Raw genomic sequence first — 72089 nt, 5'->3', positions numbered from 1 at the left:
GAGATAATCTGACTTTTTTCTTTTTTGTTCCCTTAACTCAATGTTTGACATAATAAGGGCTCAATAACTGTTTTTTTAATTCATTCATTAATTTATTATTAGCACCCTGAGGCAAAGGTTTAACAGCCCTGCTGTAGGTGTGACTCTGACCAAGGGTGATATTTGTCCTTCATTCTCAAGGAAGACCACAACATCAGGGAGGTGATGCCATGACAATCACATCAACTGGATTTTGAGTGAGTGGGTGCAGTGCTATTTCACCATCCTCACTTTCTCCTCCAGAGCCATCTAGTTCCAGTGACCAGATATGAATCAGGATGACTGGAGATGGCTCTGGATGTGAGACAAACAGGGTTAAGAGACTTGCCCAAAGTCACACAGCTAGTAAGTGGCAAATGGCTGAGACTCAATTCAAACTCCCATCCTCCTGTTTCCAAGGTCAGTGCTGTATCCACTGCACCACAGTAGCCAGTTGACAAATATATCATCATATCATATTACTCAATGTGGAATGGGGTTTGATGCCATCATTTTAAGGTATCCTATAATTCAAATTAATAAAGAGTAGTGAGCTAGAAGAAACCTCTGGGATCATCAAATCCATCCTCATCATTTTACAGATGAGTAAAGTGAAATCTAAGAAAGTTCAGTGGCTTGCCCAAGGTTATATGCAGAGTACAAATCAAAGGGTAGATTGGAACCCAATTTCCAAAACTAGTTCTCTTCATTGTATTTCAAATTGTATCAACTATTCTCCCCTGCCCCTTTTCTCTTGAATCAACATGTAAAAAGCCTATGAGCCTGTCTGAAAATCTTGGGACCTGGAAACTCCTCCCCAAGCAGATGTACAGTATTTAAAACATTGGGGAAAAAATGTATTATTTAATCAGAATAGTTCCTGCAAGATGACTAAATCTATCAAGTAAAGAAGTGTTTGGAAAATTTAGCACCCATTAGTGGTTTATAATGACTACAAGGGCGCTATTAGGTGCACCCAAGGAACTGTTTAAATATCCCGATAAGCAATTGTGTGTAATAAAATACCTCATATAGGTAGAGCACATGCAGCTGCTTCCCAGGGAAGGCAATGCCTGCTTTTCAAAATTAAAATGATACTTAATATTTTCTCCCCAACTTCTGCAAACATTACCCATGGTAGGATCACAGAGACAGCAAAACCTCATTATTATAACGTGACATTTGGGAGACCTCAGACCATCCTGTCAACGTCAAAGAGAACAGGCTCAAAGGAGAGGCCAGAAGCTTATTAAAAGTCTGAAATTTTCAGCAGCCCCCTTCACATCCTGCCAGTTCAATCACAGGACCTGAGTCAGCCTTGTCTATAACAGAGAATGGAGAGGGGTCCATAGAATCATAGATACTATTAAATATTCATTCTCTTTCATTCTCTCTCTCTCTCTCTCTCTCTCTCTCTCTCTCTCTCTCTCTCTCTCTCTGTCATCCCCTCCCCCCACTCTTGTAAGGCAATAGGATTAGGAGACCTGCCCAAGGTCACATAGCTAGTAAGTATCAAGTGTTTAAGGTGGATTTTGAAGTCAAGTCCTCCTGACTTCAGGACTGGTGCTTTATCTACTGTGCCACCTAGCTGCCCCAGACATTTCTTAAAAATCTCTCATTTGATTCACACAATAACCCTACAATGTAGGGACTATTATTATTATCCCCATTTTACATATAAGGAAATTGAGGAAAATTGATGTTAAGTGACTTGCACAGGGTTACTAAGTTAGTAAATGCCTAAGGTACTTTCCAATTCCAGGCCCTGAGCTCTATATATCATGCCACTCTATCTGCCAATTCAAATTTCTGTCAAAAAATTACCCCCTCTAACATACACTTAAAGTACTTATTACCCAAAAGAGGGTTCTCTCCCATCTTTCTCTCCCCCACACACACATACAACCTGACCCTCACAGTTAGAAGTAATGCCACCCCTCAACCCTAAGTTTCTGGAAAGGTTATAGTCCAGATAAAAGGTAATTGTATTGGGTCTAGGTCCATGGTACTAATAAGCATAGAACTTAGTGTAAGACCTCAAAACTCAAATCTATCCATCTGATATCTGTCAGTAGTAAAAAGGACCAATACTGGTCCTATGGAAAGATAATAAATTAGTCCTTCAACAAACCCCACCTCTTCTTCTATGTTTTTTTATTTTCTGCTATTATTTAGATGTTTTAGCCATGACTGACTCTTCAGGACCCCATACTGAAATGGTTTGTTATTTCCTTTACCAGCATTTTTACAGATGAAGAAATTGAGGCAAATTGGGGGTTAAGTGACTTGCCTAAAGTCAGACAGATAGAAGCGTCTGAGGATGAATTTGAACTTGGGAAGATGATTCTTCCTGACTTCAAGCCCAGCACTATATCCACTGCACCACCTAGCTGCCCCTTTATTTCTTTCTAGCTCTCTCTCACAACTTGATCCAGCAAGCTCATAAATTTAGAGCTAGAAGAGGTCAATAATTTTACATGTCAATAAATAAATAAACAGGTCACATAGGCACTGAGCTAGGTGCTAGAGATACAAAAAAGAGGTAAAAGACAGTTCCTGACTTCAAGGAGGAAAAAAATGAATCTCCAAAGGTTAAGTGACTTTTCCAAGGTCATATAGCTATGTGACTGAAGTAGGACTCATCTGCTAGAAAATAAAGCCTGTTTATTGTTTTTTCCTTGTCTCCCTATCTCCCAGCATAGAACTTCATGCATTATTTGCTTGCTTGCTTGTTGGTTTAATTTTGGTCTAGACCTGTAGTTTCATTAATGAAGGAACACACATGAGAGAAAATTCCTCCACTGATGCAGGTCGGCAAATTTCCTATAACTTATAGTCTTAAGACAACTTCTTTGATTGAATTATTCATGGTCACACAGCTAGGAGATGTCAGAAGCAGGATTTGGAATCACGTTTTCCTGACTCCAAGACTAGTTCTTTGTGCCCTTCTCCAGAATGCCTCTGACTTATACATGGGAGGCACTTAATGATAATTAAGATTGGCTTAACCATGAAAGTTCTCATACCTATTCATAGGTCTGGATAGGAAGAAAGTAGCAGAGTAATTCATTTATATTTAGTGAGTTACTATATTAGCCAATCGAAAATATTTACATTTTGAAAGAGGAGCCTAGAGAGGAAACTACTAAGTTCTGGGCTGAGGAGAGTATATTTGTTTATACTCCCTGTGAAGGTACCTGGTATAGGTCAGAGGAACTGGGTTTGACAGTTTCATTTCTACCTGTGTGATACTGAGAAGACCATAAAAATGTGGGGGACCTGTTTCTTTATCTGTAAAATATCACTATATGACTGCTAAAACTACTTCTAGTTCCCAATCTACATGAATGTCAGTCAGTAGTCATTTATTAAGTTCTAGTTTCCTAGAAATTGTGTTGAATGACAATCCAAAAGACTATCTTTTTTTGAATTTTTTTTGGTCCCTGCTCTCAAAGAGTTCATAATCTAATCCTTGATGTTAAAGGAATGACCTCACTGATGATTTGTTTCTCTTTAAAGGAGACTTGGGACCCTTCACTATAACATACACAATTTGACTTATCACAAAATAAACATCGATGAGCCATGGACAATATAATTTTCTAATTTTAAAAATGTGTACATTTGTGAAAGGCAAAATAAAATGGCATTCATGCTCCACCCTTCTACATATCATACCCTGGGACCTTCTCTCTTTGCCTATTCCAAGTAGCGTGGCCAATTGTCTTGATCTATGTGCCACTGGACTCCAATGACTTTGAAGGGAAAAGTGAGGCTGATGACTTGACACAGCTCTGCCTACCTTAAATCCAGTTTACTTACAAGTCAAGATATCACCCTCCCTATATCACTGGTCCTCTTCAAGAGAAAAGGATGAACAACAAACAGCATCACCCCAAGTAGGCTGTTATACTTGAAATAGATGAAGATCTTATTCTCAGAGCACTTCAAATTCTATCAGGTTAAGACCCTACCAGGACTAGGGACAGCTAGGTGGCACAATGCTTAGAGTGCCTGACCTGGAGTCAGGAAAATTTAACTTCATGAGTTTAAATCTGACCCTAGCACCTACCAGCTGTGTAATTTGGGGCAAGTCAATTAACCCTGTTTGCCACAGTCTCCTCATTCATAAAGTGAGCTGGAAAAGGAAATAGCAAACTACTCTAGCATTTTTGTCAAGCAAACTTCAAATGGGGTCAGAGAAGAATCCAACAAGACTGAAAAATGAATAAACAGAATCCATCTATTCTCTGGACCAATTTGGATTAAGATCACAATTCAAATGAAATGACGATACTTTGATATGTTTTGTTTTTCAGTTCTAAATAATCCCCCTGTCTCACATCTTGTTTTCTTTAAATAGGTTTTTCCCAGACCAAAGTCTGTCTCTGCAATACCCTACAGAGCCTGTGAAAGAAATTTGGCAGGTACTCAACCAAAAATTCTTTAAATTGTAAACAGCATCCTTTGTGATGTGCCTATGGACTGTCTATGCTTAAATTGTTAGCACACTTAGAGACATTGTTGCAAGCAGATCTAAAAGGAAGGTCTGATGCAAAGAAAAAAGGGAGAATTAACCACTGCACACTCAGATCAGCAGGAGGACAAAAAAACAAAATGCCCACCTTTGGGCATTGGGGAGCCAATACTGGGCTATGTAGCTACAGTCACATCTGCAGTTGACAAAGTGGAAGTCTAGTGACAAGAGATCTGGCTCAACTGCTTACTAGTTAAATGACCTTGAAGGAGTCATCTCCATCCTCTGGGCTTCACTTTCTTCATCTGCAAAATGAGAGGAGTGGATTAGAGGGTTTCTAAGAATCTTCCTACCCCTAACAGCTTAGGAATGCCCATAATGAAGCTTTCTGCACCCCTCCTAAGACCCTTTTTTTCATAACCTAAAATTATGATGGAAGGAAACAAAATGAAATTCCCAGAGTACAGTGCCCCCCCGAGGAAGGAAACGGGTCTTCATGACTGCATATTAAGCCAGTTTAGTTATTGCTCTTGAGAATCTTCCTCCTTAACATTCTTTCCATCAACCCAACCCATCTCCTCTTTGAAAGTCTACCATAGTGGCCTTGGGCAAGCCACTTAACCCCATTTGCATTGCAAAAAAAAAGTCTATCATAACATCATACAATCATAAATTGGGAACCAGAAGATTTTGAGGTCATCAAATCCAATCTTCCTGTACCTTTTAAAGGTTTAGGAAAATGAGGTCATGAGAAGTTAAGTAATTTCCCCAAGTTCACCCAGTAAGGAAACATTCTAAGAAGTCAGTCAACTAATATTCACTAGTACTTCATGTGTGGCAGGCACTGGATATATAAAGGAAGGCAAAAGACAATTCCTATTCTCAAGAAATTCAATGTTTATGGGGATTAGACCCCAGATTTTCCTGGGCCAAGGCAATACCCTCCACTTATTCTCCATATCCAAATGTCTATGAGATTTCATTATTCAGTTGTTCCCTCTGGGGAATGATTATAACACTGTCCATACTTGACCATCCTGAACAACTATGGCCCCTTCCCTCATATGAGTTTGCTGCTATGGTCCACCCAAGGTTCTGTGAACCTTCCTCATTCTACTGGTATTGCAAGGATACTAGTGGAGCAGCATCTGTTATCCCACCTCACAACATAACCAGCCCTTCATCTTTATCAGTCTTACAGTTCCTTTAATCTGATTATTTTTCAAACTTCCTTAATAGTCCATATATACCTATATTCACCTTTCCATTATCCTGTGGATTGGATCTAGACCTGTAATTATTTTGGTGAATGGAACTCAAAATGAGCAAATTACTTTCACCAACAGAAGTCAGCATCTTCTTTGCAACTTATAGCATAAGAGCAAATGTGTCCAAATCATGGCCCACAGACCACATGTGTCCCTCAAGGCCGATTTACGTGGCATTATTAGATTTTATTATTATACTCATTGGTAATATGGATTATATTGTCATCATAAATGAATATTAAATTCTCTGTGTGGCTCTTGACAAGTTTTTGTTGGGCAATATATTCCAGAAGAGCGTACTTTAGGTCATGTGGGGAACTGAGGAGGTAGTTAGGTGGCTCAGTGTATAGTGTTGGGCCTGGAGTTAGGAAGACCTGAGTTCAAATTTGACCTTAGATACTTATTAGTTGTTTTAACCTAAACAAGTCACTTAATCTCTATTTGCCTTAATCCACTAGAGAAGGAACTGGTAAACCACACCACTATCTTTACCAAGAAAACACTTTGAGCAGTCATGAACAGTTGAGCATGACTGAATGAATGAACAACAATAGGGAATCCTGATATTAAGAGACTTGCCCAGGATTTCTCAGCAAGTATGTATTACAGGTAGGATTTGAATCCAGCACCTCCTGACTGAAACCAGTTTTCTATTCTCTAGACAATGCTACTTTTCATTCCACTAAATATCAGCATTATTTGGTTTTGAGCAAATTAAGCACTTTCCCATTAAATTGCATTTTTGTTAATATTTTCCTCTCCTAAAAAGTTAATTTATGTTTCCTTCTGTTCTCTTGCCATATAGCATACAATCATTGGATCATAGGTGAATGGTTTGGGACTGAAAGGTATCTCAAAGGCAATTCAGTTCAAACTTCTTATTTAACAAATAAAGAAACCGAGACCCCCAAAATGTTAGGTGACTTGCCCAAGGTCTTAAAGCAGAAAGTGGCAAACTAGGGTCTGAAAATAATTCCTCTGACTCCTAATTCAGTTTTCTTTCTATTAAATTATACTGTTTCTATTTTACAGATAGAGAAACTAAAGACCAGAAAAGGCAAAACAATTTGTTTCCTTTTTGGACTGTGAAATCTTTGAGAGAAAAGATTGTCTTTTGCCTGCCTTTGTATCCCCACCCCATCCCACATCAATTAACCCAGTAATTAGCATGTAGTAGGTTCTTAAATAGTTGTTGATTTAATAAATACTGACTCATAGTAGTAAATCTAAGATGACAACAAAGGTAACTCATATTGCATTTTAATCCCAAAATAGAAACAATTAGGGGGTGGCTAGGTGGCGCAATGGAAAGAGCACCGGCCCTGGAATCAGGAGTACCTGAGTTCAAATCTGAACTCAGACACTTGATAATTACCTAGCTGTATGGCCTTGGGCAAGCCACTTAACCCCATTTACCTTGCAAAAAAAATAAAAATAAAAATAAAACACCCCAAAATAAAAAAATAGAAACAATTAGCTGAGGCAGTGAATAGAATGTTACCAGTGTTAAGTTAGAATGTTAGTCAGGAAAATGAATTCAAATCCTGTCTGACTTCCTAATTCTGAAATTTTGGATAAGACAACTTTTTCTGGTCTCCATTTCTTGATCTATAAATTGGAGATAATACTACCAATCTCACAGAACTCTTGTGAGAATCAAATGAGATAATATACAAAGCATTTTACATACCTTGAAGTTCTATAAAAATATTAGTTACAATTAATTATTAAATTTAAATTAATAATTAATATTAAATTACAGTTAATAATATTTAACATTAACTTGTGCTTAATGTTAATATCAATTGCTATAGCTGCTACCATTACTACTAGTAATACAATAGCCCTGTGAGGGCAGCAGGATAGTTTTTATTATGCCATTTTTAGATAAGGAGACAGGGGCATTTATGTGACTTATACAAGGTCATAAAAGTAGATAGAGTTGCAAATGTGATTTCTTCCCAGGTTAGTACTCTTCAAATGACATCATATTGCCTCCCTACAGGATTTCCCATGCCTGGGTCCCAAAACTTTTCAGTGCAAGTACTTGGGGCAGAGTTGTTCCCAAAATTCTATAAATATAATTAAGTGGAATAGATATCTAAAGATAATGGGCAGACCTCTCTGATTAAGCCAGACTCCTTTTTGATCTCTTTTATTCCAAATTTCCTAAAACATTGGGATTTATACTGAATACATTAATACTTGCTGGTAGGATTGTATTATTTTTAATGTTCTTTAGTCTTTTTTTTAATACCTATCTGTGTTCTTCATCTCTGTTGGATTAAACATCCCTCAAGAAAGAGAGTCAGTCCTATTTCTTTCTAACCCATCAGCTTTACTATTTCTCTGTTGACCTTGAACTTAAGCTCTCCAGGTTTCAGTTTCCTCATCTGTCAAATGACAGAGCCTTGGATCAGTCTGGACAACTAGGTGGTACAGAGAAAATAATACATTGGTCTTGGAGTCAGGAGGATAGGAGTTCAAATCCAACTTCAGACATTTGGCACTTACTAATGGGCAATTCATTTAACCCTGGTTACCTCACTTCCAGGGCTTTCTCCAGTAGTCCAGATCCATATCTCACCACTAAACCCAGATGGCTCTAGAGGAGAAAGTGAGGTTGGTGACTTAGCACAGTACTCCCTCACTCAAATCCAATTCATGTTATCACCTCCCTCATGACATGATCTTCTGTGAGAATGAAGGACAAAAGGCAATTCATTTAACTTCTCTGACAATTTTCCCATCTATAAAATGGGAATTATAATACCTGGAGAATCTACTGCAGAGGGGTTTTTAAGAGGATCAAATAACAAGTGAGAAAAAGCATTTGGTAAATATTAAAATACCATATGTATATAATCTTTTGATAAATATTCATAAATAATTATTTATAATAATATTAATGGGCTAAAAATCAGCTGTGAGGAAAAGATCTGCTAAAAAACCAACTAAGCTGCTAGCTAAGGAAAACATCTGCCATTGGCAGTGCATTTATATTTCAAAAGAGTCAGGGTGACTGTGCATGCAACTGACCTAGACAGTTCTACTGGAAAACTTTTGTTATTTATAGAATCTAAAACTATTTTTTATCGATTGCTCTTAACACTGGTAACTTTAGATGAACTTCATTAATAGCAGTGACTGCTTCAAACTGTCCCAAATTGATCAGGCATAAGGATTTTCTATTAGGCAGAAATTAAGGAAATATTTCTTCCAATATCTCAATTAAAACAGCCTCCATTTGCAAAGGTAGGCGCTACTAACTTGATTTTAGTGCTTGACGGGCCATTTTGTTGAACAAGGAGATCAATAAAAGAGAATGCTCATGGAAAGACAAAGTACTTCACAAAAAATCTTCTTTCCTTCTAATGCTACTCTCCAAAGTGGGTATTCAATCACCTGATCCTGGACCAGGGTAGCTTAGTATTGACAGTAAGACCCTAGGTGCTCTTAGATTTTATAGGTAGCAGAGATTGAAGCTGGAAGGGACCTTAGCTCATCAAGTCTAACTCTCCATTTTACAGATGAGGAAACTGAGGCCCAGGGAGGTTAAATAGTTTGTCTCTTGGAATTTCTCATTTCCTTTGATTTTGAACTCAGCTCAAATTCCCCTTCCTATGTAAGACCCCTTTCTTGGGGTTCCTAACATTTCTTCACTATTCCCTTTTAAAATAAATTACCTTGAAATATTTCATATGATTATACATGTACAAACTATATTGAGTTACTTACTGTCCTGGGGGTGGGGAGAATGAAGGAAAGCAGGATAGAATATGGAATGAAAACTTTTTAAAAATGTTTTTAAATTGTAATATTATTTTGTATTCATTTTGTATAAACTTATACGTATACATGTCACTTTCCCTCACAAAATGTAGGATTATGAGGGAAAGGCCAGTTTCCTTTTTGTCTTTGTATCCCCTGTGCCTAGAATGATGCCTGGTAGATAGTGATATTTAATTAATGATTGTTACTGATTGATTGATCAAGTTAGTGATCTTTCCTTTAAGAACATTGCATGCACTCCTTTCTCCTAAAATATCAAGGGCATCTAAGAGAGGCAATTGAAATCACCAACCTGAAACAAGGATTTAATGGACAATAAAAGTTATTCTACTAGGAAGATCACAAGGAGTCATATGTGATATAGAGTATAGAATGTTAGATTGGATTCAGGAAGTTCTGAACTCAGATATTGCCTCAGACACTTCATTGTTGGGTGAATCTGATCAAGTTGCTTGACCTCTGTTAGTCTTGGTCTGCTCATCTGTGAAAAGTAGATAATAATAATTAAAATAAGAGTGCCTATCTTATAGAGTTGTTGTGAGGAATCAATGAGATATATTTAAAGTGCTATAAAAACCTTAAATGCTTGAAGTACAGACATCCTTAGAAGACTATTTGCTCTTGGGTCTATAGGGCACCTTAAAGGAAGTTGTTCACTTTTCCAGTGAGTCAACATGTATAGAAAATTCATTAATGCATGGTGCTCCAGAGAAAGAAGTCACTAATTCTCTCCTAATTGCCCCTTCAGGCACCTATAAAGAATTTCTAATTGAATGAGGAAAACATAGTCTCAATATTTGAGCAATATAGCTTAGGAGCAAGAATGCTGATTTAGAGTGAAAGAACCTATTTTCAAATTCTATCTATTTGACCTTACCAAAGTTACTACTCCATTTTGTCCTTCTGTTTTCTCATCTGTAAGAGGCAGTCTGGGCTACGTGGCCCTTGAAGGTTTAAATCTAGGATCTTTTAATGTACTGCAGAAATTTAGCATCTAATCGGGAAGCTAGAGGGTTAACATGAGAAAATCATAAGAACACAGAAACAAGATTCAAATGAAGTTGTGTGTGTACTTATATGTGTGTGTGTGTGTGTATATATATATATATATATATATATCATACTAAATACATATGTATTATTTAATGAATAGGGTAATGGGTCAATCAGGGTATTCCCTGCACTCCTGGTGCCTAAACGAATTGTCTAGATCATTTCATAATTTTACATATGCCTTAAAAATATTGGTCCTCATGACACCCATGTCTCCAAACTATCTAACACCTAATACACAGGCCTGGGATGTTGAGATTGTTTCAGAAAAGGTATCATCCTACAGAATTTGAGTATTCTGATTCTGGACCAAGATGTCTTTTCTCTATTCTTCAAAATCCTTTCCTGGATACAAACTTGACATATCGGTGAAAATATTCATATGAAAGGACTCTGGATTATTCATTACATTTTTGTGATACTTTACCTTCTGCCAAATAATTTTTAAAGTATTACATAACTTCACCAATAGTATGCATATTTGTTTTAAGACCTTTTGCTGTACTTTACTTTTCCTCCCAAAGGGTAAGGGGGAGAAGAGAAGGGAAAGAAGAAGAGAAAAATAATGTTTTTAATTTAAAAAAATTTTAATTAATTTAAAAAGATAAAGAGAATCTTTAAGATTCCTTCCAGATCTAAATTCTATTACACAAATGAATTTAACAAACATTTTTAGTGTCTACAATGTACACCTAACTGTGGTAGATATGGTAATCCAATAGCTAGGAAAGGGGCCAGAGAGGGGAGGGAGCCAGGTAGAGAAGACTAGACTAGAACAAAACTTCATTATTTCATAAGTTGGATGAGCCCCAATATGTCTTCAATTTTCCATGGAGCCTAACTGCATATTCAGCAGCTTTCATTTGTGCAGAGGGCTCATTCAAATCCACCTGTGCTTTATCTTGTCCATGGCCCTATGAAATCAATAGCATACATCCATCATTTTATCTTGAATATTTTCATGTAAACAACAACCACTTTGCCAAAGTACTCTCTACTGGACAAGATATATCTCTATTTCCCAGTCACATACATCTATCGTGGAGGAGGTCGTTGTTTGCATACTGTTGTGTAAATGGTGCAGGTCCTTTAGAACAGGAGATTTATTCCTCTTTCCCCTACATTTTATTAGGGAAGGTTTATCATCAATATGAAACTTTAATTCTCCCAAAGCCGTGCATTAATAGACTCATAAACTTTAATGTCAGTTGCTTTGTGTACTTCTTGCGTGATGTATAGAACACAATTGGTGAGTGACAGTTCCTTACTATTCTATGCATATTCTGTCTAACCCAGTTTTTAGTTAACATGGAAAGCAAGATTGTTACTGGTGGGAGAACCAGGGCTTTGCAAGTAGGGCAACAGTATTTAAAGGGTGCAAAAAACCAGCCCTTTAGCATAGAAACAATTAAGCTTAGAACTTGATTGAATAGAATAATTAGTTAAAATAAGAAGTTGACAAACAATGTACTTCCTTTCCCAGAGACTGTACCTCATAGGAGCTCCTAAAGGGTATAATCATAACCCACTCCATTCTCCAAGGTAGTTGCCTTCTGGCATCCCAGTCAATGGGATTAGCTGGCCATTACTCCTTCACTAAAGATGATTTGAGTGGCTGGCAAATAATAAGTACTTACCAATATGTCTGTTGATTCCTGGAAAGACCTATATAAACTGATGCATAATGAAGTAAACAGAACCAGGAGAACATTATACATAATAATAATAGCAATATTGTTCAATGAAGACCTGTGAAAGACTTAGCTACTCTCAGCAAAAAAATGATCCAAGACAATCCCCCAAAACTGCCATCATTTGAATACAAAATGAAGCTTTCTATTTTTCATTTTCTTTATTTCATTCTTTTTCTTTTGAGTCTTCCTGTATAAAATGGCTAATAAGGAGATGTTTTATTTTGATTGCACATATATAACGCATGGGGAGAGTACAGGGAAGGAGGGAGGCAAAGGATTTAAAACTGAAAATTTAAAAACAATTGTTTAAAAAATTTTAACATGTAATTAGAAAAATAAAATAAAAGGTTTGTTGACTGAATTTAAGTTTTATGTCTTTTTCCTTAAGTCCAAACATTTTTAGTTATAGCTATGTTAGAGTATATCTGTTAAGTACTAAATCAATGTATCCATCACATTTCATGTAATTTTCAAGTGTGCAACCAGCACAAAATAGAACTTATTGGTTTTCAAAACAAAAACAAGAGTTTTCACATGAGGCTAATGGCTAAAGCAACTGAGCCAATTGACTCCATCTCTCAGCTCAACTCATTATTCATTGCTTTTTGAAACCAATTCTTGAGTTTGGACACATCCATTTGTTTTTAGGCCATTTCATTATTTAAAAGGCATCCATCCACCAATGCTTATTGTAATAAGTTCCAAATCAAGAATTGTTTTCATATTAGAACTCATATTGTTTTCTGAAATAAATCTTTCAGCCCTGAGTTTACACTGCACTGATTTATAATTTTCTTCTTCTATGAAGATAATTCAGGAAAGTGAAATGCATTGTTCTAAATTGCAAATTATGTCATAGTTTTCATTTTTTTCTAATAAGGTTTCTCCCTCTCTCTCAGAGATGTGATACATAACTGAGTAAACTGGCAAGAAATAATCAGCATTTAAAAGGGAGAACTGTGACCAACAGGAATAAAATAACAAATTGAATTAATATTCCCATGAAACTTAAATTAAAAATAAGATCTTTGGGCGGGGCATCTAGGTGGTGCAGTGGATAGAGCACCAACCCTGGAGTCAGGAGGACCTGAGTCCAAATCTTACCTCTGTCACTTAATTACCTAGCTGTGTGACCTTGGGCATCACTTAACCCCATTGCCTTAAATAAATAAAAAAAAATTTTAAAATAAGAACTCTGGATCAAGATTGTTGCAATTCAAGTCAGAAAGACCATGTTGAGATCCTACCACCATGATTTGCTAGATGTTTGGGTCAATTCACTTAAACTCTAAGACTCAGTTTTCTTATCTGTAAAATGTGGGTAATAAAACCTTTATTACATACCTTATGGAGTGTTTGGGGCACAAAAATAAGAGTGTCTGTCAAATGATGTACATATTTTAAAGTAATATAGAAATGTAAATTTGTCATTAATTTATCACTTAAGGGTTTAATGATACCTTCTCTTTCTTAGCCTCACATTTAATCAATTACCAAGCTCTGTCATCCACTTCCAAACATCACTCACATCCATTCCATCTTCTCTACTTTCACTACCATCTTCAAGCCCTCTCATCTGGACTATTGTAATAGTATACAATTGGCTTCCTTGCCTTCTTGAAACCCATTCTTCATATAACCATGAAAAGCCTTCAACAGTTCTCTACTTACTGATGAAAATAACATAAAACTTAGCCAGACATTCAAGGCCCCAATCTGACTCTAATCTACCTGACCAGTGTAATTTTACCAGCACTGCCCTTAATACTCTAGATTTCAAATAAATAGAACTACTTGCTAATTCCCAATCTCATCCTGCCCTCTCCTGTCTCTGAATGTCTCTTCATGATATATCCTCTTCCTGGAAGAGATTTACCTTTTTTTAAATCATCTATAGAAATGTTTCTCCTTTCTCCTTCAAGTTCCAGTTCAAGTATCACTTCCTTCTAGATCATCCCAACCCAAACTTTCTGTCTCCGTTTGTCTCTCTCTCTCTCTCTCACCTTGCCCATGCATTTAGCATAATCAATCACACACACACACACACACACACACACACACACACACGTAATCTCACCATTAGAATGGAAACTCCTAGAGGGCAAGAACTTTGCTGTTTTCTCATTTTTGTATCCCTAGTACTGAGTACATGTACTTTACACAGTGCTTTGCACTCAATCAGTCATGACCCCATGGATTATAGCATACTACTGCTATCTGTGGGGTTTTCTTGGCAAAGTTACTGGAATGGTTTGTCATTTCCTTCTCTAACAGATTGCAGCAAACAAACATTCCAGAGTCACACAACCAGTAGGTTTCTGAGAATAGATTTGAACTCAGGTCTTGACTCCAAACCCAGTTCTCTATTCACTTAGTTACCTAGCTGCTTCACATAAGTGTTTACTGAAGTGAATTTTTGACAGAGTTTATAGAAACTCAGGTAATCTACTTGTCTGTTTTCCTTCCTTAAGCATTAATGCTGCCTGAACAAAATATGAGACTGGTTTTCTCCAATGAGAATGTATGCTCCTTGAGAGCAAGGACTATTTTACCTTTTTTTTTCTTTTTTGCTTCCTGGCATTTAAAGAAGTACCTGGTACATGGTAAGAACTGCATAATAAATTCCTGTTAACTGATTGAATGATTGATTCTTTGTTTTAGTTGTTCCTTCATTAGGAGCTGGTCAATCTAGTGGAGGCAGTTATTAGAGATCTCTCCTTTCTCTTCTCTGCCTTCCCACTCAGTTGAGACCTCTTGATGGATTCCCTCATCTTCCATCATTCTTATAAGCAATGCAGTACAATGTAAAGACATGTTGGATTAGAAGTCAGGGTTTCTTGGTTCAAATCTCACCCCTACTACTGTGTAACCTCAGACAAAACATTTCATTTCTCTAGGCATCAGATTCTCTTCTGTATAAGGTTACTTTTAAGATTCTTTCAATTTTGCAATTGAGTATCCTATGATACTTTGTTACTAAATGTGGTATCAAGGAGATACAGTAGAATATCTAAGCTTTACTTCAAAAGACTACTACTATTTATGTAACTCTCAGACCCCAGCTACCATTTGGTGGACCAAACCAGTAGTAGTAAGTAGCTTCTGCAATAATAGTGATATCAGGGGTGGCTAAGTGGTGCAGTGGATAGAGAACCAGCCCTGGAGTTCAAATCCAGCCTCAGATACTTAATAATTAACTAGCTGTGTGGTCTTGGGTAAGCCATTTAACCCTGTTTGCCTTGCAAAAACCTAAAAGAAAATAATTACCTAGCTGTGCGGCCTCAGGCAAGTCATTTAACCCCATTTGCCCTGCAAAAACCTAAAGAAAAAAAACCTAGTAATATCAGTAATAGAAACTAAAGACTTTAATGATGATAGATAACATTTATATAATACCTAAAAGTCTTTCAAAATTTTATGCTAACATAACACACAAATCATCATCACCATCATTTTTCCTAATTCTCAAAGCAACCCTATAAAATAAGTTATATGATCCTCTTTTTTATAGATGAAGAAACTGAGATTCAAAGAGATGAAGGGATTCACCTAGGGTGGGACAGCTATTAAGTGTCTGAAGCAAGATTCACACTCATATCTTCATGAGTCTACTATGTTAGATTACTTTTGAGATTCAGAATAATCTCCAATGGTGATAGTGGTGGGGTAGAGTTGAGGAGTGAATGGTTCATATTTAACACCTTGTCATTTAAGGGATAGAAAAACAGACTCCAGGTTAATTAAAGAAAGCATACTTCTATCCCTTCATTGCTACGGTGACCCATGGTACAGTGGACCCTATTAACAAAAAGTAGGCAACTACCCAATGCCTGTGGTGATTAATGGATTTAATTTACTATTAACTTCCAGATAGGCCAGCTAATCCCATTGCTTGCTCATGAGGGGCACAAGGAGTCCATAGGTAAATAGGGACCATATTTATATTCATTTGGCACTGGGGACATTTCTAATCTGTTTGTTTTTCCTTCCCCCTAGTTCAGTTAGGGAAATTAAATGTGAGGAAACTGACTAAATCAAAGACCCAAGGAAATAAATGATTTGATGGGGAAGAAAAAAGAAAAGGCAGAAAGGTTTTTCCTAAGTGAATGGATGGACTAACAACGAGGGGCATCCTGAGACATCCTACCCTTATTCCTTACAGTTGTCAGTATCAATTGTTTATTAGCCATGTCTCTTTGAACAAGTCATTTAACTTGTCTGACTTTCAGTTTGGAAAAGAAAGGGGTTGAACCAAATGATTACCAATATCTCTCCTAACTCTAAATCTATGATCTTATGAAACAGATGTGCTAAATTGCTTTGTCTGGCAAACAAGGAGCCTAGTCCATCAGACTACCTTCTGGAGGTCTTAATGCAGAAGGTGGAATTTTATTGTTTCTGGAATAATTTTTGTCTCCACAATCTTGGATCCTTTGGATAATTTCATAAAGTGTCAAGGAAGTATCTTCCCTTCTTTCCACAAAAGAGCCTGTGGGCCTCACAAATAGAGGGCCATGGTCTAAGTGTTGGAGAAAAACAAAAAGATCCAAACATCCACAACCCTTCCCAAATTTTTGTATAAAAGAAAAAAAAAACAACAGTTGGCATCTATATCACACTTTTACAAAGCATTCTATATACATTATCTCCTTTAAGCCCCACAACCATTCTGAGAGGTCAGAGTTTTTATTAACCTCCATCTGACAGATAAGAAAACTGAGACTCACAGAACTTTATGGACTTTCCCAGGGTCACTCACAAAGCTAGTAAATGTCTGAAACAGAATTCTAACCAAGGTCTTTTGGGTTCCAATTAGAGCTCTTGGGGAGGAGAAAGGACATCTCATTGATATTTCCCAGATAAAGGGAAAGACTGACAAACTTAGCTATAGCTCACCCTAATGGAATGGGCATCAGAGGAAAAAATCTCAGGACCTGGAAGCTTAAAGGCACTGAATTATAAACTGTTTTATACTCAGACTCTATTTCTTATACTTTGGGCAATATTTTATACACTATGTCCTCCACATTAAGATTGTTACACTGTTAGTATGTGGAGATAAACTACCCATATCACACAGGAAGACAATGTCATCCCTCTCCACAATCCAAACTACTTCTCTTTACATGGAGATTTTAAAGGTCACCAACATAGCCCCCAAACAGATATTTTGGAAAGTACCCATAATGTTGGCTTTAAGAAACAATGGTTAGCAATGAACATCCCTATTTCCATAGCCCAAGCATGAAGGAGCAGGAAAATCATCTTTATCAGTTAACTGGGCAGGAAGAACCAAATTTAATCCTGCTGAAACAAAAGCCCTTGTAAAACAGGGAGAGAATTTCAGAGTGACCCAAGACTGGACACAAATGGGGTGAAGGGAGCCAGATCTCCTGGCAATAGTAGCTGCCTTACCTTGCTGCTCAGAGCTGGTGTCAGAGAAGTCTGCCTGCTGCCAGTGATGCCCTGAGCTCAGAGGGGCTGAGGTTGGGATTGGACTGAGATTAATCAGGTTACAGCTATGGTGATGATGATGTTACTCTTAGCAGACCCATAAATTGAGTTTGAAATGAGTAACCTGGAGCCAAGCTTCCTGTATCATAAAAAAAGCTTCAGTGAAAAGTGAGCTCTAGGTTGAAATATGCTTACTAAACTTACCAAACAGGCACTGATAATGTTTCAAAAGATCCTAAAACTCAAGTGTGATCTTCTCTTGCCTCTACTAAGGATAGAAAATCCTAATGGGGAGAGAAAAAAGAAAGCACCATAGCAAAACAATAGGCCCCCTTTAAGAGTCAAAGTAGTTGATCTAGGTAGTGTGGTATGAAGGAGAGGAGAGGGGAGAAGAGGGAGACCTAGGGCGGCTTAATCAAATAAAAGCAAATATTAAGCATGTAATATGTACCAAACACTGTGCTAGTTACCAATAGATGCCAAACAAAATAGTTTTCAGCCTTGTTGGGATGCAAAAATCTCTTCTCCACAAAATATGCTTCAATCCTTCCTCACTCAATCCTTCTCTTCTTGTCTAAACCCTCCTCTCCCACCACTCTAAAACAGAAGGCTTTAACCTTTTAGTATCATAGAACCCTTAACCAATCTGTTGAGACCTATTAATTAGCCTCCTTCTCAAAATAATGTTTTTAAATGCATTAAATATATAGGATTACCAAAAAAAAAAACAATTACAGTAGAGTTAAATACAATTCCCTTAATTTTTTTGAAAAACAAGTTCACAGACCTCAGGTTTTAAGAACCTTGCATCTAGATCCCAGAAATCAGATAGAGTACATTTTAATACATCTATTAAGCTGATACTTTATCCACTATTTTATTTCTAATAAAGCCAGACTGAATTTTATTTACTGCCAGAGGCTTATGACTGTTTGCTGTTGGGGCAAAATTTGACACCCCACCCCAGTTTCACTGAATGATAAACAATCCCATCAGTTCTCATATGGATTTGAGAAATACATAAAAAATTTTAGAGTCAATAGGGATTTTCATAAATATAGAGCTCATCCCATTCCTCGTTTTATAAATAAAATGGGGTCAGAAAAGGAACAGAGAAGTCTCTTCATTTTGGCATCTCTTAAAACACAAGGGTCATTGTCCTGGGGGATGGTTTTTGGTTAACTTTTCATATGCCTAAAAGAGAGGCAAAAGTACTCTGATTTTGATTAAGTACACCCTGAAGAAATGAGCTTCAAAGAGGAAAAAAAAAAACCTCAAAACCAGGAAAGTGGTAAGCAGTGAATCCAAACTATGATATACTTAAGACACCATTTCTCATACTTTGTGCAAATCTAAGTCAACTTCTTATACTACCAGTATTGTACACATAAATCCAGTGGTCAAAACATGCCTGAATTATTATACTTTTGCAAAAAACTATGTACAAGTTCAAAGAAAATGCCCAAATCTTTCCCATCAAGGTGATCTCCCCAGTTTCCTTTCTATCTTCCACCCTCAAGAATCCTCTAGGGTAATTAATGTGTCCTTTCTCTCCTTCTTGATGATTTTAAGTCTTTCTTCCCTGTCTTGTCTAAACACCTACCACCCTTGGTGGTTTTACAAAATCTTGGTGATTTCAAAGTCCCAGACTGCTGTGTCAATTGATCAGCATGCCCAGCATGGGCATGCAGCAAAGCTGGTTGCTTGATGTGAGATGTTCCTCTTCCTACCAAGAGATTGATTTTTCCTTTTTCCTGGCCATTTATTTCACTGGGTGATTCATGCTTCTAGGCCTTTACTAATTCCCTTTAAAAACATTTCTAGGTCCTCTAGCAGAGTGAAACTTCCCACCTCTCCCCACTCTAGCTTCAGTTCTATCACTCAGCCCCCTTCTTCACATGAAGCACCACTTCAGACATCACTGCTGTAAAGAAGGATGTATGACCAAAGACCCTTTCAGATACAGAGCTCAGTTGAATATGAAGTAGTCAGGACTATGGCTAAGAAAATAACCCTTGACAATGATTTTGTCCTGGGTTTGGTTTGGGTTTCTCTCTATGTGTTTTTTCTCCATCCATTCATCTATATAAGAGAAGAAAAAAATTAGGATATTAGAGTTTGATTTAGACTTTAGAGAATAAATTTAGAAATGAAGTCTCTAAGTGAGGAACCCAAGTCTAGGCTTTTGTCTCTAAGTGAGGAGCCCAAGTCTAGTAAGTCTTTGTAAATGTCTGGCTGATTAAGTGACAAGATGTGAGAGACAGACAGATAGGCAGACAGAAAGACAAAGTCCAAAGACAAGATAATTCTAATGACAATATCTAGCTGGAAATATCTTTTTTTTAAAAAAATTCATTTATTTAATTTAGAAACTAGAGCTAAAAAAAAGAAAAGAAAAACCTCAGCAGGTGTAAAATGGAAAGACTTTCCACTGCTCCCAGGTGAAGGTGTTTTTTCTAACCCTGCCTTATTTAAAAGTACTGGGGCAAATATTCCAAAATATTTATAACCATGCTTTTTTATGACTATTAAGAATTGGAAACAGATACCCATCAATTGAGGAAAAGTTAAACAAATTGTGGGACTTGAATGTAACAGAATGCTACTGCACTCTGAGAAATTATGTTATGTGATAAATACGAAGAATTACAAAAATATCTATACGGACTAAAACAAATGAAGTAAGCAGAGACCCAAGAAAACAACACATAAAATAATTATTACAATGGAAATGGGAGAATAATGCATAAAAAATCAAAAAGTACATGTAATAAAAAATCAGGTGGGACTCAAATGAAGAAATATGAGAATGCTACCTCTTCATGTAAATGATAGGTCCACAGGTATTTTATACATTGTATATGTTTTCAGACTTGAGCTGACTTTTTTCCTCCCTCATTGGGATGGTTCTCTGGGAGGGAGAGGGGAAGAGATCCTTGGGATACTGTGGTAATACAACAAACAAGAAACATTAATAACAAATTATTTTAAAGAATTGGGGAAGAGGTAGGAATAGGAAGGTTTATCTGCATGATTTAAGCTAAGAGAGTAAGACTGTACTTGCTCTTCCATGGCTAAATGTCTCAGCTAACCAGAAGCAAAGGATGGTGGAAACTGCATGTCGAGAACAAAAGCATCCGGTCTTAAAGTAGTGTCTGGCAGGGAATATGAGACCAAATTCAGTAGCATTATCATGACACTATCATACAAAGGCTTCAACTCCTCTCTGGAAGCCCTTCAGCATTAGGGTCATGAGTTTCCCTTCCACATCATGTTTCTAAAATACGTGTTCCCTATTTTGTCTATCTTTACTACATGTGTACTCTGTGTGCTTCTCCTGGGAAAGAGACATGTGTCTGTTCTTTCCACTGATGCTCTGTGTATCTGTGGGAGTGTAGGACCAAGAAGACAACTAGGTGACACAGTGGAGAGAGAGTATTGGGTTTGGAATCAGGAAGACATCTTCCTGAGGTCCAATACTAACTGAGTGATCCTGAGCAAATTGCTTAACCTTGTTTATATCAGTTGCCTCATCTGTAAAATGAGCTGGAAAAGTAAATAGCAAATCATTCTTTGCCAAGAAAGTTCCAACGCCATTTCATTAATTGTCTTTACTTGAGCTAATTTATAAAAGGGGGAGGGGGTGGGGGAGAGAGAGAGAGAGAGAGAGAGATTATAAGTTATTGTAACAACCAAAATATGTTGAGCCTGAAATGACCACCCACTAGGGGACACACTTAATGAATTGGAGGTGATCCCAGCTACCATGGTCTGTATGATAATTGTGTGATAATACAACTTAGGATCTATTAGGAGGTCTGATTCACTCTTGTTCTACTCTGGCTACTCTGTGACCACAGGCAAATCATTTAACTCAAGTTTCCATTTCCTCAAATGTAAAATAGAGATAAGAATGCTTGTAAAATCTATCTCATAAAGTCATGAGGACTTTGTTTTGTGTGTTCAGTATGCTCTGGCTCACTCTCTCACATCCAGGATGCCTCTATCTCCCATTCAGGGTTCCAGGATCCCCTGAGGGGATGTCTCTGAGCTGCAAGGACAATTTCAAACCCAGACAGTGTGGAGCAGGAAGATGATAACTTAATATTGAATTTCATTAATATGGTTGCTACCTCTGATAATCACTTCAAGTTTCCTACTGAAAGCCAACCAACAGAGAGCACAAGATAACAGAGGTTGAGGGGCAACTTGATTTGATGACATTTTTTCCCCCTCTGAGGTTATCTTTTGTTTGGCTTCTGCTGCCATCTACAGTAGCATGAAAGATGTGCACAATAAATAGTTCATGCAGAGAAGGCAAGGAGCAACCTTCCTGAAGGGGGACACTCAGTTAAATACAGATAAAGGAATTATGAGGGAACTAAAGAACCAATACCTCCTTCTACCTTAAGTGGTGTAGATGATTTTAAAAGCTTGAACCTTTTGGTCCTGAGCTACATAGCCCTATCAAACTATTTCTAATCCTCTCCCTGTCCCACACTGGGTTAAAAAAATTATATTCATTTCATATTTACTTATAAAATGCATGTATCTCCTCCTTATAAAATGCACGTAGCTCCTGGAGGGAGGAAAAGTTTCATTTTTACCTTTGTATGTATAGAGCCTGGCACAATGTCTGATACAATTAGTATTAACAAATGCTTGTTGGTTGATGTATCCTTCTGACAAGACTGTAAGGAAGTAGGGCAGCTAGGTTGGCACAGTGGACAGAACACCAGCCCTGGAGTCAGGAAGACCTGAGTTCAAATTAAATCTCAAACACTTAATAATTGCCTAGCTGTGTGACCTTGGGCAAGTCACTTAACCCTGTTGTCTTAAAAATTATATTTTTTTTTAAAAAGGGAAGCCAATTAGCCTAGGCTGGCCTTCTAGCATCATTCACTTATTTATTCATACATCAAAGATTTATTAAATCCCCCACTATGTGCTGGAGTCACTAGGCTCTAAGACAAAAACCAATGAATTGTCTGCCCTCAAACAGTTTACATTATATTATTTCTAGCAGTTATTGATTTGGCACAGATAAGACCTAGCTGGACCAATCACCTAACTTAAAAGTAACTCTCCAAGACTCTGAGTCTTCTAAGCCCACTTAGCACAGAGTCCTGCCCTTAATAAAACACTTGTTGATGTAACTTAAAAGTTGAAGAGAAGGTACTGACCTGTATTCCTAGAAAGATTTTCCTAATCTAGTTTTCCATATCAATGAAGTCTCAGGTAGGTCATGATGACGATGATGATGATGTGATGGTAAGGATGATGATGATGATGACAGCTAACATGTATATAGATTTTAAGGCTTAGAAAATACTCATGTGACTCATAACCAATTTAATATTCACAATATTGTGAGACAGGTGCCATTATTTTATTTTTATCAATGAGAAACTGAGGCTAAGAAAACTTGAGTAAGTTGCATAGTTTTATATAACAAACAAGTGTCTAAGAATTTGAACTCAGGTCTTTCTGACTCCAAGTCTAGCACTGTACCAAATTCTGGATCTAAACTGCATGGACAGAGACTACCGAACACCTAAGAACTTATCCCTTAACCTTATTCATAATTTTACCCACATTAAGAGGTGGATTATCATACAAGTCAGGGAGATTTTGTTTCATAAATGGGTGGGGTGAATGGTTATACCAGAAGGAAAAGGTGAGGAGAGGAATGAAGAGGAGAGGAAAGAAGGGCAGAGAAGGGAGGTCATGGGAGGGGAAATAACTGATAAGAGCAAACAACCTGTTTATTTAACCCGAATTCTTTGTGAAGGATGAGTCACTGGTACCTCTAATCAGACATTCACCAGGTCCTAAACCCCCTATATGTGACTTCACTCCCTATCAACAATAATCAGGACACACTGTGGTTCAGAGAACAACTGGTGGGGCAGAGGTCCTGGAGAGGTAGTCCTTGGAGATTCAGTAGCCCCCACAAACAGTTACCCAGGCTAGAGGCCCAGCCCAATTCAAGCATAAAGGCTAATTTAGATTTAAAGCATCTCTTGTGGGGATTATCTTCCAGTGCTTGTGGGATGCTGATCTTTACTGGAAGTCCAAGGCTCTGAAGGCTCAAAGCTTCCCTAACAAAGTGAAAATTAAATGATTACAGGCTGCCACCTCATGGCCTTGAAGAAACCTTTCTGAACAGCTGGCCTTGTTCGTTTTTTAAAAACTTGTCATCTCTCTTGTAGGGCCTTTTTCCTGCTTCACCACCAATCACACTCCCAGATCTCCATCTCTAATCCTATACTGTTTTGTATAGATTTATTCTGTGTACACTTGCATAAGATATCCCACAAGTTTTAATACAGTTTTAACCTAGTAAAACTCAAAAGAGCATTGAACTGACTTTTGGGACGCTGGGTTGAGTATGGAAGGGTATGAGTATGTATACATGCTATTTCTCCAGTAGAATGTGAACCTTAGAAGTAAGGATGATTTCATTTTCTTCCTTTCTTCTTTCCTTCCTTCCTTTTTTCCTTCCTTTCTTCCTTTTTTTTCCTTTTGTCTTTCTATCCACCCCACCTACTATAGTTTTGGCACACAGCAGGTCTTAATAAATACTTGATGCCTGATTGACTGATTGATTCCCTTTCTTTACTCTGATAGGAAAGAATAATCCCTTGAAGAAAGTAAATGAAATAATTCTGGGGCATGGATATGAGGGAATTTAGGCCCTCTGCCTAGGAAGTTAATATTTCAAATCGAGACGTAATCATGAAACTGATCATGCAATTTTTCTCAGATGAGGGAATATATAAGATTTAGAAAAAGGAAGACCCAACAGTAAGTAAACTGTAAAAGAATTCTTGCTCAAATACCACTACAACTTCCATTTCACCTGTAAATATTTCCCCTCTTTCTCATTGGTTTAAGTTCTATTAGAAAACTGGTATAAAAAGTCCAGAAAATTACCAATGATGCTCAATAATGAGAACCTTTAGAGGAGATGGTGATTCCACTTTAGAATTTATAATAAATAAGGAAGGGAAATCCAGTTACCCCAAATTGAAATGATTGATGTTAAGGATAGGTAATTCCCATATGCTAAAATTCCATAATGAAACCTAAGAGAAATGGAATGTTCTTAAGAATAAAATTCTAAAGAAAAACTCAATAATGGTCGATAAAGGTAAGGGAAAACCATCTAGAAAACCGATATGGCTACACAAGGGACGCATTTCAATGTACAACAAATTTCTGAAGAGATGTGTCAATTGTGCAGAGAAAATGACTAAAATAGCCATACCTTTTGATCCAAAGATCCAGTTGTTATATATGTACATACATTCTGGACCTTTCTCTCTTTGACCACCTTGGAACCTGTGTGTGTGTGTGTGTGTGTGTGTGTGTGTACACGTGTATATTGTTCAGTTATTTTCAATCATAACTATGACATCATTTGATGTTTTCTTCACAAAGATGCTGGAGTAGTTTGCTATTTTGTTTTCTAGTTCAGTCTTACAGATGGGGAAACTTAAGGTAAACAAAGTTAAGTAATTTGCCCAGAATCACACAGTATCTGTTGAAGCCAGATTTGAACTCAGGAAGATGAATCTTCCTCCCTCTAGGTTCAACACCCTAGCCACTGTTCCACTTAACTACCCTTACATACATACACATGCATACACACATACATATGAATGTATTTTTATACACATATGCATTTATCCATACACATATGTCCCCAAAGAGACCAAAGATAGAACGATTCCATATACACAAAAGCATTACAGCAATTTTATGACTGCAAAGAACTGATAAGTTGTGCTGAATTGATTTTTTATTCTTTCTTTTATTGTTCTTTGTAAAAAAAAAAGGAATGGCTCTTTTGGTAGCAGAGAGAGAAATGACATTAAAAAGAGTTAAAGATGATTAAAAAAGGAAAATATCCACAAAGTTATTTTATTTTTAAAGAAGGAGAAGCAAGGGAAGATAGCTGAATTTGACTAAGGCTAAGAACAACATACAGACCTGGTTAAAGCTGTGTGTGTAGACAAAAGATCAAAGAGGAGACAGAACTGGAATTCAAGGTGAATGAGACAGTGATTATGGAAATGAAGCAAAGGTAAGGTTATTTGATTCTTATTATTGAAGCCCTGCCCTCAAAGCCACAAACACCTGAGTTCAAGTCCCACTTCTGACATATACCAGCTCTGTAACCCTGGGCAAATCCCTTCACTTCTCAAACTCTAAGATGGAAAGGCAGTGACCACATTCTCCTATCTAGAGTTAACCACAGCACTGAAATCACAATTTCAGCGACTGTTTCCTACAGTTCTCTAAGGATTCTTGAATTGGGAATGAGATAACAAAAATGTTAAATAATAATGTGCAGTCCACAATAAGTAAGGAAATGCTAACAGAGCCCCTACCTAGCCTCAGTGAGCTTAAATCTTCAGGGAAGGATGAACAGATAGCTATGATCTCTGAAAAAAACTGTGGCAAATATGAGATTCCTTGAGACTGAAGAAAGAAACACATTCAGATCTCCCTCTCCCTCCAAAAAAAAGGGAAAAGAATGAATTCTTCAAACAGATAGACAATGAGCTTAATTTCTATTCCACAAGAAATTATGAATATTAATAAAGTGACAGTTTGTGAGCATTCAGAAGGAAACAATGATCGATAAAAGCCAACACAACTTCATCAACAATAGATTATTCCATTTCTTTTTTTTTGATTATTCCATTTCTTAACAAAGTTAATGGGCTGACCTAGAATGGTATCCGGTATATCTGTTTTTTAGCAAAGAATTTCATGATACAATGGAGGGATGTGGGATTCAGAAATGGTAAATAACCAGAAATGGGCAAATAACCAAACACAACAAAGTTGTATTTAATCTACATCCACATTTTTGGACATGTTCTAGGTAGCAGCCTTAGGGCTCTCTGTGTGATTCTGTAAAATTCAATGTGTTTGGTGATTTAGATGGAAATAGAGATGAAGTACTTATCCAATTTGTAGGTGGTTAAAAGATGAGAAGGAAATCTAACCTGCTGGACAACCAAAAAGCCAAACAAGACTGGTTTGACACGTTTAAACAAGGATTCAACTCTAATAAAATGATTTTTTCAATTGATATTGCTATTTTTCCAAATACCTATTATGTAAGTTTTTCAACATTCATCCACATGCATATGCATATATTTAAGTTACATAATTTCCTTTCACCCTCCCTCACTTTGGCAATGAACAATCAGGTAAATGTTACGCATATACATTTGTTGTTTAACATATTTAACATATTGTTTGTATGAGGAATTAAGTTTAAGGGAAAAGAAAGAAAACTATGAGATAGAAAAAAGCACATAAGAGAAATTTTTAAAAAGTAAATGTAGGGGCAGCTAGGTGGTGTAGTGGATAGAGCACCGGCCTTGGAGTCAGGAGTACCTGAGTTAAAATCCGGCCTCAGACACTTAATAATTATATAGCTGTGTGGCCTTGGGCAAGCCACTTAACCCCATTGCCTTGCAAAAAATAAAAAAAATAAAAAAAAGTAAACGTAGTCTTTGTTCAGATTCTTTGGGGTTTTTTGTTTTGTTTTTCTTTCCCTGGATGGGGATAGCATTATCCATAGGCAGTCTTCTAGGGTTGTCCTAGCTCCCTGAACTGCTGAGAGGAGCTGCATCCATCAAGGTTGATCAACTCACTGTGTTGTTAATGTGTACAATGTTCTCTTGGTTCTGCTCCCTTCTCTCAGTATCAGTTCCTGTCATTTGTTCAGAGCCTTTTTTTGTAAAAGAAAAAAAGACTAATGATTACATTGGATTGGGGAGGTACTGATGAGGAGACTCCCAAAGCTTGTAGCCTTAAAACGTTGCCTGCAGTACTGATAGAGTAAAACAAAATGAGAGGGGTGGACTACAAGGTCTTTTAAAGTTCCTTCTAGTCCTAACATTCTACAATTCCATATTCAAAAATGAGTAGGAATAAAAGGAGTAGGAAAAAAATAGATAAGGGCAGCTAGGTAGCACAGTGGATAGAGCACCAGCCCTGGAGTCAGGAGGACCTGAGTTCAAATCTGGACTCAGATTCTCTTTTGAGTTCCAAGATTTCCAATTTGTTGTTAATTGGGAATTTTTAATTTTTTTCTTTTCTAGATTTTTTACTTGCATACCCAATTCATTGATCTGTACTTTGTATCTTTTATTAATGTATACATTTATTTAGAGTTAGAAATTTTTAATTTTTATTGATATTAGCATTTCCTCCTAAAAAGTGCTTTTGTGAATCCCATAAATCTTGGTTTGTTCTCTTAAAAAAAAGGTCACAGTCACACAGCCAGTATTAGTCAGAGGTAGAGTTAGAATTCAAATCTACCTGCTTCAAAAGCTAGATCATTGTCTGGTCCACCATCCTTCTTACCAAGCTGAAGTTCAACTGTATAAAATCTAACACTTGAGTTCAAAAACTAAATATAGGATATGAGGAGTAAGTTGGAAGACAACAGCTCAAATGAAAAAGATCCAGGGGTTATTGAACTATAGGTTCAATATGAATAGTGAAAATTTTGAAATCTTTCTGGCACCACTCCATCATCATCCCATGCCAGAACCATTACAATAGTCTGCTGGTTGGTTTCCCTGCTACAAGTTTCTCTTCATCCCAATCTATTCTCTATTTAGCTATCAAAATGATCTGCCTAAAATGAAGGTCTGACCAAGGCACACCCCAACACCCCCCCTTCAATAAACTCCAGTGGTTCTGTATTACATTCAGAGTCAAATATAAAATCTTCTGTTTAATTTCTTAATAACATGGTCTCTTTCTAGGTTTTTTTTTGGGGGGGGGTATATCTTATCATATTCTATGATCAGTTGAGAACTGAATGCCTTAATTGTTCTTTATATAAAATGGAGACTTCATCTCCTGACTGATGCATTTTTACTGGTTGCACCTCATACCTGGAACTGTCTACTTCCCCGTATTCACTTCCTGGCTTCCCTAATTTCCTTTAAACTAAAGCCCTACCATCTGAGATTTTCTCCAATTAATACTACTTATGTGTTATGTGATTTATATGCATTCCTCTCCATTAGACTCTAAGATCCATAAGAGCAAGTATTCTTTTTTGCCCATTTTTTTGTATACTCAGGCTTACCATGATGCTTGGATTTTAGTAGATGCTTAATAAACACTTGTTGCCTTGAGACTGTATTATTAGGACCACAGTGTTCAAAACAAGGAAGCTGATAATCCTGCCTCACTCTTCCCTGGGCAGAGTACATCTGAAGCATTGTGTTCAACTGTTAATGCTACCATTTAGGAAAATACACCAAAGAAATGGACAAGGTTCAGAATTTTTCCAGATAGCAAGAACACTGGAAGTCACATTATACAGGGATTAGTCAAAAGAATTTGGGATGTTTAACCAGGGAAGCTCATGTGGGACTATGGGAAAGGAGATGGCTCAGACCTTATCTTTCTGTATTTATGGGTCTACCATGTCTAAGTGGGATTAGACTTGCTCTGTTTGGTTCCAGAAGACTGACTGTGGAATAGTGTATAGATGCTGCAGAGAATCAGATTTTGACATAATGTAAAAAAAAAAAAACCCAACAAATATATAACAGAGTTATGGGAGCAGCTAAGTGATGTGGTGGTTAGAGTGCCAAGTTTGGAGTCAGGAAGACTCATCTTCCTGAGTTTAAAACTAGCCTCAGACACTTAAAACCTGTGTGACCCTGGGCAAGTCACTTAACCCTGTTTGTCCCAATTTACTCCTCTATAAAATGTACTAGAGAAGAAAATGGCAAATCATTGCAGAGTCACAGAGAGTCAGATTGGACTGAAAAATGTCTGAATGAGAACATATTAGTTATCCAAAGGGGTAATAGGCTGCCTTAACTTGGTTCTTCAGGCAGAGTATAAATAATGACTCTTAAGTATATTACAAAGGAGATTCCTGTTCAGACACAGGTTTGAGTGGATGATTTCTGAGGTCCATTCTAACTCTTAAAGGTATCAAAGAAGGGGTGGCTAGGTGGCACAGTGGATAAAGCACCGGCCCTGGAGTCAAGAGTACCTGGGTTCAAATCTGATCTCAGACACTTAATAATTACCTAGCTGTGTGGCCTTGGGCGAGCCACTTAACCCCATTTGCCTTGCAAAAACCTAAAAAAAAAAAGGTATCAAAGAAGCAGAGTGTATAAAATACCAGACCTGGAGCTGGGAAGATCTGGCTTTAAGCAGTGACTAGCTTTGTGACCCTAAACAAATCACTTAAAACTCTGTCTGTCTCAGTTTCCTCAACTGTAAAACAGGGGGAATACCTGTCTTTCAGGGTTGTTATGAAGATTAAATGAGATATTTTTTGTGAAGTACATATGCAGCTCCTGGTACAAAGTAGAAACTACATAAATACTCATTCCTTTCCCCTTCACTCCTTTAAATTCCACCTCTGAGATCCCTTTTCTCAGATTTTTATTGTTCATCTAATTTGTTTCTTCCCCCCAGGTCCTCCCCATTCCTTATTTTAAACTTGGGCAAACTGAACCAAAAAGAGAAACTTAATATTAAAGGTACCCATACTAGACCATTAACTGTAAGTGGAGGGAGAAAAGTGCAGAATATTTAGTTGGAAAAAGGATACAGGCTGTATCTAATATTATTATGAAGTAATGAATGAAAGAAAGAAAAAGAATATATTAAGCTATTTGTATGTGTCAGTAAATACAGATATTTAAAGGAATGAGTTACACGTATATTCAGATAAAGTTTTTATTCTTTTTGTAGAGCTACAAAAGATCCTCATATAGGGTCTTTTTCAATTTTCTCTTATTTAAAATGCTTCAAATAGCTACATGCCTACAGACAAGGACATTTAAAACATGACTCCAGATATGAAGGACCAAACTATTTAACTAGATTAAAGCCACACCTATATAAAATTTATTACAAAACAGAAAATGGAAAGGACCAGATAATAGGGATGGGAAATAAATGTCATTAAATTTCAGAAAAGAGTATATTCTGGATGGTTTCAACAAAGGCTTATTGGAGATAGAATTTGAGCAGAAACTTAAAAAGATGGTTAGAATAAGAATAACATTCCAGACAGAATAATACCAAAAGTAAAAATGCAGTGCATATACAGGGGCAGTGAGGAGTCAGACTAACTAGAGAAGACAATGCATGCTTGAGAACATTAAATTACAGAGTTAGAAAGGTAAGTTGGGCACCAGTTATTGGGGAGGAGATGTTAAGAAATGAAGACCTACTGAATATTTTAGAAGGAACTGATGTAGCAAAGTTGTTATCAGTTTTCTAAGCAAAACTACAAAGAATTTCTGAAATAAAATTGTAGGAAATTACTATGGAAATAACTCTGAATACCAGCATCAAGAGAGGCATAAAACAGGAAGAAATATATCCACCAAAAGTGTTTATCATTGTCATAGAACAATCTTTAGGCAATGTCCCAAAATAAAAGTTATTTCCTATTTGCAGAGAGGTTCTCCAAATGTTGAGAATGATATTGTGTTTATGTCCAGATCACCAGGAACTTCTCAATAGAGCCACAATAGAAATCACTCTTTAGAGAATAGCCCAGGCAGGAGAAATGAAGAGAATAAAGAATGCATATTCCCCAGATCATGCCACAGTATTGGATTGGCAATCTATGGACCTATTCCATCAATTCATGTCCCTTGGATAAGTACTGTAATTCAACAGGCTAAGAATTGATAGGAAGGAAAAGAGTTCAGACAAGATTAATTTCAGGTAACAATATTTCACCCAGTGATTATAATCAAAAGGGCAATAGAATGATTTGTGATGAGCATCATAGTATAAATAGTACAAATGATTGTGCTAGACAAGTTTCTCAGACATTATCCAGATTGATCCTATAGCAAAAGTAAGAGATAACAGATGGGGAGCCCAAGCACTAAAATGGTATCCATAAAATATAGGGAGAGGGAAGAAAGAGAGCTGTTATATTGGATAATAACAATAATAGCTGATATTTTATAGTATTTAATGTTTACAAAACACTTTTATATACATTGTCTAATTTGAGCTCGAAGATGACTATGTGAAATAGGTATCATGTATATCTCAGAACAATAAATTTGGAGGTGCATGCATTCTTTAAGTTTATCTAATCTTTTTACCCTTATTCTATGGGTGAGGAAACTGAGGCCCAGGAAAATTCAGTGCCTTACCCAAGGTCATCCAGGTAGTAAACAGAACAGTCGATTTTAAATTTACAATACAATCCACTCCATCCAAATCCAGAGCTCTGCTTCTGGCATTACATAACTTTCCATTGCTATCCTCATTTTACAGACAAAGTCTCATAATGATCCTCAATAGAGAATTTAGGGGATGACATAGACAAAAATCACAGAGTAAGAAATGTGGTTTGATTGTATTCACTACCATTGGCAAAAATAGCCAATCCACTGAGGTCAGAGATCCTCATAATAAAATGGAATAAAAAAGAATTCCAAGAAAAGTTATAAAATTCCATCATTTTATGTAAAAGTCAGGAGTGATTGTACCAACTGGTGAAAATTCCAATTTAAACTTTTGTTTATAAAACTATTTCAAGTTCTGATTTGTAATTTATTATTTCAAATAAAAGGATTATTGAATTGATTTTTAAAAATAAATTGACAAAAATGGGAAATTCAATTAGTTAACTTTTTATTGAAATTTTTTAATATTAAAAGTTACTCCAGATAATTGCAGGCATAAATATCACTTAGTGCAGATGTTGTGGATAAAATCCAATTATTACTCATCGAGAATCAATTGCAGCAAATGATAAAATCCATGGGTTTTGGTCTTTTTGCTGAACAGAAACTAAATAGTGCTCTTGCTATAGTTTATGCACCTTTTAATTGGAATCATCTCTATTGCTAGAATAGTGAATCTCACAATAGGGTTGGGAATAGTCAAATGTAAAAGAGAGATATAATAATGACAACAAAATACAATGACATTCTGAAAAGGACAAAGAGTCAGTCATAGTTCTAGAAACCCAATTAGGAGCCTTGCTCTTTATGCTGCATTTTATTGTTCAAGTATACTTAGATTTCTTTGCCTGCTCTCTTTTCTCAAATGGCCCCAGGCCTATATAGATCTGAGGATGGTAACTAAAGAAAATTAGAATAAATGCATAGCAAAGGAAAACTAGGGAGCAGATCATGAGTTTTTCCATCTTTACCTCCTTCACTCTTCCTCTTCACCTCCATATCAGAATACCTAGCTTCCTTCAAAGCTTGATTTAAGGGCCAACTCCAATTGAAGAAATGTCCTGGTTACTTTGTTGTTCATCAAGCTGAGGCATGATGAAAATTGTTCCCACAGAATAAACTGGCTCTACAAGTGAGAAAACAGCTTAGAGTAGGGCAAGAGTCATTTTTCCTCCACTCAAAAGTTTCTAAAAATTATTAATATCATGTTCTTCCATGAGAGAACAGTCTGACCAAGTTTTTCGTTCTTACAAAAAATACTCACCACTTGGACATGTGGCTCAGGGTGGAAAAAAACACTGGGGTAAAATCAAGATAACTTGGGTTCAAATTCTGGTTTTGCTAGTTATATCCTGTGTGATCTTGGACAAATCCTTAGAGTTTCTGAGATGAATTTTTACATATATAAAATGAGGGGTGATCTATGATCTTATGGTCACACTATGTGGATCAAGGCAAGTCATTTAACTTCAATATATCTCAGGAAAGTTCTTAAGATTTATCTACTACTTATCTACTCTAAGATTCTATCTACTGAGTAGATAGAAAGGTTGCAATTTGTTGACTTCATGTGGAAAGCTTCAAGACTTAGGGTTTCCCATTCTGACAATCATGGCTTCTTCAGATAACATGTGTGATCTCTACTTCTCATGCCTTTCTTTCTTCCTCCTTCTGTGTTTGTTTGTCTCTGTCTCTCTCTGTCTCTATCTCTCTCTCTCTCTCACACACACATACACACACACACACACACACACACACACACACAGAAACACAGACAAACACAGACACACACACAGAAGCAAAGTCTACCAATACAGATGGGCATCTTTCCTGCAAATTAGTTTTAGAGAGTTGTAAAGAAAACTCAGTACTTAATTGACTTGCCCAAGTTCACAGAGGCTGGCAATATGAGACTAAGGTGGAACTTGAACTTGGGTCTCTCTCTGACTCTAAGATCAGCTCTCAATCCGCAAAGCCATGTCACTTCTCATATAATCTCATTACACCTCCACAATATCTCTGGGAGGCAGATAAGATCTAGGACTAATATCCGCTTTCGTTTAATAAACCGGAAAACAGAACAGATTTACAGATTTCTACAGCATGTGACTGGTTCATTGTTAGCAGGGCCAAGACTAAAAACCCAGGTTCCTAAATTTCTAACTGTATTCAAGTCCCCAGGTGTTGAAAGAAAAACTCCTGAGCCAGGTAGAAAGAAATTGCCTGCCTAAAAAGTATATGAAGAGTTCAGACTAGGGGCGGCTAGGTGGCGCAGTGGATAGAGCACCAGTCTTGGAGTCAGGAATGTCTAGGTTCAAATCTGACCTCAGACACTTAATAATTACCTAGCTGTGTGGCCTTGGGTAAGCCACTTAACCCCATTGCCTTGAGAAATCTAAAATACACAAAAAAACCAAAGAGTTCAGACTACCTTTCTTGATGCTACTGGCAGCTCTGATAACCTGAAACTTACAGTAGAGAATAAAAAGATAAGAAAACATCATGCTTCTCTGGATATTAGTCTTGCTCTCTCCATTGTGATTAAATCATGTTTCTAGATGATACAAGCCCCTACTATATAACTGGCTTGTCTCTGTCTTTCTAGATTTCCATTCCCCCCCTTCATTTCTTCTCCTTTACAACAAATGAGGCAGGATGATGAATTTCATCTTTTGGCTACTACTGCAGAAATACCTTCTTTCAACCAGAGCGCCAAAAAGGAAGGATTTAATCAGTCTCTGGTGTGGTTACCTCTTGCATTAGGAAATATCTCTGATGGGAGGACAAAGAAGTTTTCAGACATTAAACTTTAATGAGCAGATCAGTCAAACATATTGCTGCATCAACACTAAACTTGGCCTCAGAGGGGAGAAACACAGGTTATTCCATCAATCTTGCCAGATAGATATTGTCATTCACACTCAGTTCTTATTACATTTACCCATCCTGTGTGTGCATGAAAAATATTCTGTGATATCAATCAATGCTAGGCCACAGGGAAAGCCAAGGGGAAAAGCTCTGCAAAATTCTACTCTACTAGGGGAAACAGGGTCTTGTTTTTTTCTCGATTAGATTTTAATTCTCTTCATTTGTACTAACTTCACATCTTGGCCCTGGGGAAACATCTAGTCCAGGCATTAAAAACATAAGGAGAGAAACATCTTGCCCTGTGCAGGAGATCTTTTGTAGAAGGGGTATGTAGAAGCTGTTACCTCCCTCTGAAAGGATGTCTCATTGATCCCTTTGGGCAGCCAGGCTTTGCACAGACTTGCCAGGCAGCTTATGTGGGACAGAGGATAAAATCCTGGATTTAGAATCAGGGAAGCCTGGTCAGCATTTGGATCCTGACTGTGACACTCTCTCCATGATCTTTGGGTAGTCACTTAATCTGACCCTGAGTTTTTGCATCTGTAAAATGGGAATGATGGTGTGAAGAACTTGCAAAAGTTAAATAACTACATAAATCCTAGCTATTATAGAATGAACAAACGAAAAACACTCGAGTGGTTGCTGTCTTCCAGGCCCTGTGCTAATAATAGCTAGGGGATACAAAGAAAGTTCAAAACTTGACTCTTGTCTTCAAGACACTGACAATCTAATAGGAGGAGGTTTGGGGAGTTGTAGAGATAGTGAGCTGATCTAAAGAGTAGCTGACTAATTTCCTAGAGAATGTTAATATTGATTTCATTATTGGGTCCTGAGTAGAAGAAGGAATACAAGGAGAGTCTGGCAAGAAAAGTGGTGACTGAGGCCATCCCTCACCAATAAGGACAACATGCCTCCAGGGTGGGAGATGAAGGTCCATTTGGGAGGGGGTGGCAGAAGGCAGCTATGTGACAGCATGGCCAGAAAATGGCAGTGAGCTGGATGGGACTGCCCAGATACAGTAAGCTTGCTATTGCTAATGCTACTACATAGTGGACAAAAGTGTTAGATTTCAAGTCAGAGAATCTAGATTCAAATCTTGTCTCTACTATTCACTATTCATGTGATCTTAGGAAGAGAATAAGCATTTATAAAGTACCTACTATGTGTCCAGGCACTGGGCTAAATACTTTACAAATATTATCTCATTAAGCTTCATAATAACCCTGTGTGGTAGGTACTGTCATTTTACATTATTTTACATTAGAGGAAATGGTAGGAAATTGATATTAAATGACTTGCCCAGAATCACACAACTAAGTGTCTGCATCTGGATTTGAATTCAGGTCTTCTGGACTCCAAGTCCAGCATTTTATCCACTGAATCACCTGGCTATCTAAGAATAGGAGAGCCCTCTTCAAAGATTCCTTTTGCGAATCACAGTAAAAAGAAGGCCAGGTCCTAAGCCATTTGGATGGCTTGATGATTTATTGGGAAGGGTAGGAAAATGGAAGATATTGTACATTATTTTATCAAAGGTTACATTACTCACTCTACTGAGCAAGTGTGAACCAAATGCCTTGGAATACAGAAACCTTTGATAAAATTAGAAAAAAAAATAGAATTATCCCTGACCTTCAAGTGTGTCTCTTTATCAACAAATGTTGAATCCCTCATCTGTACATGCCACAAGGCTAAAGCATTGTCCCAAATGTCAATTGGTATGGGTAGAAAGGAAGGAGAAAATGGAAGGTTATATGACAAGAGCCTGAGTTATAACCCTCTGAAATTCTGTGTTGTCCATCCCTAAGGGCAACCAGGCTTTACCAGAGTAGAGTACCCTTTTGGTCACAAAATGGACAGATTCCAAGATTTTTCAAGAGAATTCTAAGCACAAGTCCCACTACTGGGGAAAAGTTCACTAGCAGTTGGAATAGGCAGGTGACATTATTTGAAGGTGAAAGAAGACCTTTGACTTCCTAGACTTCCATTATTAGTGATCTAATCCTTTCATTTAAATATTATCTTTTCCTAAGAGTCCTGAAAGGCATATTACATTAATTTTCCAATGCTTTGGGTTAAATAAGTTTATTAAATGCTTTACTTCTAAATGAGTGAAATATTCATAAAAGAACTGAGTCTGAGAGCAAAGCCCAACGGTGGGATAAGTAGGGAGTTAATAATTCTGTGGCAATGTAGACAGGATACTTTAATCATAGAAGCAATCTCTGCCTTGGAAGTGATGGCAGGGTCCACAAGAAGAGGCACTGTAGCAACTAGATAGAGGAGTGGGAAAGGAAATAGGAAAGAGGGAAGCAGTGGCCCAGAGATTCATGGAACCTTGAATGAGCAGAGGAATTGGTGAGGATTATAGTGATAATAGAGAGAAAATACCCACCCCACCCCACCCCATACCCCCTCCACTCACACTCTCAAAAACCTGTCAGCATCCTGAGCTAAGTCCTTTTTTTCCCCTCCCTGTGCTAGTTAGGGCTCTAGGAACTCTACATGATTGAGTAGGAGGGAGGAGAAATACTGGAAAGATGGTAAAGGAACAGAGTGAGGCAGAACTGAAAATTCTTTCTTCAAAATTTTGCTCTCAATTAACAGCTAATGACTCTGGGCAGGAATTCTCTAGCCAAAATTGCACTTGATTCTAATGCAGCAATTCTTACAACTTGATAGCATTTGTCATTATCTATGCAAAACAATTAAGCCTAGAAAGTAGACCACTGGAGTTGTTTCCAATCCCAGACATCAGGAGACTGAGCTTTCTGTGAATCCCCTGATGCAAGGGTTCAGGCTTCCATCTTTATGGGTCTTGGGTTGATTGGAAATTATGATCTCTGCCTCTCTGGATTCCAGGGAGGGGCTTCCTGCTCCTCAAAATTGGCTCCTTTACTCTTCTCACATCATCTAAACCCAGGGTCCTTTAATAGGAATGTATCTCAAGTCAATGGCCTGCAGGGGGCATGCCTGCTTTAGGAGCTTGTCTCTCTTCTTATTGATATTTCTTTTAAGGGGAATCCTACGGCTCACTGTGACATTTCAGAACTGGTGACTGCTTGAATAGGCTTCTGCCCTGCAACAGCTCACTGTGAGCACCAGTGGTTCCAGGTGTTTACAAGGATTTCTCTAGAGACAGGTTGCAGACCAGCTCATGTTGGCTCCTGAAATTTCAACTCATCACTTAACTCAGAGGAGAGAAGTAGTAGCAGACACCCTGTATGGCAATACTCTTCCTCTACACTGTGAAAGCATCTCCATTCCCTGTCTTTTTCTTCTTTCTCCAATTGATCATCCAATTTAGGAGCACAGAAGACCTTTCCCCTCCCCAACTTACAAAGTTTCCTAACCACAGACATTACTGCTAGGACAGCTTCAAGGCACGTTGATTGCTTATTATTTAAATAAAAGTCTTTAATTAAGGCAGCGGAGAAGTAAGAAAGAAAGGAAAGCACACAGGACCCAATATGATGTATGGGGACTGGAAATCAGAAGACATGGATTTCAGTTCTGCTGACAACTAGCTAGGTCTTATCTCCTCTTTAGGTCTCAATTCCTCCATCTGCAAAATGAAGGAAATTTCAAAGTCCCTGCCCATGTTTAGGCTTGCAGGTAAAATTTCTGTGGGTTTTTTTTTTTGTTTTGTTTTGTTTTTTGCTTAAGGGGCATAGGTTTAAATTCCATCATGGGAATAAATTATTTCAGAGGATAAAATACTGTTAGGTTAGGAGTCAGAAGGCATCAGTTCAAATAATGACTACCAAATTCTCCCTTTGTGAGCATGGAAAAATCATTACTAAAGCAATGCAGCAGTGAAACATTGGAAGGGCCAATAATGAAATTAGGAATGAAAGACTGAATTTTGCTATTTACATCAAAGAATCATTGAAAAATGATTCAAATGAATCAAATAAAAACTCAGATAGTCCCCTGATTCTCTACTCCCCTCAATCACTGGGAATCAGCAAAGGGATATATTTTTCTGTCCCAATCTGGGTTCAGCTAAATGGCATAATAGATAGAGCAAGAGCCCAGAAGACAGGAAGATCTGAGTTCAAACCTGGACTTATATACTTACTAGCTGTATGACTTTGGAAAACTCATTTTGCTTCTGTCTACCTCAATTTTCTTCTCTGTATATAGAATGAGGATAATCAAACTGCTTCTATGAGAATGTCTAATATCCAACATTGGGCAGCTAAGGTGCTGTAGCAGAGTGCCAGGCTTGGAATCAAAAGGACCTATGTTCAAATTCATTCTCAAACCCTTTCTAGCTATGTGACCTTGGGCAAGTCACCTAAACTTGTTAACCTGTTTCCTCATCTGTAAAATGAAGAAAATGGTAAAATACTCCAGTATCTTAGCCAAGAAAACCCAAAATAATGTTGCAAAGAGTCAGATATGGTTGAAACAACCACATTGGGTAGACAGAAAGATAAACACATGATAAGATCATTTGAGAAATGAAAGAGCAGTGATAACTGAGGGAATCAAGAATACTTGCCACAGAAGGTGACAATCTAATTGAGTTGTACAGGAAGTGAGGGATGATAAGAGGGAAGAGATGAGCAGGCAATATGTTCCAGGAATATGAGAGAAGGTAGGGAGGCAAGAGAGAATACCAAGTAGACTGGTTTGACTGCAATGTAGTCTGAAGGGGAATAATATAAAATAATTCCTGAAAGGTAAGCTAAAGTCTAGGTGCAAGATACTTTACCATCAAAAAGCCTCAGTGATATGGAAAGACCTGACTCTAAAAGGTCAGTTTCCCATTGATCAGTAGTCATTCTGATCTTATTATCTCAGACCACTGGACTCACATAAGATAGTGAGAATACACATCATCCCCCTTCCTTTAATCAGTCCAATGCATATCATTTCCTGATGTCATGGTCTTCTTTAATACTAAAGGACAACAATAACTACTACTGCTAGAATTAGAGCTAGAAGGGATGCTAGAGATCATCTCTAAGACAACTTCCTGATTTTAGAGATGAGTAAAGTGTAGCCCCCAAGAAGGGACTTAGCCAAAACAAAGAAGCATAGTCTTAGAACTGGAAGAAGGGGCTTTAGAGTCTAAATAGTCTAACCCCTTCATTTTAGAGGTGAAGAAAATGAGGTCAAAGGATCAAAATGTCAGAAATGGAAAAATATGAGAAGTCATTGTGTATAGGCCTCTTGTTATAAGAGGAAATTAAGACAAGGAAATTAAGTGAATTGACTAAGGTCACTTAGCTATCTAACTCAGGTCTTCTGTTCATAAGGCCAGCATTTTGTCCACCATATTCCAGTTTGAAATTAGTAGGGCCAGAATCTGACCCCAGTTCCATTAAATCTAGAGTCAAGACCCTCTTCTATTCCACTACTATAGTCTAAGTATCCTTACTTGTCTTCATGACAGGGTTTCTGATTTATGAGAGCTATGGAAGCACAAGTCACTGGATCTGCCAAAACAGAGTTAGGGTAAAGTCTAGACATAGCTGTGTTTTTCTAGTCTCCAGAGGTGTCAGAAGTCACAACCAGACTATCAGTCAGTCCACCATGCCCCACTCTCCAAAGTCCAGACAGAACTCAGATCCTCTACAAGTCAGCTTCTAACTGGTTCTCTAAATTGGCAAAATAATATAGTTCCTAGGCTCTTTTATCAATTTTTTCCATGCCATGAAATTCAGCTTTAGCAATGCTTCATGCCTTGCAAAGCAGAAGGAGGAAAGATGATGGTAAGCAAAGCAATAAACTGTAGAGGAAAGAACAGGAGAGGAAAGTATCAAGAATTATAAAGATATATTTTGGTTGTTGGAAAGGACCTGGAAGATCACCTGGTCTGACTCCTTCCCTGCATAAGATGTGAAAAATGAGGCCCAGAAAAATGAAAAGACTTGTCCAAGGTCAAAAAAATGAGTTGAGTCAGACTCATAACATTCCTGAATTCTATCAGCAGACAAAGGAAAACACATTGGCTAGGAATCCAATATGCATCTCTCTCCTGCAGTTACTACTGGACTAAGTTCTAACTCCATATTTAACATCCAAATAGTTGAGCTATGTGGCTTTAGACAAATCATTTCCTCCTCTCTAGTTCCCCATTTCCTCTTCAGCAAAATGAACTGAAAAAGGTGACTTCTAAGATATTTTCCAGTTCGAAAGCCACCTTCTTGACAAGCTCTACCTAAGAACAATCACCATTCCCTTCTAACCTGCAAGACCTAGTTCAAAAGGCCTGATTAAATTCAGTTTACTAGATATTTATTAAACTCTTTTCTTGGGCAAGTCACTGGGCTAGCCCAGGGCAAAACAAGAAAACAGTTTACCTGACATCTGCAGTTTAGATACAATTTATAAAGCTAGAAGTAAAAATGAGATAATGTGAGGAGGGAAAGAACATTCACTGATGGAGAGAGAAGAAAAAAAGAGCCTCCACAGAGGAGAGATCATCTGAAAAGAGTCTTAAAAGATGAGAAGGTGAAGGATATACTTGCACTGATACACAGAGAAGGGAGGTTGATTTGGAGAAAGAAGGAAGTAAACCAGTCTTAAGGTTCCTACTATTTGCCAGAGGCTGTGCTAATTGCTATTTAAATTAATTTCATTTGATCCTCACTACCACCTGAAAGGTACCTGCTATTATCATTCCCATTCCACAGAAGAACAAACTGAAGCAAACAAAGATTAAGTGACTTGCCAAGGGACATAAACTAGTAACTTCCAGACCTTGGATTTGAACTCAAGTTTTCTAAACTCTTGGCCAAGTGCTCTATACTCTACACCACCTAGCTGCCTTGACTGAAATTGTATTCCAGTTTTGCTGGAACATAGAGATATAATACTGAATAGGCAGAATTGGAGCCAGATTGTAAATGGTCTTAAATGCCAGATTAAAGAGTATATAATTTATCCCAGGGGCGCAAGGGAGTTGTTGGAGGTTTCTGAGCAAAGAATGACTCTATAGTCATATCTCTATACCTCAGGTATATTATTTTTGCAGCTGAGTGAAGGTTGAATTGGAAAGGAGAGAAACAGAAAGCAGGGTGATAAATTGGAGAATGGTGCTACATGCCAGATAGGAGGTGTAGAGGGCCTGAATTAAGGTAATGACTATGTGTATAGACCTAAGAAGATGTATAAAAGAGATCTTGGGGCAACTTGAGAGAGGGAAGAAGAGAAAATTATCAAGAGTTATTCCAGAATTATGAAACTAGGTATCTGTAAACTGAACAATAAACTCAACAGAGGTTTAGAAGAACAAGTTTATGATGGGAAAATATGAGTTGCATTCTGGAAGCTTGCAATCTAGGACAGGAGTCCAAAGAGAGTTTAAGCATGGATATAAAGATTTAGGAGTCACTTGACTGGAGGTGGTAGCAGTATGCACTGGTGCTAAGATGATTACAGATAAAAGATGATAGGTCCCAAGAGATATTCACACTTAGAGGAGGTATGATGAAATATCAAGAGACTTAGGCAGAAAAAGAACCAGAAGAGAGCAATGTCATGGAAAGCAAGTGAAAAGGAAGCATCTCTAAGGAATAGGTGATAAACAGGATTAAAAGTTATGTAGAAGTAAAACAGGACTAAGGGAATTTATCACATAACTTTAGAGAGGGCAAACACGATAGATGGGTGGATTCAGAAGCAAATTGTAATGGACTGAGAAACAAATGGTCAAAAAAGAGGTGAAAGTAATGAAAGCAAATAATTCTAAAAGTTTGACAGAAGGAAAGATATAGAACAATGTTTTAAAAATCTACTGGGTGGGGCAGCTAGGATAGAGCACTAGTTCTAGAGTCAGAAGGTCCTGAGTTCAAATCCAGCCTCAGATACTTATACTTATTTAGCTATGTGACCATGGGTAAGTCACTTAACCCCACTGTCTTGCAAAAATAAACAAACAAAAAGTCTACCAGGATTAAGTAAGAACTTTCAATAAATCTGTTTAAGAATAGGGGAGATTTGGGTCATACAATATGGAGCCAGCAGAAAAGGGAAGACTGGGTAAGGGAATTATCAGTAGGATGTTTTCAGAAAAAGATGAAAAGACAAGTTGATCTTTTCAAGGACAAAGAAGGCCACCTCTTCTTTGCACACTGTATCAACGGAGAAGATGAATGAGAGTTTTAAGATGAAAAATAAGGAAAATGATAGAGTTAATCATAGATAGTCTTAAGGTAGTAATATCCTTTGTTGAAAAGAGACAGAGAAAGGTTTGGGGCATGAACAAAGGCAAAGGTTTGGAACAGCTGCTTTAGGGAATGTGTTAGAGAGTCACCCAGGAAAGAATAAAAGGCTTGCAATGCAACAACTAGGTTCTAGTTAAGATTAGATCACTTGAATTTGGAGCAATTCCAGATGGCAATTTTGAATGATTCCTTTCAGTGGCATTTAGCAGCAATGGAGGAGGAATGATGAAGATGCATGATGGAGAATTGGCAGGGCAAAAGTGGGCAAGATATTCAAGGTACTCAATACATATAAAGTCCCAAAACCAATAAATTTGTGGAGCAGAGAGGTATGGGGTGATAATCAGTTGGAAGAACAGATTCAGGAGGAGTGAGGAAAAAGTACAGGAGATTATGATGAGAGATTGGAATCTTGGAGGAAGCATGGGATTGAGTTTAGGATTAGGGTGGTCATGAGAACTAAGGTACATTTTGTGGATAGAATAGGTGAAAGAAATGTAGATGATGAGACCTGAGGGAGTTGATAAGCCAGGAACCAGGTGCTTAAGGAGTCATAAATATAAATATTATAACTCCCCAGTATTAGGGTGGATAACAAACTTGATTCTGATCTCTTAAACAGCGTTGTACTATGGGAAGATAAATGGATTTGGATTCAGACAAACTGGGTCCTTGAGGGAGGGGAGGCAGTCCTTGGGCCTCAACTTCCTCATCTATAAAATGAAAGAGTTATATTTTCTAATATCTTTCCTATCTTGGAATCTATGGAGTTTTTTGGTCCTTTCTGGGCCTCATTTTCCTCCTCTTTAAAATAAAGACATTGGACCTGATGGAGTCTAAAGTACTTTCTACCTCCAAATATATGAGCATATGATCCATAATCTCCCAGAGCAGCCATTCCATTTTTAGCAAGCTCAATCAGGAAGTTTTTCCTTTTCATCCTGACCAAACTCACCTATTTGCAACCTTTGCCTAATAATGCTCCTAGTTCTGTGCCATGAGAAAAGAAACATGAATTCAATTCATGCATATGGTGGCCCTTTCTTCAGATTCTTTAAGATAATCCCACTAATGATCATATGAGCATATGATGTGGAATCCAGGAGATGACAGAAGCAAAGATCTGAACATAACATTCCATTATAAGCATTCATAGCTGTTGAATAAAAATATACTAACTATATTAATAGGCACTAAAGTTAAAACTGCACTCTCTAGATAGATGGAGATAATGCAGGTGGTATAGCAGAAATAATGTGAATTTGGAGACAGCATTTGAACTTGGTTCTGCTAAGCTGTGTAACCATGAGCAAGTCATTTATTTCTCTAAGTCTCAGTTAATTCTCTGCAAAATGAAGATGATCTTTAAGGTTTCTCTTTGCAACTCTCAATCTATGTTCCTATGATAAACAAAGATGGAGGTCTGAAAATGGCACTGGGGATTGAGAAATAGACTGACTCTACTTCCTATCAGGGGATATGAAAGAAGCAACAACCAACATTAGAGAGAGTCAGGTTTCCATTAGCACAGGAAGACAGAATATAAGAGAAAGAACTCTAGGATGAAGCAAATCTTATTAATGAATAATAATAGGGAATAATACTATCTAACATTTACATAATGCTTATAGGGTGCCAGGAGCTATGAGGAGTACTTTACAATTATTATTTCATTTGATCCTCATAACAACTCTGAGAGGTAGGTATTATTATCCCCATTTTACAGCTGAGAAAACTAAGGCACAGAGAAATTAAGTGACTTGCCCAGGGTCACATATCTAATAAGTATCTGAGAAAGGATTTGAATTCAGCTTTTCTTGACTTCAGGTCTGATGCTATATCCACTGAACTACCTACCTACCCCAAAGGAGATTGCAGAGGGCCAGATGTACTGAGAAAGAAAGACAGATAATGATGAGAGTTCAGAAAGAAGTGGGAAGAATTTTGACTCCACCAAAAAATTACTCTGAATCACAAAGGTAAGCAGAATAGGAGTTGGGAACTAATCAGTCCCAAGATAAAGAAAGAACTAAATGATTGCTTTCAGAGTTCTGCAGGGATTTGCAGAGCCATCAGCACCAGGACAATGATGTCCCCATTGCAAGTCACATTAAATTCTATGGACCTGGATGTGGGAAGCTCAGGTCAGAAGTCTGGTTAAGCAAATACCTGAAGCAAATCCTAAGATTCCTTATCAACTCCATAACCTCATCCTAAAAAGACAAGAGATAAGCCACATCTAGGAAGGAGATAACCATGAACATGGAACATGCATACAGTCCCTATGTCCCTGAAGGTGATTCCTCACAGCACAGGTCCTCTGGGTTCTAAGACTTGAGATCCCATCTGCTCCTATCCTCTCAAATACAGCCCTTCCCCGAATCTGACCTGGAATTAAACCAGAAAAGGACAAAGATACACACACACACACACACACACACACACACACACACACACACACTTCCCTGGAAACCAACAATGGTAACCTATAGCTTCTCAAGTAGATGAACTTTGCCTATGCACATGTATTTCCACTGGCAAAGCAATTTCTTTGTCCCCTCCACATGCCCCACAAATCAAAGAGACCTATCAGATAACACAGCAGTTCGATGCTTCATGCATCTGCTGCCATCTGGCCAACTCCTCATCCATCCGGTTTCTAGTCTGCCCATGCCAGAGAGTAAATGCTTTTTAAAAATATATTTAGCTCTGGCACTCTGCAGAGACAAATGATGACTAAGTTAAATAGTAGAGCCTGCAAAGAACGTGGTTTTTAACATTGCTCTTTGTTCACCACTTCTCCCAGAAGATAAAAAAATTTAAATAGCCTAGGGTCAGTTTGGGGTGATAGAAACAGAAGATCCAGCTTCATGCTCTTTCTTCTTTTCTCTCTCCTATACCTATTTTCAATACAATATACAGTCCCAATGATCAACCACAATATAGTTAGCTTCAATCATTTTGTAAAACCTCTGCAATTTATACTACTTAAGAAAAAATTTGGAGATGTTTTTCAAAATTAAAGTCTATGACTTTCAAATATACATAGTGACTTAGAGTTAAAGCAGTGTTGTATAGTATGGGGTCTTTAAGGAATCTACTCCATTGTAGTGATGACTAATTGTAATTAGATCAGTTGTGGCCCTGATAAATGGAAGTTTATGAAGCATTCCAGGGCACTTAAAAACAACTAAGTAGCTTAAATATCGTCCCCATAATCTTATTTACAATTCATTAGTTCACTTAACAGGCCTCTTAAAATGAAGAAGTGAGCTTCAGACCTCTGGGGAATCAAGACAGACTCTCAGGGATCACCTGGTCCAAGACATCATGGATATGATCAAGAATATTTCTGATGTCTTTCCCAATGAGGATATCCAGTGAAGGGGGGGTTCACAATCTCCCTGAGCAGTCATTATATTTTTAGAAAGCTCAAATAGAAGTTTTTTTTCCTTTCATCTTGACCAAACTCAATTATTTGCAACCTTTGCTTAATAAGGCTCCTAATTCTGCCCTATGAGAAAAGAAACATGAATCCAATTCATGCACATGGTGGGCATTCCTTCAGATTCTTGAAGATAATCCCACTAACAGATCCCACTAATGAAGAGAACAAGTCTTTATTAAGCACCTACTATATATCAAGCACTGGGGAAAATGCTTTACAAATAGCGCATTATTTGATCCTCACAACAACCCAGGAAGTGGGTGCAATTATTATTTCTGTTTTATCACTGAAGTAGTTAAAGTAAATAGAAGTTAAATGCCTAGGATATATAACTCCAAAGTGTTTGAGGTCAAATTTGAACTCGGGTCCTCCTGATTTTAGGTCCAAGACTTTATCTACTACTATATTACCTGTTCTCTTCATTTAACATCCTTCTTTTCTTGAACTGATCCTTCCACATATGTTATGATCAATCCTCTCACTATTCCAATTATGGATGTTGTCTAGCAGGTCTATATCTAAATTATTATAAATTAGTCTAGTCCACAAGTAATTTGATTTCCTAACCCAAAAGAGGAATTAATTAGAACTTGCCAGTCTTCAGAATAGGTGGACTTCTATTGGGTGAGATTTGAAAGGCCTTAGTAAAGTCCCATCTCTTCACTAACCTCCCATACCCTGAAATTCCACCATTCTTTGGTTGCTGGTGAATTTCAAATGCCCCTGGATGGGTAACATCTTATTAGCCCTTATCACTTAAATTTTATCCTAAAATGACATAAGATTATTTGATTGAATATATTGACTAGGAGAGGTCTAGATTCATATCTTCTCTCGCATAATAAATATATATATGTGTGTGTGTGTGTGTGTGTGTGTGTGTGTGTGTGCGTGTGTGTGTGTATGTATGTATGTATGTATCCTTGAGAAAGTCACTTTAATAAGTAACAAAGAATTGCACAGAAGTGGTTTAAATTAAATGATCAAAGGCATATGGGATTGGAAAAGGAGGAAGGTTATTCTTGTAGCAAGAGTGAATGAGTGATGAATGAGTAGATAAATTAATGAAAACTCATTTATTAAATTCTTGCTATGTGGCAGGCATTGTGATAAGTCTTTAGGGTACCAGTGTAAAAGTGAGACTATCTGTTCTCAAAGAACTCACATTCTACTGGCAAGATAACACAAAACTGATGAATAGTCCATATATTGCATTATTATCTACAAAAGAGCTGATACCTTTGAGAGCAAGTATGTCCAACCCAAGACTGGCAGGCTGCATGTGGCCCTCAAAGCCCATTCATGCATAATTATTACAATTTATTATTATACTCTTTGATAATGCAATTAGCAACTGAGTTAAATTGTAGTCATATATAAATATTAAATTCTATATATGGCCTTGGCAGAAGAACTAAAGGCTGGACTCCCATGTAGCAGAGGAAAGCCCCCCAAAGCATTAGTTGGACCCCTGCCCTGAGAGGGAGGGATAGATAGAGGGTAAGGGCAAAAGTCTCACAGGAACATGAGCTATCATAGGTTTCATTCCTTCATTCATTACTCACTTTCTACAAGAACAGCCTTCTTCCTTTCTTAATCCCATATATTTGACCATATACTTTAAACCACTTCTGTGCAATTCTTTGTTGTTTATGTACTTTAAGTGACTTGTCCAACAGTATAAAAACTAATAACCATAAGAACAGGATATGAGCCTAGGTCTCTCCTGATGCCATTGGAGGGAGAATTTACACTGGTAAGATCACAGATTCATTAAAGAAATACTTCCAGAATTATTGGAAGGAAAGCACTTTTCAAATCTTAAAGTACTATATGTAGTCTAATCAATAGAGAGATAACTTTAGAATCAAGAAGAGCTGGATTTCAAACGTGTTCTCTATGTGGCCCCAGGCAAGTAACACTTCAGTGAACCAGACAGTCTAAAACAATACATTTCAGAAATGTTATCTATCTACATGGCTAAAGGAATTTCCTCAAAAGGAGTTCCTTATATCAGTAAAATCACAAAAAAAAAACCATCTATGATTACAGCTACACCAGGATGAAGATGAAGGAGATACCAAAGGTAAAAAAAGCATTTATTAAGAGAACCTATATGCCAATCACTGTGCTAAGTGCTGGGGGGGATACAGATGCAAGAAAAAAAGGAAAATGTCTTTACTGAGCTTACATTCTCGACTTTTGCATTTTTTTTTAAATTTTATTTATTTAAGGCAATGGGGTTAAGTGGCCCAAAATCACACAGCTAGGCAATTATTAAGTATTTGAGTCTGGATTTGAACTCAGGTCCTCCTGACTCCAGAGTCAGTACTCTATCCACTGCACCACCTAGCTGCCCCAAGCTTATATTCTAAAGCAGAAAAACAGCATGTGAAAAGGGACTGACAAAGAGGAAAGGGCAGTAAAAAAACTATCTAAATAGAGGATCATGTTAGAGAAGTTTGGAAAAACATAAATGGAGTCAGGAGGGAAGTGGAATGAACATGACTAGCCTGGACATTTCTTTAAAATAGAGATTCCAGAAGGAACTCAGTGGGGAGAGACAACAGGGAAGGAGGGATTTTTGAGGGTGAGAACATTATAGAAAAAGCATCTTTCAGAGAAATTTGCTAGAACATGGGCTAGAAATTTGTGGAATCTGAACCAGAACCTGGAGAGAAGTGAAGGAGTATTGCATGCCTGTACTAGGAACTTTTTCAAAATAGAGTTTCTGGAAGAAACTCACCAATTATGGGGTAAAGTGAACATGGGAGAGACTCAAAGGCAGAATGATTTCCCAAGGGTAAGGAGACTTAACATTTCAAAAGCCCTGTGATCTCTGTGATGACTTTCTCCAAAGATAAAAAAAATTACAACTCATGTATGCTTTCTCAACATGGGTAACACTTGACCTTGGGCTCCCCTAAATCTCACAAAGAATCCAACCAGTGTTTTAGGAACCTTCCTCTTGATATTATGTGGATATTGAGATAGATCCTAAATTGTTCTTACTCTCCCTTTATGACCTCACCTAGGTGGTCAGTCTTAGCTCTTGAAGATGCCCTCTACCTTTTCATTGTGCCTCTTCCAGAGCACAGCAAAAAGGCTAGTGATAAGAAATGAAATATTGAATTCTATATAAATAAATACAACAATTCTTCTAAGTCCATTCACAGTGTTAGAAAGCAACAAGAAATGGGAAAAATGCAAAGGAAGATGTCAGCCTATCAGATTGAAAACTATATTATAAGATAACAATAATCAAAACTATATGGTACTAAGAAACAAAGGGTGGATCAGTAGAATAGATTAGGTACACAGACTTCATAGTAAATAACTGTTCTAATCTACTATTTGATACCAAAGACTTCAGCTTCTGGTGTAAGAACTCACCATTTGATAAAAACTTCTGGGAAAACTGGAAAATATTATGGCCAAAAGTAGGCACAGACCAACAGCTCATACCCTATAAACCAAGATAAGGTCAAAATAAAAACATGGTTTAGACATAAAGGGTGATACCATGAGGAAATTAGAAGAGCAAGGAATGGTTTACCTGGCAGATCTATAGAGAGGGGAGGAATTTATGGCCAACAATAGACAGAAAACTTTATAAAATAAAAAAAAAACCAAGATTAGAAGGAAAGCAGGAATCTAGGAAGAAATTTTCATAACCTGTTTCTGATAAAATTTTCTTCATTTCTCAAATATATAGAGATTTGAGTGAAATTTGTAAAAATACAACTCATTGTCCAATTGATAAATGGTCAAAGGGCATGGACAGTTTTTATTTGAAAAAGTTAAAATGATCTACAGTCAAATGAAAAATGCTTTAAATCATTATTGATTAGGTAAATACAAATTAAAACAACCATGAGATATCACCTCTCAGATTGGCTAATATGACAAAAAAAGAAAATGATTAATGCTGAAGCTAATGTGAAAAATTGGAACACTAATGCATTGTTGGTTGAGTTGTAAACTGATCCAGCCATTCTGGAAAGGGCAATGAAACTATGCATACCCTTTGATCCAACAATACCACTGTTAGCACTATATTTCAAAGAGATCCTAAAGAAAGATAAAAAGACCTACATGTACTAAAATATCTATAGCAGTTCTTTTTGTGGCAGCAAAGAATTGGAAATTGAGGAAATGTCCATCAATTGGAAAATGGTTGAACAAGTTGTGGTATATGAATGTAATAGAATATTATTGTGTAATAAGAAATGATGAGCAGGCAGATTTCTGAAAAACATGAAAAGACTTACATGAACTGAGTAAAGTGTGCAGAACAAAGAGAACATTGTACACAGCATCAAGAATATTATGTGATGATAACTACGATAAACCTAGCTTTTCTCAGCAATACAATGATCCAAGACAATTCCAAAAGACTCATGATGGAAAATGCTAATGTCATATTAGCCAGTCTGTGAGGTGATATACCCTATGGCTGTTTTAATTTGTATTTATCTCATCAATAATGATTTAAAGCATTTTTCATTTGACTATAGATAATTTTATTTTTTTTATCTGAAAACTGTCTGTGTATGTCCTTTGACCATATCTTTGACAAAGAAAGAACTATGGAATCAATACAGATTGGAAGTATACTATTTTCACTTTTTTGTTTTTGCTTTCTGTAGTTTTTCCCTTTTGTTCTGTTTCTTCTTTCACCACACAATTAATATGGAAATATGTTTAACATGATTGCACATGTATAACCTATATCAAATTTCTTACTGTCTGAAGGAACGAGAAGAAGAATGTAGGGAGAAAAACTTGGAACTGAAAAATCTTATGAAAATGAATGATAAGGAGCTAGGTGGTACAAGTGGATAGAGCATCATCAGTCCTGGAGTCAGGAGTACCTGAGTTCAAATCTAGCCTCAGACACTTAATAATAATTAACCTAGTTGTTGTGGCCTTGGGCAAGCCATTTAACCCTATTGCCTTGCAAAAAACCTAAAAAAAAAAAAGAATGATAAAATGATCTTTATATGTACTTTGAAAAAACAAAATACTATTTACCAAAAAAAAAAAAAATGTAACAAGAGCTGATTCTGCTGTGTGTAGTCCAAATCACTGTAAGTATTTAGGGAGCGTCTAGATGACTATTTTCAGAGTGGTCTCTCACAGGCAGGGTGAATAGTAGGAAGTAATACTAAAAAATATTAGATCATGAAGGCTCTGAACTTTCTGGGGGGGGGGGGAATGTATCTCCCTCTCTGAGATTAAAAAACAGGTCAACAACCATCTATCTTAAAAACTTGAGGTCATTGGTCGACATTGAGTCAGAGAAGGGGACAAAATGATCCTGTAAAGTTACTTTGAGATCTAGGGCTCTAAAATAAGAAAAGGGAAGGGTATTAATCATTAAGGATGCCACTTCCTCTAGAGAGCAACAAGAGAGGTATCATTTTTCTTCCATCTCCCATCAGCCATGGCATTTTGCAGAGGAGATAGTTGACAATACAAAACATCATATTTTCAGCATTATGACCTTGGGCAAACCACATAACCTTCTGTCTCAGTTTCCCCTATTGTTAGGGATAATGATAGCTATGACCTGCCAGGATTGTTGTGAAAATCAAAAGAAATCATGATTGTAAAGTGCTTAGCAAAATGCTTTACATACAAATGCTAATCATTTATTATTATTATTATTATTTATTTTGTATATATTTTATGTTTTTCTCTAAAAATAGATTTTAAACTCCTTGGGAGAAGAAATTTTTTTTGCCAGAAAGGTGTCAAAATTGATTCTTCATCTTCTCATGGTACCTCAGAAGGGAGGGAGAAAAAAGTCACACAGAAATAAAGTCAAGGCAAGGAGTATAAAGACTTTCAGCAAAGAAGAGAGTTAGATCTGGATTCTAGGGAGAAAAAACAAGTGATAGCTCTGGGCAAATCACTTAACTGTGCTTGCTTCAGTTTCCTTATCTGTAAAATGAGCTGGAGAAGAAAATGAAAAACCACATAAGCATCTCTGCCAAGAAAACTACAATTGGGGACAAGGAAGAGTCAAAAAGGACTGAAAAATGACTCAACCACAACAAAATAGATATACCTTGCTATCCATTAAACTATCTAGCCACTTTATGACTGAAGAGTTAAGGAGAAAGAAGAGGAACTAGATGCCTGAAAGTGAATGGATGCAGGATAGGGATTTTGGATAGGACTGGTGAATATATATTCTTGCTCCTTCAATAAAACAAAATCTTCTCTTCCCTTCCTTAAGAAAATCAAATCCAATCAGATCAAATGTAATTAAAATATTTTAGCTTATTTTATTTTTTTTGAACCAAAAATGTGCTAATTAAACATTACCTTCCAAGTATGGTTTGGTCAATAATATTTGATCCAGGCCAATTCTCTGGAAACTATTCCACAATAAAGGATGGAGAGGGTGAATTCCCAGTGTTTATATAAAATGAATACATGTATAGGTTCCCAGTGATTTAAAAGATTAGCAAGGGCCAAAACCAAATCACCTCCTGTAAATGAAACATCAGTCAAAACTAAATATAGAAGATGCTGACTAACAAACAAGCACAAGATGTAGATGGACCAATCTGGGTGTTACAGTTGAGAACTTCATTACTTCTGCCCTGGTCTACCACACAAGTCTCTAAGTTGGTTTTCTTTCCTCCTATCTCTTCCCTCTGCAATTCATTTTTACTATAGCTATCAAAATAATCTTTGAAATGCATCATTATGATCATACTACTCCCCTGAAAAAGCAGCTACAGTGGCTACCACTGCTTCTAAGAGAAAAATACCAATTCCCTTGTTGGGCATTTAAACTCTTAGCAGTTTGACTCCAGAGAGTTTTTGTCAGACTTATTTCACATTACCCTAGTCATGTATTGTGTTCAAGTCAAAACTGGCCTAAATACTATTGTCCATGTGATATTCTGTCTCCCACATAATCTCCCTGTTTCCCACAGTAAAGAATAATCTTCATCCTCACCTCTCCCTCTTGGAACCCTTCCCCCTTCCTTCTGGTCTCAAGCACTATCTTATATACATGGTCCTCCCTGACCACACCATTTGTTGCTAATGTTCCCACAAAATAATAATAATATTAATAACTCTATATATCAACTTGGTGGTTCAGTGGATAAAGCTCTAGACCTAGAATCAGGAAAACCTGAACTTAAGTTCAGTTTCAGACACTTACTCTTTTTATTTCCATGGGCAAGTCATTTAATCTCTTCATGCCTCAGTTTCCTCAACTGTAAAATACAGATAATAATAGTGCCTATCTCTCAGGGTTGTTGCAATGCTCAAATGAGATAATAATTGTAAAGTGTGTTTAGCATAGTCTTACACATAGTAATTTATATATGAATGTTAGATATTAGATATTATTATTTACTTTACATATATATATATATGTATATACACACACACACACTTTGTATGCTTCTCCATTTAAAGTACAGTGTAAGCTCCTTGGGATTAGGAGTCTTTTTAATCTTTGAATCTACAGCATGCCTCATGGTTTTGTGCATATTTGTTGTTGTTTAATTGTTTCAGTTGTCTCCAACCCTTCATGACCCCATTGTACAAAGTTGGCACTTAATAAATGATATTTGAATTGACCTGATCTACTTTCATATCTTGTTTAGGAAGAAAAAGTCAAAGAAACAAATGAACAATTAATAAATCTGGAAAGAACTGCATTTTCTTAAGCTCTTCTGTTTAGGTTTCCTTTGAAGGAACATATCCAAATTCTTGAATTTGCATTAAGTGAATACAGAAAGGTTCTTGCTGCTCTCTCTGCTTGAGGATGCAGCTTTTCATCCTAAAAGCAGCTGTGTACTTCCTCTGCAGCTCTCAGCTCTGGTTTGTCACACACTCATCTTTCTTGAGGGCTAGAGGTGAAGTCCTTGCATCAAATGGCAGGATGACAAACACCAGATCCCCTCAGCATCCAGGAGTATGGAAAAGTCAGGGAGATTCATTAACATTGTTGACTTGGAAAATAGCGCCCAAGGTTCGTCATTTTGCTGCAGCTGTTTGATGATTTGCTGGTTGGCCAGAGGAAGGGAGTTATAAATCCTATGGCTTTGAAATGGTATTTAAAGAGGCATTGTTATGGTAAAAATCATTTCCCAATGTGTTTGTCAAGTGACTAAGTGCTACTAACCACACAATCAAATTACTGATGTGCCTTCTCCCTGATGAGCAGAGGGATTATTTTCTGTCACCATCATCTCATAGCTTTGAAAATCAAAAGACCAGGCCACAAATGAAGAAGGCTATCTGTTCTCTCCCAGTTCAAGAGAAGTGGCAGAAAACAGCAGGGCATAAATAGTAAGAGACAGAAAAAGAAGAAAACAGAACTAGGAAAAAAGGAAAAAAATCTTAAGAGAGTTGGATTTTCATTAGATATAAGGAGGAAAACAGTCTTTTTAGTTAAAGTTATGTAAAAGTGGAATGAAGTGATTAGGAAGGTAGTGAGTTCTCCCTAGGGATCACTAGGCAAAGGCTTTGGTTGTTGAGTCATTTCAGTCATGTAGAACTCTTTGTGATCTCATCTGAAATTTTCATGGCAAAGGTACTGGAGTGATTTTTCATTTTCTTCTCCAAGTTATTTTTTACAGATAAGGAAAATGAGGTAAGCAGGATTAAGTGACTTGTCCAGGGTCACACAGCTAGTAAGTATCTGAGGCCACATCTGAACTCACAAAGAGGAGTCTTCCTAACTCCATTTTTGGCACTCTATCCACTGCTCCATCTAGTTGCAAAGGCTCCAACCTACTCCATCTAGCTGATCACATATTAGCTATGATACAACTAGGATACTTGTTCATATATGAGTTGAACTAAATGACCTCTGAGAATCTGTGATTCTGAAAAAAAAATGATTAACAAATGAGCTTATAAGTTTTTGCTGTGACCATTAAGTTTCAAAGGAATAATCATACCTTTTACTGTGCATATTTGCCTGTATATTTCAGAGAAGAAGCAAGGCCCAACCAAAAGGCTCTTTGTTCAAGTACCAACTCTGACACATAAATCTTGATCTCAGTTCTCTGAGACCACAAGTTTCAAAGTCCTGCCAATCTACATCAATAAAGAGAATTCCTCAAAAGCTGATCATTCCAGAGAAATCACTGTTTCTTTATATAAATAATATGTATATGGGTGGGTATGTATGTATATATTTGTGTATTTGGGGGACAGCTAGTTTTGGAGTTAGAGGACTAGACCTGGAATGAAAAGGATGCCTTCAGAATTCAAATCTGTTTTCAGTAACTAGCTTTGTGACCCTGGGTAAGTGACTTTACCCTGTTTGATTAGCTTCCTCATCAGTAAAATGAGCTGGAAAAGGAAATGGCAGACCACTCCAGTATTTTTCCAAGAAAACTCCAAATGGGATCATGAATGTATGTAAATAGTCTTATAACTAAAAAAGAACCATTTTCGTTGGGTCAAAGATTTAAAATTAGAGGAGACTTAAGAAACCATCTAGTACAGTCCCCGCCCCCCATCTTTCACGTTCCACTAGAGGAAATTGAGCCCCAGAGAGGTTAATTGACTTATTTAAAGTTACATAGGTACTGAGTGGCAGACAGCAACCAAACCCAGGCCCTCTGATTCCAAAACCAGGGTCCCTCAGTTAGTTACTCAATTGCAATTATCCTGTTTAAACAGAACAGTTTTAGTCTTAATCCCCATTATCACACTCTTCTTCTAAAAAGACTGTGTAAATATATACTTTCCAAATCACTATATCCTGGTGTACAAACAGTGTATGATTATGTGTGAGATATCTCTTTATGCTGCATTTCTGGGTATAGAATAAGTGTGAGATATACTTTCATCTCATTTTTCTTGGACCTCTTGAGAGATATTAAGGAGAAAAAAATCCCCCACTGGCTTGTACTTGTGGTCAAATGCTTCAACACACATCATTAGTGATTCTATAGGGCACAGCAGGGATTTCTTTTGTGTGTCTCCTGTTGAAAGGAAACAAAAAATCATGAGTCACTCTGTATCTGAAAGCTTCTCATCTCTGGGGAGGAACACTGTAACCTAACAATCAGAGCTTCCTGAGTGCCTAAAAGCATTGGCCATGGAAACCAGGGGTATATTTTTTTGGTACAAGATGATGTCAGAAGGATTTTGGGGGTAAATGATCAAAAAAGGTAGGTTTCCTCTGTGCCAAGGGAAAAAAATGTTTGGTTGGTGAGAATAATGAGACTTGTACCTTCACATACATACACTCACTTGCATATGTTGCATTAGAATGTAAACTCCTTGAAGGCAGAGACTGGACTCAAATTCAGTCCCTTTGTCTCCAGAATCAATGCTCTTTCTATCAACAATGATACCCAATGAAAAAATAAACAGAAAGAATATTTCCTGTTAAGAAGTTCTTATTCTACTACAGAACTTGGAGGTTTTGGTGGAAGAAGGATATCATGTATACATATATAAAGAAAATGCTAAGAAACTTAGGAGTGGGTAGGAGGATTGGAAGCAGAAAAACTAGGATAGAAAAAGATCATTCACTGAGCTCTAAAGAGAGCTAGGGATTCCAAGAGCCACTGCTGATAAAGCAAAGTATTTCAGACATAGGGGACCAGATTAAGAAAAAGCATGGAGGGAGGAGATGGACCAACCATGAAATGGAACAATAAGGATGCCAATTTGATTAAAGCATAAAGTAGATAAGGTAGACAAATATACAATCATTTACTCTATCATCAAGTATTTATTTAACCCCTACTAAATACCATACACTAGGTATAGCAACTAGGTATTGGGAAGAAAATCAGGCTGAAAAGGGAGGTTAGATTGTAGCTACCAAGAGTTGACCAGTCCCATATAAATCAGGGCTCTGGCTCTCTCTCTCTGGCGCTCTCTCTCTCTCTCTCTCTCTCTCTCTCTCTCTCTCTCTCTCTCTCTCTCTCTCTCTCTCTCTTTCTCCCCCCAAATTTTACATATATATATTCCAAAATCCTTAGTGCAGTTTTAATCTATAAATCTATTTAAGGTTAATCTCTTATATTTTATGTTTCTTCCTTAAGGATATGATTTCTCTCTCTTCACATTCCATTTGGATCAATGTATTTCATGGAAACAATGTAAAGACTGGCAAATTGCCTTCTGTGGGGGGAAATAAGATCAGAGGAAAAATTGTAAAATTCAAAATAAATAAAATATTTATAATTAAAAAATAAAAATAAAAAATCTATTTAAGCTTAAATACCTCCAGTTTCTATTACTATTGTCACATTTCTTTTCTAGCAATCTGTGTAAATATATACTTTTTTGAAATATTCTGGTGGATTTAAGCTTAAATACCTGTAATAACTTAAAACTTCACTAATGCTTTTTGAAACATCTTGCATATTTATCCAAAAACCTGTACCCATCACTGTGGCATATTTAAATACCCTCAAACCAGAGCTTTGATAGTCAAATCCAGCAATAAGAATTCACCATTTTTAAAAGGTAGTTCTTTTCTCCCACTGGGGAATCATCTCTCTCATGAGTTAGCTGTACAAGGTCTATCTTTATTGGGGTGTTCAGAGCAAAGTAACTCATCTAAAACACAGGAAGAGAATATACTCTTGTTGGGGCAGAGGGAAAAGGAAGATAAGAGGGAGAGATTTGTCTGGAAATCATGGAGTTGGCATTTCAATATATATGAATTTTTTTTCTTCTGAATTTAAAAATACTCAAGATGTCTAATAATTCAAAACCAATTGGAATCTGAGAAAGAAAGCTGGTGAGAAGGCTTGTGCTGAAGATCCCAGAACAGTCATCAGTTTTGTTGGGTTTGGGGACAGGGTGGAAGGTAGGGAAATACCAAAGGAGATCACTGAAATAAATTGCTAGAAATGTCAAGAAAGTGGCCATGGCACAGAAGTTGACAACTCACCCTTACAGAATCTCTGATATCCACGTATTTTCATTAGTATTAAATATCAATAATAGGAAGGTTTATTAATCTCTGTTCTTTATACCCAAAGGACAACAAAATTGTGCATACCCTTTGATCCAGCAATACCACTACTGGGTCTATACCTTGAAGAGATGATGAAGAAGGACAAAAACATCACTTGTACAAAAATATTCATAACAGCCCTGTTTGTGGTAGCAAAGAATTGGAAATCAAGTAAATATCCTTCGATTGGGGAATGGCTTATCCAACTGCAGTATATGTATGTCATGGAACACTACTGTTCTATTAGAAACCAGGAGGGATAGGAATTCAGGGAAGCCTGGAGGGATTTGTATGAACTGATGCTGAGTGAGATGAGCAGAACCAGAAAAACACTGTACATCCTAACAGCAACATGAGGGCAAAACTCAACCTTGATGGACTTGCTCATTCTATCAGCGCAACAATCAAGGACAATTTTGGGCTGTTTGCGATGGAGAAGACCATCTGTGTCCAGATAAAGAACCTGGAGTTTGAACAAAGTCCAAGGACTATTTCCTTTAATTTAGAAAAAAAAAAAACTGATATCTTATTGTCTGATCTTGTTATCTCTTATACTTTATGTTTCTTCCTTAAGGATATGATTTCTCTCTCAACACACTCAATTTGGATCAATGTACAACATGGAAACAATGTAAAGACTGACAAGATTGCTTTCTGTGGGGGTGGGTGGGAGGGAAGGAAGATTAAGGGAAAAACTGTGAAACTCAAAATAAATAAAATCTTCAATAAAAAAAATCTCTGTTCTTAAGGACTGTAATCTTGCCTAAAGTAGGCACTTAATAAATGCAGACATGTAAAGGGGTAAAGGAAGACAGAGAATCACCCTCACACACACAGATGCATAACCTGAAAGGGTGGGGAGTGAAGAAAATAACAGGAAAAATAGACTCTGTGGTCACCTCTTTCAGAAGACCTTTGCTGATGGCTTTCAGCCACTACTCCTGTCCTGATCCTCCTTTACAGGCAAATTGATTGTGCTATTCCTTATGCAACACTCCATCTCCCATCTCGATATATTTGTACAGACTCCTCCCCATGACTAAGGGAATATACTCTCTTCAGCTCTTCCCCTTAGAATCTCCTAGTTTTCTTTAACTCAGACTCTACTTTCTACATGAATCCTTCCTTATTCTGTTAATACATGCCCTCAGACATCACCTTATGTTCATCTTGTATAAACCTATTTACAAACCTGTTGTCTCCCAGTAGTAAGCTCCTTGAGGGCAGGGACTGTTTCATTTTTGCTCTTCTGCATGTAGGGCTTGACAAGTGCATGAAGTAGTCACATTATTTGAATTTATTCCACATATTTTCCATTGAACTAGAATTAATGATCATATCTTACATATAATCATAACTTTAAATAATACAAATTTGAATATGTGCAACCACTTTATAAACTGCCTTATTCCCCTTAAACAGGACCTGAATTCCAAACAAACTAATGTCTAGAACTTTGTATACTATAGGTGATTAATAAATAAGCAAATATTATAAATGATTAATTTGAAGCTTGACTGAATTGTGCCTATTCTCTCTTCGAATTATGAGATACATTTACATAAGTGTATCTTTATCTATGTACTGTATCACCACTGTCTTACACTTAGGGTGCACTCAATTAATAATTGTTCAATTAGATCAGACCCTCTAGGAGCCTAGCTTTCTGGAACTCTACTAATCTGCTTTGAGGTCTAACTACCCATAGTCCAATAACATACCTATGTGTACAATACATCGAACATTCACTAGCACATTCTCAGAATACTCTCTGATTCTACAAGGCAAATTGTGATAAGAGTATTGTAAATTATCCTGCATGTTCTTAAGTGGTTATGCTTTATTTTAAGCACTGAATGAAGTCCTATGAAAACACTTTAGTGCTGGAGGTGTTCATTGTTCAAAGCTTAAGTCTGTTTTATATATGCCAGATAATCAATACCCTTCCAGTGCTTACTCCAAATTAAATAACTGTCCATTTATTGCCCATTACTGGAAGGCATACAAGGAACTTGCCCACAAAGGAACACACATCTCTTCTAAGCCTGAGGTCAGGAAGAGAAGCCTTTACTTCCACTTGCCTTTGCTAGTTCTCTGATTTTATAGAATAGGACAGGATGAATATCATTCTGCTTTTGGAAATCAAATTTCCTTTTTATCTTAACAAAAATCAGAGAGGAGAACATTGAGCCTTTGAAACTTACACCAAGGTGCCAGACCTCCTGGGAAGTGAAACTATATTTGTTTGAGGAATTGAGTGAAATATATTTGGTTGCCTCCTTTCTTTCACCTGCTCTTTGGTAATGGATGGGTTAGTACTGAGAACCAGCCCTGATACAAAGGTCAGGTTGAATAACAACTTTCCCACATATTCCCAAATTTTGGATTTAACAATGGTTCTGAGTTTTGAGTCAAGGAGACATGATATAGTATGGTGGATAGAATGATGATAGCCTTAGGGTCAGGAAGACCTGAATTCAAGTCTCACCTGTAACATATTGGTAGTGTGACCGTGAGCAAATCATTTCATCTCCGTGAATGTCATTTTTATTTGTAAAAAACAGAAACAACTGTACTCTACAGAATTGTTATGAGGCTTAAATGAGACAATATCAGGTGAATTTCACTGGCATAGGAAACTGAGATGAGGCAGCTTTCTCTGTCATTTGAGATTGCTACTTTTTCTCACCCTACCATCATAGAGAATTACAGAGGTTAAAGGAGGTTAAATGACTCGACAAAGTCAATACACATCAGACAAAGAACTTGAACCCAGTTCTGCCTGGCTCCAAGGTCAGCTCTTTCTTTATTACACAATAATGTGTCTGGTATGGTGGATAAAGGTATTAGGAAAGAGATAGCAGTTGAATCTCTGAAACCAAGGTTATAGAAAACTCTCTTACTAATTAAGGGCAACACCTTCTCTGAAACTTATTGTCTTCAAGACTAAAGAGGTTTTAAAGTAACTTACCCAGCTGGAAGGAAGGAAGGAAGGAGGGAAGGAGGGAAGGAGGGAAGGAGGGAAGCAGGGAAGGAGGGAGGGAAGGAAGGAAGGAAGGAAGGAAGGAAGGAAGGAAGATCTCAATTTGAATGCCAACTCCATATCTAACTAGTCATGTAACTCTTAGCTAGTTGCTTAATGTGTCTGAATTTTTCTTCATCTAATAATAATTTGTAGGACCTTTAGAAAAGGGTGATTATAGAGAACATATAAGATAAATTATGGTAAGCATTTTCCTACAAAACAATGATTCACATTTACAGAGTGAATCTAAACCAACAGCTTGATATGAGCTTTAGTCCCTCTGATTCCTCATCATAGAACTCTAAATCAGTTCAAGTAATAAGTCAAAGCCTAGTGATCAAAGACAATCTATAATAAAAACATAAATATCCTAGTTAACTATACTGCCCTTACTCAGCATGTTGAAGATGGAATTAAATTTAAAAAGGTATCATTACATTTACCTTATAAAATTAATAAAAATCATTTTCCAGCTTCAAAGTAACTGCCTTTGTCCCCAGTTTATCTATGAGACAGCAGATTTCCAAGATATAGAAGCTGTGGTATAGTGGAAGGAGAAGTCCTTGTTTGAGGTCCCGCTCAGCCCCTTATTAGTCGTGTGAACTTGGTGAAGTCATTTTATTTCTGTAGGGCTCAATTTACTCACCTAAGAAGTACTGTGAGAATAAGAATATTTCCAATAGAATGCAAGTATTTTAGTTTTTTCTTTGTAATTCTAAGCCCTAGCACAGTGTCTGTTTGTTGAATGAAAGAATGACTTTCCCTTCCTAACCCCAAAGAGATCCACGAACTTTAATACAAAAAATTACATTATTTATTTTGTTAAAATCCTTCATTTACAGTCCTTTGTATTTAAACTTTACTAATTGAAAAACATTCAGGAAAGAGGTCCATAGATTTTACCAGATTTCCAAAGCAATCCATTTCATCAAAAAAAAAAATAATAACCCCTAATCAAATCTAGCCTCTTCACTTTACAAATTAGAAAGCTGAGACTCAGAGGAGGAAATGACTTTTCCAGATTAATACAAGTAGTAACTAATAGCACCATTGGTGTTTGAACCAGTTCCTCTGACTAGAATTATAGCCCTCTCTGCATAGTATCATACTGTCTCCCCATCATTGCCTTTGCCTGAATGTCTTCAATCAAATGAATTAGTCATAGGCAAATTTATAGCTTGGCCATCAGTATGATTTGGACATATCATACAAGTCCTAATCATAGACATGGAAAGAGGCAGGGAGAGACTCTGTCTTCCATGTAGGACACCATCTGCTCTGCCTCACACCAAAACTGGATCCAAATATGTTGGGTTTCTCAGGGATTTTAAATAACTTGTTTTTGGCTATTCATTAGCTCTTGGTATTAGAAACTCATAGAACCTTTCACTAGAGGTCTTCCAATAATTTAGGTTAATGGCCACCTGTCAAGGATTAAACAGATAGGATGGCTGCTTTGGTGAAAGTTGGACCAGATGTCATTAGAGGTCCACACCAACTCTGAGATTTTGGGAGACCATGATATATTTCAAGTCATAGAATTCACTGCTGGAGAGAAATAAAACTGAAATTCACTCTCCAGGGGATAATATTTGTAGACAGAGTGTTCTATCCTGTCAGTCAATCCCAGTCCATTGTCCACACAATATGGCAGAGTAGTGAGGAGTGTCCTCTGAGAAGGATCATAGGAACAAAGATCTATAGCTGTTAGAAAGGGTTTCAGAGGCCATCTCCTTTTCACAGATGAAAAAGAGAGATTAAATAATTTGTCCAAAGTCACAAGTGGTAAATTATCATAGGTAGGATTTTTACCCAGGTCCCTTGCCTCCAGAGTCAGGGCTTTTCCCACTTCATCCCATAGTAGGAAAGACTTAATCCCTTATTGGGGTAGTTAGCAAATGTTCTTGATTGAAATGAAAGACATGAATGAGCTGGAAAATACAGAAGGGGATAAGCAGTTAAATGGATCTTACTATGTTCCAAGAACTGTACTAAACAAGATTTATAAATATTATTTCATTTGATATTCACAACAGCTCTATGAGGCTTACCGTTAAGGTAAATGAAGCAAACAAAAGTTAATTGACTTGTCTAGGGTCACTACACAAGCAGTAAAAGTCTGGGGTCAAATTTGAACTCATATCTTTTTTAAGACACAATGCTCTCTACACTCTGCCATCAGCCAGCTTTATAAAGATCAAAGTTAAGCAAATAGGAAGGCCAGGTGACAGAAAAGTCCCTGATTATGAATGCAACAGATTAGTAAGATTAGTATAGGCAGTTGGAAATTAATGCAAAACAGGAAGAGATTTCAAGTGCAACCACAGTTGATTGCTGAAGTCAAAAATTATCTGTGGCCTCCTCTTTATCAAGTCTCGTGGTTTCAAGCTCCTGACAGCATAGACAACTGAAAATGTCAGGATAGACATAGATGAAATATAAAAATGATTCTGAAAGTTAGATAGCAATGTATGATTCCATTCCAAGGCACATATGAACTATTGCTCAACATTACCAATGTCTCCTCTCTCCTCCCATTTATCAGTAGAAAAAGTCAAGAGTGCCTACAGAATATTTTGTTGGCAGGCCTGATTCATTGTAGTAGGTAGTCAATTTCCCAGTCCTTTGACTTTACTCAGGCTGTGTGCCAAGCCTGGAATGTTCTACTTCTTTTTAAAAAAATAATGTTTTGGAGCAGCTAGGTGGCATAGTGGAATAGAGCACTGGCCCTAGAGTCAGAAGGAACTGAGTTCAAATTCAATCTCAGACACTTAATAATTACCTAGCTGTGTGGCCTTGGGCAAGCCACTTTAACCCCATTGCCTTGCAAAAACCTAAAAAATAATAATGTTTTATTTTTCCTCCATTACATGTAAAATATTTTTTAATTCATTTTTTAAATTTTGAGATCCAAATTCTATCCCTCCCTTTCTGTCCCCCTCCCTAAAATTTTAAGCAATCTCATACAGGTCATGCATGTGCAATCATGAGAAATAGTTCCATATTAGTCATTTTGTTCAAGAAAACTCAAAAAGGAAAGGGGAAAATGAGGGAGGGAAGAAAGAAGAAAGGAGGGAAAAAGAGAGAAAGAGTGAGGGGCATGAGGGAGGTTAGAAGGAAGGAAGGAAGGAAGGAAGGAAGGAAGGAAGGAAGGAAGGAAGGAAGGAAGGAAGGAAGGAAGGAAGGGAGGGAGGGAGGGAGGAATGGAGGGAGGGAAAGGGAGGGAAGGAGAGACAGAGACAGAGAGAGAGAAAAACAGAGAGACACAGAGAAGAAAGAGAGAAAGAAATGAAAGAGAGAAAGAGAAGAAAAAGAGAAAAGAAAAAAGAAACAAAAGGGAAAGAAAGAAAAAAAAGAACGATCAAAATAGTATGCTTAATACTGTATTTCAAACAAAAATCAATTCTTTGTCCGGAAGCAGATATAATTTTTCATCATGAGTCCTTTGGGATTGTCTTGGATCATTGTATCACAGAGAATAAGTCATTCACAATTCTTTATCATACAATATTGCTGTTACTGTGTACAATGTTCTCCTGATTCTGATCACTTCACTTTGTACCCAGTTCATGTAAGTCTTTTCAGGTTTTTGTTTTTGTTTTGTTTTTAGGTTTTTGCAAGGCAAATGGGGTTAAGTGGCTTGCCCAAGGCCACGCAGCCAGGTAATTATTAAGTGTCTGAGATCGGATTTGAACCCAGGTACTCCTGACTCCGGGGCCAGTGCTTTATCCACTGCGCCACCTAGCTGCCCTCTTTTCAGGTTTTTTCTGAAATCATTCTGTTTGTCATTTCTTACAGTCCAATAATGGAATGTTCTACTTCCTAACTTTCACCTCTTAAGAATTCCTAGTCCATTATTTAGGCTCAGTTTAGGCATCACCTCTTACACAAGACTTTCTTTATCTTCCCAGCTGTTAGTATTCTCTTTCAAAAAAACATTTAGAAAAAATTAAATTTTATTAATTCTGAAAAAAATATTTTCTCCCCTCAGACACTGCCCCCATCCTGGTGAAGGTTTTCATCATCTTATAACTGGAATAGCTCAAAACTTTGTCTGTCAGCCACAAATCTCTTCTCATTCAAGTCTACCCTCCACCCAGCTATCAAATTAGTAATCCTAAAATTCAGATCTAACTAAGTCACATCCCTAACCCAATAAGCTCCAATAGTTCCTTATTACCTATTACATTTTGATCAAATGTAAAATTCAGTGTTTAAAATTTAAAGTCCTTTAAAACCTGGTCCTCTCTACCTTTTTCTTCTTCTTCTTCTTCTTCTTCTTCTTCTTCTTCTTCTTCTTCTTCTTCTTCTTCATCTTCTGCCTTGCATACCATCCCTATCCCATTGTACTTATATTCACTGATACAGTGACAATGGCCTCATTGTTGCTCCTCAAACAAGATGCTCCATTTCCAGGGCATACTCACTGACTCTTCTCCCATGCATGGAATGTTCTCCTTCAAGTACCAACTAAAAGACCACCTTTTATGGAAAGCCTTTCCTGATCACCTTCAATTCTACCACATCACTTTGGTAGATTATTTCCAATTTAATCCATATATAGCTTGTCTGTACATAGTTGTTTAAATGTGGACTGTGAGCTCCCTGAGAACAGAGACTGTCTTTTGCCTTTCTTTTTATCTGTATTCTCAATTCTTAACACTGTGCCCAGCATATAATAGGTGCTTTCGGAAAGTTTAATGACTAAATTTTCCCCGTATATATGCTATATTCCTTCAATAGAATGTAAACATCCTAAAATGAGGATTTTTTCTTTCCTTTTTTTGTCTCTGTATCCACTTAATAAATGTTTGAGGAATTTTTGCCTACTACCCCTAGGTGTCTTGGAGGTAAAAAAAAGCAAATAATTTTCTAAGTCAAAGATTACTCAGATTCTCTGAGGATCAGAGGGTGAATGTTACTCTAATCATAAATGCATAATATTACTCAAAAAGAAACTGCATTCCTCCTTTAAAAAAAGTGATGGTTTCAAAAAATGTGGGAAGTCTTAAATGAGCCAACACGAAGTAAAGTGAACAGAATCAGGAAAACACTGTACTCAGTAACAGCAATACTGTGTGCTGTTCAGTCATTTTCAGTCATATCCAAGTCATCATGACCTCATTTAGTATTTTCTTAGCAAAGATACTGGAATGATTTGCCATTTCCTTCTCCAGCTCATTCTGCAGCTGTGACTTGCCAAGGGTTGGAAAACTAGGACATATATAAGGCTAGGCCTAAATTCATGCAGAGGAATCTTCCTGACTCCATGTCTACCACTCCATCTACTCTTCCACCTAGCTGCCCAGATAGAGTGAAATGATGATCAACTGTGAAAGATTCAGCTACCCTGGGGCAGCCAGGTGGTGCAGTAGAGACAGCACCGGGCCTGGAGTCAGGAAGAACTCAGTTCAAATCCTACCCCAGACACTTAATAATTGCCTAGCTGTGTGACCTTGGCAAGTCACTTAATCCCATTGCCTTAAATAAATAATTTTTTTTTCAAAAAGATTCAGCTACCTTGAACATGACAATAATGTAAAACAATTCCAAAATAGCCAAATTGAAAAATGCTATCTACCTACAAAAAGAAAGGACTAAAGAACTGAGTGCAGATTGAAGCATATTTTTTCTACTTTATTTTTCTTGAGTTTTTTGTATATTTTCTTTTGCAACATGGCTAATATGGAAATATGTTTTGCATAATTTCACTTGCATAATTGATATATTGCTTGACTTCTCAAGGGGTAGTGAAGACACAGGAGGGAAGAAGAGAATTTAGAACTCAAAATTTTAAAAAATGAATGTTAAATTATATTTAATTTAATTAGGAAATATTTGATGAAATTAAAATATACATATTTTTAAAGTACCATTGGGAATTCAGACTTGAACATCTCAGATCTGATTAGTATGATTGACTGATGGTATGATTTGCCAACCACAAAGGAAAAGAATAAGATAAAGTGGAGAGTATTGTATTTGGAGTTAAAAAAAAACTAGTTCAAAACCATATTTACAAGTTCAATAAGGTTCATATTATTGCCATAAAAGGGTTTGTACTAGTGAATAAATATCCTGGATATTCTAGGATAACACCCATATAAGTAACTTGACATTCACTTACTTCTTAACTGAAACTTGGGGGGAGAGGTGGAAGGATGGGGCAAAGATGCCCCATTACAGTCATATTTACACAGTCATCTATGACCAGTCTCAGAAGGAGGTATCATGATTCATTTTATACTCAACATACTCAATTATGACCCTGGAGGAGAGTGTTGAACTTGTGATAACGAGATCATTCTCCTGGTTGGTGGGATTGACAACAGCAAAGGAGATGGGAGTAATGCAGAAGGATAGAGAGAGGTGACAGATGTTGGCAGGTGACCCAAATAAGAAAAAGAAGTGGAAGCTGACAAGCAAGATAGCAGAGGCCATTTCCAGGGTTGTAGGTCAGAAAAGGCTCTCTAAAGCAACGGCCTTGGAGTCAGGAGTACCTGGGTTCAAATCCGGCCTCAGACACTTAATAATTGCCTAGCTGTGTGGCCTTGGGCAAGCCACTTCACCCCATTTGCCTTGCAAAAACCTAAAAAACAAAAACAAAAAACAAACAAAAAAGGCTCTCTACCAAGAGGAAGAAAGGGGAAAATACCACAGCAACAGATCCAGGGACTGATACTGACAGCTGAGAGAGAGAGAGAGAGAGAGAGAGAGAGAGAGATCGAGAGATCGAGATCATTGGGAAGTAAAAACAATGGAGGGAGAGGGAAGCATCAATAAAATATTTTCCTTTTTTTTTTTTAGAAAGTAAGGTAGAGGATATTACAAAGAAGAAAACAGTAAGGTTAACTGAATCTTTGACAGGATGTGCTAAGGGTCCAAAGACCAGGTAGCACTTAGACTCATACATCAAGATGTTCAAAGAATCTCAGAGACTGTCTAGTCTGCCCCACTATTTTACAAATAAGGAAAGTGAGACCCTGGAAGGTTAACTGAGTTGCTCATAGTCACAAAGGTATTAAGAGACAGAGGTGGGATTTGAACCCAGGCTCTCTGGTTCTATAACCAGTTCTTTGGACACTGCTATTTGCTTTCTATGTGACCTTGGATAAGTCATTTCACTTATGTGCACTTCAGTTTTCTCATATTAAAAATAAGGGGACATACCAAAGAGATCATTAAAAAAGGGGGAAAGATATATTTAAAAATATTTATAGTAGCTCTTTTTGTGGTGGCAAAGAGCTGGAAATTGAAGAGATGCCCATCAATTGGGAAATGGTTAAACAAATTGTGTTGTATGAATGGTATGGAGAACTACTGTTCTATAAGATGAGTAGGTGGATTTCAGAAAAACTTGAAAAGACTTTCATGAATTGATGTTGAGTGAAATGAGAAGAACATTGTAATAGTAATAACAACATTATGTGATGATCAACTATGATAGACCTCACTCTTCTCAGCAGTACAGTGAACAAAGACAATTCAAAAGAATTGTGATGGAAAATACCATCCACATCCAGAGAGAGAACAATGGAGTCTGAATATAGATCAAAGCATACAATTTTCTCTTTTTTTGTTGTTTTTTTCCTTTCTCATGTTTTTTTTCCTTTTATACTGATTCTTTTTCCACAGAACGATTAATATAGAAATTTGTGTAACATGACTGTATATGAGCAACCTATATGAGATTACTTGTTATCTTAGGGAGAGGAAAGGGAAAGAAGGTGAAAATTTTGCAAAATGAATGTTGCAAACTATCTTTACATGTAATTAGGAAAAATAAATAAAAAATAAGTTAAAAAACTAAGAGAATGAAGTAAATGACCTCCAAGATTCCTTCAAGCTTTAAATCTATAATATTAAGATGTAATAGAAGAGAGCATTCTACTGGCTGAGAGATCCTTGGCACATATAAACATACCCAACTCAAGTGGTCAAAATGAAAAGTGACTTTTTATATGATGGACAGAATCTAGTTTTGATCAATGAAATTACATCAGTTCATTCTCTGGAATGAGATTCTCCCCCCCCCAACCAAACTAAGCCCAAACTGATCCTATTAAATAGACTATTTAATAAAAAGAAAATCCTAAGTAACAAATGAGTTCAGATATTGTCTATTTAGCATTTGTTCTATTTACTGAAGATGCCATTTTAGGGGAAGTATCTCTGTTGCAATAGCTATATTTCATTACTTGTATAATACTAGTTATTCTTAATATAAAAATATATTATTTTTAAAATCAACTAGAAAGCCTCCAGCTTTAGCCAAAACCCACTTTTTCTACCCAAACTTCAGCAAGAGAAGTGTGAACATGCATGGCAGATTTAGGAGAGGCCCCTGGTGAATAGTAAATTCAGCTTCTGTCTGGCCCCATCATGCCAATGGCTCAGTCCCCTCTTTGGCTAGGACTCAGAAATATGCTCCTGCCAGACAGATTTATTCTTTTTAAAAGGTCAGATAATTATTGCAGTTGAAATTATACTTCAAGCAGGTCTAAATAGTCCCTCAATCGTGCATGTGCACTCAGGAGAGGAATGCCCAGGGAAATATATTCTTTTAAAGACTTTGTACCTAGGCCAAGCATTTAAATTGTCCAGCTATCTGGTGATAGCAGGGTATACAAAAACTGCAGGGTCATAATTGCTCAGTCTAGAGTTGTTGCCCTTATCATCTTTCTATCCTTCAGGTCATAGCAGAGGCCAGTTTCTAGGTCCCTGGTCTTCTGAGAACAAATCAACTTTTCTCCCTCACCGCCTTCCACCAGTGCAGGCTTTTGCTGTATTTATCTTAGTAGGGAAAGATTTGGAAAGAAAAAAGAGAAGTTAGTGAGAAGAAAACAGAAAAAAACAAAAAAATTAAAGTTTTCAAAAGCCTTGTGACCTTGGGCAAATTGTTCTCCAGGCCTCAGTATTCTTGATATTAAGAATGAGCATATTATACAAGCAAGGTCAGAAAGTTCTTTACATTTCCAAATCTGCCATATGATGATGTGAAAAATGAAGGAAATTCTGCAAAGTGAAACATTTTATGTGACCGCATTAGAGATTCCACAAAAAATTCTACTTTTGTATGATGTCTGATATGAGCTCATAGGGCTCATATCAGACATCATACAAAAGTAGAATTTTTTAAAGGCAGCATTAAATGGCTTGTGCAGGGTCACACAGCTAGTAAGTGTCTGAGGCCTAATTTGAATTCAGCTCCCCTTGACTCCAGGTTTGATATTCTATTCATTGCACTGCCTAGCTAGCTGCAACAGGGATTTTAGAAAGTATATAGATAAAAAATTCTATTTTTTTCCTTACATGGCCCCTTTGACAGAATCTGAAGAAGCCCAAAGATTCTATTTCAGAATATCTTAAAATAATCAAGTAAATGCTAAATTTCAGTTAAAGAATAGTGAAAATTAAGTTGTATTTTTCCCCCTCCAAGTTCACACACCCCCTGAAATGCATCTTTGGGTTTGGAACCCATGGTCTATTCTAGAGCAATGATCTGGGAATCAAGAAGACCTTAGCTCAAATCTTTCATCAGAAACTTACTAGGTACATGACCTAAAGAAAGTCCCTCAGCCACTCTGGGCATCTGCTTACCTAAAAATGGGAGAGTAATAACACTGTTCCAACAGGATCATTATGAGGATCATGTCAAGAACTTTGCAAACCATAAAGCATCATACAGATATTAAACTATTATCAGTAGTAATCTAAGCCAGAGAGTTTATACAAGTTGCCCAAAGTCACATGATTTTTAAGAATCACACCTGACATTTGAATCTAAGTCCTCTGTCTCTAAATAAAACCACTTGCCATCGCATGATGCAATGTCAGAAATGAGGCATCCTTATTTGAAGAAAGTGATATCATTTCAATGGCACCCAAGAAGGCATTTCTGTAGTCCCTAAAGGCATTTCACAGGGCCCAAGTAGTCATATTTCTATAAAAGATTAAGAAGAAATACATTCATGGTTTTTTTTAATTTAATGAATCTGATTAACACCATCAAGAAAAAGTCTGATTCTCAGTTTATGGCTGAATCTATCAGCAACAAAGAGAAAAGTGAAGAAGTGATAGGATAACTCAGACAGCCAACTGCTCAGCTGGCATCTCTACAAACTTTCTGGCACTTGGAAAGTGAGAATAGAAGAGTCAGAAGGAAGCAAAAGAATGGATCAGAAATTAAGGAGAGGAAGCCAAGCAGGGAGGCTTCCCCAGGCCAAAGGATGCTTAAACCAAAGAGGAAGAGCTACTTACCTTGAGTGGTGGCTCCTCCAAATTCCATTTCCTCCTTTCCTCTCCTTAATACCATTTTCAGGATAAAGATTTCTGAGTAAAGTTGGTATTCCCACCACCCTACTCCCCATATGCTTAGAAAAGGAATGTTTTCATTGTCCTGTCCCTGGCTCTTAACCATGTGCCATCATTCTGCCAATGCCTTGGCCAAATGTACATCTCTCCTTGTGCAAATCGCTTAGAGTACAGCACAGCTGGTGACAGTGTGAGACCACTTGGCTGATGGTTCCCATAAGACATAGGAATCCTGAATAAGTCCATGACTCCTCAGGAGAGCTGGGACCAGCTGCTGCTGGAGCAACCTGTCTCTGCCA

Source organism: Macrotis lagotis, chromosome 8 (assembly GCF_037893015.1).
Source record: "Macrotis lagotis isolate mMagLag1 chromosome 8, bilby.v1.9.chrom.fasta, whole genome shotgun sequence".
NCBI classification, from domain to species: Eukaryota; Metazoa; Chordata; class Mammalia; order Peramelemorphia; family Peramelidae; genus Macrotis; species Macrotis lagotis.
This window is presented reverse-complemented; position numbering follows the sequence as displayed.